Raw genomic sequence first — 62747 nt, 5'->3', positions numbered from 1 at the left:
AAATTTTACCATCCAAGAATTTTTATAAGAATTACAAGTGAATTTTGAGATTTGGATTTGATAAGTACATGCTGATGACAATAAATTGTATAAAGTGACAAAAGAGACAAAATGATAATTTTGCCACATAAGGGTAATTTAATCATTTTTCAAGAACTAATTTTGGAAATATTATTTTAATGAGATATTTGATATTTAGAATTAATATCAAACATTGGATGTGTTTTAAATGATGAGATGAAGATGGACACATATTTTTAATTAAATGTTGACTAATATTTGACTTTGAGATACTTTGGTATTTTTTTTTGAATAAATTCAGGCTTATTATTTCTAATCAACCAATAAACAAACAAGGAAAAAACATGTCCAAAAAGAAAAACTCATCAAACCCAAGAAACTAAAAGCAAAAACAACAAAAAAACCAGACAAAAAAGAGGCTCAAAACAGAACATAAAAGTCCATACAAAAGAAAAATCTAGAACCTTTACCACCTACACCTTGCCCAATCAGATTACTCCTTGGCTCTCGTCCCAAACAAACAAGATTCATTTCCTCTTACTAACGGATCCAATTTAGAGAGAGTAACATCCAGTAACGTCATTTCACTTGCAGTGTCAACCTGTAACACCCTAAATCCGACCTAGAAGTTAAGGTCGGATTATGGATGTTATACCGCTCATAAAAACATTGGCGATTAATTTATACAAAAAAAAAACTTAGTTTTAATTCTAAAGTAATAAAGCTATTTAATTTATCAAAAACACAAGTTTTCAGAAGAACACGTGTAAGCACTTAGACGAAAATCTTGTTTTTTTAATTTTATAAAAACAATCTCAAATATTTAACCAATTGATTTGTAAAAAGTCGTAATTAATTCCAAAACCTTGCAGTGGAAAAATACTTTTAAAATTCTTTTATCTTAAAATCATAAGATCCATTAGTTATGATGTCTTAGGTGTGTTTATAAGTTTTAAATAAAATGTCCATGAAAACAAATACCAAAATCAAGAATTTAACATTCCAAAACAAATTAAAATCTGAAAGACCGTAAAGTCCAAAATAAAAAAAAATCAATTTATCCCAAATTGTGTGAACTGAGCTACGAAGTCGCCGCTAAATCCTAAGTCAGAAGTACACCTAAAACGAATTAAACAAACGAGTACACTAGAAGCCCAATGTGTAACCCAGCCCACAAACAGATGTACATAAATAACTGACACGTTATCAGTTACAAATTCGCCATATACTTTTATAATCATAAACAAGTGCAGACACCAATATCGAAATAGATTCTTACTCATAATGTACACATATGCAAATAACATATCAAAATGTCATAACAAATCCATAAGCATATATTGTTTTAGATAGTCATAATTTTCAGAAATTTATATATATATCAGATCATAATGTCATATCAAAATAGAAAAAAATCCTACCTCCAACCGCTACACACCAACTCCGTCCAATCAATTACACCAAATAGGACTACAAGAGTTCATCCATCTAATCACACTAGGTCATGCTGATATGCCACTCATAAAGATGCAGTTGAGCTACCAGTCAGATATTGCGGTTTAATCGCCAAAATTGCAGTAATACTACCAGAAAACACATCCTCCATTATATCAAAACCTACCCCAATGTAAATGCAAATTCATATTAACTTACATACATAACACATATTTTATAGAGCACAATATAACACATAACTTATAAAGATTGTATCATATCTTAATTCTTATACTAGCAGTTATTCCACATAAAGATGCCATTCGTAATCAAACACATAATTACGTTTTCAGAGTTACCAAAACACAGATCTTACTTACATTTTTCACTTAGCTTAACCATATCATGTACTGACACATATTGACAACTGTCACATTTTGGGTCTTATTTAAGTCAAACGGACCCCACGAAAAATCTAATTACACATTTCTAAGTCAAATGGCCTTAAGTGGAAATTTTCTAAAAAATGGGCCCATACAGCTTAAATGGCTAGCCCATCTGATCATACACATCTGTATGCCCCACACGGCCTACCCAAGTTGCCCATGTAATTGCACATGCCCGTATGCTCTACACGACCTGGCATACGGCTAACCACATGCTAGTGTGGTGCACACGGCCGTGTGACGAACAACAAATTCAAAACAACCACAGTTTTCTCGATTTTTTTTAGTTCTAAATAACGTTTTGGTTTAGAATCACACACCTAATGATAATTTTGATAAACCACACAAATATAGCACTCTGAATCCTACAATCATTCATCAAATCTTACTAATTAATCATCAAAATTCATCTAAAAAAATAACGTCCACAAATCAAACGTTCAGCCACTAATACGAAATTCAAACACTTACTTTTCTGAAACAACGTCAAAACTGTATCTACTCCACTGAAGGGTTCTAGTTTTTCATACCTTTCGCCTAATCAAAATCACAAGCACTGTTAATAGAACGTAGAACGAAAACTAAACACCAACACCTCAAATCTAATTCAAGAACAAATTAAAGCTAAAATAATAGAAAAATAACTTGAAAAATTTACACCACACTTTGAACTACGATCGAAGAACGAATCTTACACATCTACACAGAAGAAAATTGAAATGACAAAAAGCAAAACCAATGGAAATGGAGAAAAGAAAATAAAAGAAAAGAAAAAAGAAAAATAGAAAAAAGGGGAAGAAAAGAACTTGAGAGTGGGAGAGACAATTTTGGATAATTTCTTAACCACCCACATCCCATTAAGTCCCATAATTAACCACCCACATCCTTCTAAGTCCTACAAATAACCACTCACCATATTCCCTCTTAGTTCAAAACAAAAATAATTTCCAATTGCCCACACAAGGGCTCAAACATAAGACTAAAGGGTAAGTTAACAATTACCTTACCACTGAACCAGGAAGCTCATTCTTATTAATATATGCACTCAAATATTTCTTAAATCAAATACAAAAAAACTAGGGATTTAGAAAAAAATTGGCAAAAACACAAGTGAAAAGATTTGAACCTAGAACCTTCCTCATATAAGTATAACCCCTAACCACTTAACCAGAATAAATTACTTAGCATAATTTCGGAATTTTAACTAAAAAATCACAATATGACCCCTTTAGGTTTCACTAACCCAATTTGTTCCAACTCAGTTTTCGATATGTGACACAACCACTCTCCCTTTTCTCCTTTATCACACTAAAGCACCTCTGTTTGGTTCCCTCACCCACTCCACTACCATCACTCATTTTGTGTACACAAGGGCTTCCCTTACCATATAATCTGTCTTACTTCTTTTTAGAGTATCTGTTGCTAAAATATGGGCTAAATCGTTTGCCGATCTCGGAGTATGTTTAAAAATGATGCTTTGGAAACTATCTTTTAACTATTGAATGTCTTGTATATGTGCTCCTATCTGTGATTTATTTGGATTATGAGTTTGACATTTCTTTATAATGGCTAATAAGTCACCTTCCACTGTTACCTTCGACAACCCCATTTCGAGACCCATTTGCACCGCCCGGTGACATGCAAGAGTTTCGACGGAAAAAACTATTGAAACCCCATAATGAATCTCTAAGCATGAAATTAAAACATGCCCCTCAGCATTCCTCGCGATAGTACCTGAGGCCGACCTAAAGTTACAACCGTCATACGCACTGTTGAAATTGATTTTTATAGCATAACCAGATGGACCTCTCCATTCAAGTACCTCATGTTCCTTTGTAAGGTTCCTCCTGTCAGTTTCATTAGTCTCAATAATGTAGTTAATAATAAACCACGATATTTTCGTTCGTGTATTCTAGCATTTCTATGGCTTCAGATGGCCTAAAGTGCACAACAGAACAAACGCCTCTGATAGACTGAAGATTCCCCTAAAACCCATGTGAACTGCTGTACAAAACCCAACTCTGGTCTATTAAGGATATTTGATAAACTTAAACCTAACCAGACCTCGACAAATACAGGGCAATCACGAAATAAATGGTCTGTAGTCTCAGCACCTCTTTCATATCGGGGACAAGTCATATTATTAACCAATTTCCTATGTTGCATGTTGACTAGTGTAGATAAATAATTTCAAGATATCTTTCATATTGTAATTTTCAATTTAGAAGGCAGATTTAGGCACCATAGTTTTTTATAGAAATCTCTATAGTTGGTCTATAAAGCATAAGCATTAGGGTTCCTAGGAATTTTTTGTAATAGTTTGTAGGCACTATGTACCGAAAACTCCCCCGAGAGCTCACCACTCCACACAAACAGATCATTATGGGCCTTCTTGGCCAGAGGGATACGGAGGATCCTGGCAGCATCCACCTCCGAGAAGGTGTTGACAATCAACTCTTGCTTCCATGCTCTATTATTAACATCTATTAGATTTGCCACCATAGAGTTTTGCATGCTATGAACAATGTAATATAAACTGTAATTTTCAACCCTTGGAATCCAAGCATATTCATTAATTGATATTTTGGTATTCTAAAATGGGAAAAATGATGAAAACTTATCCTCTTCTTCCCTGCACCACTCGGCCTCACTTCTTCACTAAGGGAAACTTTCCCTTTTAATTTTCTTACTATTTTCTCTAAATCTCTTAAAAAATCTCAACATTTCCTTTCGAGTTTTTTTAACAAAATAAACTCATTGTTATATTTCTATCTTCAAATTCTCTATTTTTAGCTAATGTTTTTTTGTTCAGCGATAAACTATTTTTTTGAATATTGTTGGAATGGTCTATAGGTTGTTCTTAATATTTCCTCAAACTTTACTATGATATTCTAAATACTTTGTGTCTTAATTGTTAATGCTTTTATTCCTTTGCATTATAATTGATTCCATGGTTTAATTTTAGCATTGAGTTAATGGATTAAAAGGAAGTATTGATGTGATTATCTTACTGTTAAGTTTTTGTTTAAAAATGCCAAATAGAGAGATTATTAGTGTCATTTATAACCATCAACTTTAACGCTAATTGCAACTAAGGAAAAGTGGGCAACATATTATAACCAAATTGATACCCAATTAATCTCTAATATCAATTTAATAAAAAGATGGATTAATGGTATAAAAAGTCCTTAAACTTTTTTTAAAAAAAGTAATCAAGCCCCTCATTTTTTTTTACACTTAATTGAGCACTTGAACTTTCAAAATGGATAAAAAAGACCTTCAAACTTCTTCAAAAAAAGTAATTAAGTCCCTGATTTTTTCCCACTCAATTGAGTATTTGAACTTTCAAAATGCATCACAAAGACCCTCAATTTTTTTCAAAAAAGCAATTAAGCGCTTGCTCTTATTAAAAATTAAAAAAATTATAAAAAATAATAAATTTTAGAAAAATAATTAAATTTTAATAAAAATTTTAAAAATTTAAAATTTATTAAAAATTGAATTTTTTTATAAAAATCATAAAAAAATTAATGAGCCCTATTTTTTTCAATTAAAGTCATCACGTGCTACAACATAGCATGACATGTAGCGAAAAATAATAAATAGAATAAAAATCAATAAAAGTTATAGTAAAATTATAAAATGTTTCTTTTGGTACACTAATTTTTATATTTTTTTACAAAATATTTACATTTTATATAATTTTATTATGATTTTAGAAAATTTTATAATTTTTTATATTTCTATATTTTTTTTATAATTTTTTACTATTTTTATAAAAATTTTACAAGTTTTTATATTTTTTTACGATTTTTATATATTTTTTAATTTTTAGTAAATTTTTAATATTTGAATTCTTTTATTAAAATTTAATAATATTTATAAATTTTATAAATTTTATTTTTTTATAATTTTTAATAAAGGCAGGCTTAATTTTTTTAAAAAATATTTTAGTGTTTTTTAATATATTTTAAAAGTTTAAATATCGAAAAGATGGGGTTTAAATTTTTTTTGAAAAATTTTGAAGTATTTTTTACCTTAAACCTAAAAAAATTAAATGTGGGATACATCTTTCTAAACAATCTTGTGTTTAATATAGAAAAAAGAAATCAAAATTGAAGAAAAAATACCTAATAGGAAAATAAATAAATAAAGCCGTAACGGTAAAAAAAAAAAAAAACCCTAGAAATCTAAAGTGTAAAAGAGCTCACGAAGGCAAAATATCTTTCGCCTCCAAATTCTCTCTTTAGTTCTTTTTTTTTTTCAATTTAAAAAAAAATCTCATTGACTGGGAATCAATCTCAATTCTCAGGTAAAACCCCATTATCTTTTGGCAATTAATTCCCCTCTGATTTCTCTTGCTTTTTTTAAATACTCTTTTAATCAGATCTAAAATCTACATGTTCTGCTCTTGTAACCTTTTTCGATTCATTTTTTACTGGAATTATCATTCTTTTTGTATTTGATGAGAGGAATTATAGTTTATTTATTGAATCTAATGTATTTTGTGTTAGTTTTTGGAGATTATTTGTATTTATGCTGTTTAAATTTGTGGGTTGATTTGAAATTTTTATTCTTTTACGTAATTGAATCTCTATAATACTGGGTTTTCCTTTATTGTCTGTTATATTAATTTTGGATGGGTGATTTGAAGTGGGATTTTAATTTGTTATGGAAGAAGATGAACTTGTGGGTCAAAGTTGAGATACAGTTAGTAATTTATCTTTGAATTTGCCTAGTTTTAAAGCTGAGCTATGGAGTACTAAAGATTTATATAACTGTTTTGTTATCAATGTTGTTACTGATAGTTTTGCTATTTGCTTTCCACTTTCTTGAGAAATTGCTGAGTAAATATCTTATTTGACCCCCCCCCCCCCAAAAAAAAAAAGAGAGAAATTGCTAAAGATTTATTGTCTGTTATATTAATTTTGGATGGGTGATTTGAAGTGGGATTTTAATTTGTTATGTAAGAAGATAAACTTGTGGGTCAAAGTTGAGATACAGTTAGTAATTTATCTTTGAATTTGTCTAGTTGTAAAGCTGAGCTATGGAGCGCTAAAGATTTACATAACTGTTTTGTTTTCAATGTTGTTACTGATAGTTTTGCTCTTTACTTTCCACTTTCTTGAGAAATTGCTATGAGTAAATATCTTATTTGACCCAAAAAAAAATATGGACACATGGTTGGAATCTAGTGTTTGTTCAATAGTAAATTTTATGCGTGTTTTACTGTTCATTAAGAAACTCAAACCAACAATTAAATTTAAGTGGAGATATAATGTTATCTGAATTATGCTTTGATGATTGAAAAATGAAAATAATTTAGTTATTGATTTGGTCTGTTGATGAGCATTTTGTGCTGGTGCTTTACATTTTGGGTGGTTCAATCCTCAAGATTGGTTCAATTAGTATTTGTAATGTTTTACTATCGTCTCGGAACCAGGTATTTATTTTTGCTGACAACAATGGCGGGTCAGAGGAATAGCTATGGGAAGCGGGCTCATTCTCACTCTGGCTATTCTGAGAATGGATCAAATAAGAGGAGAAATGCAGGTGATGACAGGGAACAATTTGTTATTGATTCAGACGATACCGTATATAGGTATTTGTGCCCTGCAAGAAAGATAGGAAGCATTATTGGAAGGGGAGGGGAGATTGTTAAGCAATTAAGAGCAGAAACTAAATCAAAAATTAGAATTGGTGAAACAATTCCTGGTTCTGATGAGCGCGTGGTTACTATCTATAGCTCTAGAGATGAGAGAAATGCCCTTGAAGATGGGGATGCTTTTGTTTCTCCTGCTCAAGATGCTCTATTCAGGGTGCATGAAAAAGTTGTTGCAGACGATTTGCACAGTGATGATGAATCTGAAGGCCACCAAAGTACTGCTCGGCTTCTTGTATCTTCTGATCAGATTGGATGTGTTATAGGAAAGGGTGGACAGATCGTTCAGAACATACGTAGTGAAACTGGTGCTCAGATTCGCATTCTTAAGGACGATTTACCTTCTTGTGCCTTGTCCACAGATGAACTTGTACAGGTAATTTGACTATTTGATTATTGTTGTAGTACTTTCGGATTTTGCTTATTCATTTAGCAATCTCTTCTCTCCTTTAAAACATAGTTTACGGCCATACACCCACATGGGAAAAAGTTATGCTGAGATGAGTTTCAAATTTTTGAAAGCATTGGCAAGAAGCTTTCCTTGTTTATGGGGTCAACATTTGACAAAGATTTTGTTGATTTGATTGCTGTAGTTGACAAAATAAGCATTTAATTTTTCACCTTTGAGTTCTTCAGGTTATGAATTATATCTTTTGAGACTGTTTTTTGCATGCTTTTTATGTTATGTTTTTTATGTGTTTTTTCCTGAAAATTTCACTTTCTTTTGTTTGTTATCTGTAATATTGTTAGTTTCTTTTTTATATTAATAATGTTATAAGATGGTTGGCCTTTTTATATTTAAATTTACTTTTGGCTTTAGATATCTGGGGAAGCTGCAGTTGTGAAGAAGGCTCTGCATCAAATTGCATCTCGCCTTCATGAGAACCCTTCACGATCTCAGCACTTGCTTGCTTCTGCTGTGTCAAATGCATATCCTGCTGCTGGTGCAATGCTTGGTCCAGCTGCTGGTGCCCAGATCGTAGGGATAACTTCATTGGTTGGACCTTATGGACGATACAAAGGTGACACTGGAGAATGGCCACGCTCTATGTACTCGGCTCCAAGGGATGAGATGTCATCAAAAGAATTTTCTCTTCGTTTGGTTTGTCCAACTGCTAATATTGGAGGAGTGATTGGCAAAGGTGGTGCTATAATCAACCAGATCAGGCAGGAATCAGGTGCAGCCATCAAAGTAGATAGCTCAACTACAGATGGAGATGATTGCTTAATAACTATATCAGCTAAGGAGGTCGGCTTTTCATCTTTGCTATGTTTATTTGTCTTGTGGAAGTATCTATGCTATGCTTTGACGGGGTTCCTAATCTTCTGCTGTATTAGTTCTTTGAGGATACATATTCACCTGCTATCGAAGCTGCTGCACGTTTGCAACCTAGATGCAGTGAGAAGGTTGAAAGAGACTCTGGAATTGTATCATTCACAACCCGCTTACTTGTGCCAACCTCACGTATTGGTTGCCTTATTGGTAAAGGAGGAGCTATTGTAACAGAGATGAGAAGGATCACAAAAGCTAATATCCGTATCCTGTCAAAGGAGAATCTTCCAAAAATTGCATCTGAAGATGATGAGATGGTTCAGGTGTACTATCATTTATATAGGATTTTCTTAATAATTACTTTCTATTTGTTGGCTCTTTTTTTAAAAAAAAATTATACAAACAGCGGAACATGGTTTATCTGTTATTATTCAGATTGCTGGAGACCTTGATGTTGCAAAGGATGCCCTTGTACAAATAACAACACGGTTAAGAGCAAATCTTTTTGATAGGGAAGGCGCTGTTAATGCGTTGGTGCCAGTTTTACCGTATCTTCATGTGCCAACTGAAGGAACAGACAGTTTGAGTTATGAAAGTAGAGAGGGAAAAAGGCATGGACGTGTGCACTCCTTTTCTGGTGGTTATGGCTCTAGTGATTTAGCTGCTAGTGATGGCTATGGAAGTTATGGTGGTCTCCAGGTATTTCCTTTTGACAACTTTTACTATTTTTACAGTACTTTAGGTAGCTGAGTTGTAGAAATATAGTTTGTTGGACTTCGTTATCCCATTTATCAAGTGAATAATTTTAGTCCCTTAAATCCTTATTCCTTTTAATATTTATTTCTTATTTGGCTTCTTATAATATTTTAGCTTTCTCATTTTGTTTACATTGTCCCAATCTCTCTGTCTATTTCTATGCTGATAATTAATAATTATGATTCTTAAATATTATTTGTAGATTGGTAGTACTACTGGTGCTTATGGAGCTTATTCTTCAGGACGAGGTGGTCCTTCTGGGTGAGAATAATTTCTTTCCTTGAAAGAACATATTTCCTGTTGTTCACATGACTGCCATGAGTATCATTTAATGCAGGAAAAGTGCTTGGGGCTGATGGAGTAATTGCACTATCATAAACATTATATTTAAATATTTGAACTACATCACATAAAGTTGTATTCAAGGGTACAATGCCAGTCTACAATTTGTTCTTTCCCAAACATGTCTTTGAGTCTTTTAGTTTCCTTAGGTTAGTACATACACACTCTCTTAGGAATTTTCAGTATTCATCATTAACTTCTCTTACCAGGTTATCAAGCCATACCTCTGTTTCCCGGCGCTAAAACTATGGTTACTAAAATTCCATGATTGGTACGTGCAGATAGATTGTAGTTTTCATTTTGGTATTCTTATGTCCATTCATTTTGTTACGTGTATACAGTTTGATAACATAGCCTATCCGATCTCCCTATTTATGTATCTGATGCACTTGTTTTCCCTTTGTTGCCTTTCCGATCCCACTAAAACAGCTGAGACTTATGAAGCCTGAATCTAGCCTACTGCCTACTTTGATGAAGCCTGCCTAAACCTGAAGACCAGATGAACCAGGGTTTGACATACTCATGGCCCACCCTGATGCTACTACCTAGAAGGACCAAATATACGTGGAGATCTTATTTTTCTCTTTGAAATTTGCCATTTCCATGCCACCAAAAACACCAAGCTCTGCTATGTGTGCTCCCAAGAACCTAGCTAGCCGTCATGCTTGTTGCTGCCTTTTATTTCCTTATTTTGCATCTTTTTCTGTTTGTAGTTTGCATTTGTTTAGGGGTTCTAAACCTTGTACCTTCTTCCATCCACTGTCAGCTGTACTGAGAGTGCTGGGTTTATTATCTGACATTTGTCTTCTGCATTTTCTTAATTTCGTCGGTTGTCTCAATTTATGATGGAATCTTATCCTCAGCTTACCCGGTTTACTCTAAAATGTAGCTGTGAAGACATAATCTGGAATACAGATATTTTCATTCTATTTTATTAGCATCTAAATCAGCTTAAATGGTCCTTGAGTCTTTGTAATGACACCCTTAATCAAGAAATCTATTAGTATCCACCTAACTGATCGCCTGAGACTTATAGAAGAAGTCTACAACATGTTAAACTATGTTGCGTAGGAGGGAAAAAGGAAGGAAAGAGGTGGAAATAATGTAGCTTTTCTTTGCATCCCTTCGTTTGGTAAGAGGAAAATATGAGCAAGTTAAATAAGTGGATTCTTTCTATTTAAATTGACTGCTATGTTTATTTTCCATCCTCTATGCTAAACATCAGTAAGGATAAAGAACCTTCTTCCCCCCTTTTTCCTCTCCTTTTTTCATTCTCTCTATCTTCCATCCATGCCTAACAGTGTTCGATGCATAGAAGGGATACAATATGGCATCTAGTCATCAACCTTTAGGGTTCAACTCCTCAATAGTGTTTTCTGACACATGGCATTGTTTTAGGGTAAAAAAAAATGCTAGTTTATGCTACCAATGGATTACTTAATTAAAGGACAATATAGTCATGTGAAAGGACTATGTATTGGTGTCTTTCTACACTATAGTTCTTGGATTTTGTCTTGCACAAAGACCTCAAATATAAGGTAAGAGCTTAATTCTTTTATAATGGTTGGTTGTGACTTGAGAGAATAAAGGAATTCATTGAGTTGCTTGAAACACACTAGTAAGTTATTGCTTAATCTCTGTAATAGTATTGTGGATGTTAGTTTGAAATATGGTTAGACTGCTAGCTATGTTACTCAGACTTGGGTATATGTCCGACATGGATATGTTCAATTTCTTCAAGTGTCGTATCCTCGTACCCATGTCTGGTTATGCATCAGACAAAGGTACTTAAAGAAAAATGAATGGTTAGAGTAACATAGCTAGTTAGAATGTTATACAAGCAATTGATTTGGTGGCAGGTTCTGAATGTCACTGGTGTATATATTCTTTTTCCTGGGAAAAAAGTGCTATATGTAAATTCATTCTTCATTTTTATTCCAAGTTTCGGGGAAGACAGATTCAAAGTGGCTGAGGCAGAGAATGCATACATATGCCGTAAATGATGAGGTGCCTAATGTCTTTGTTGCATTATTTTGTATTGCGTTTTAATATGTTTTGCATGTAACAATTTTGATGGAGCTATTTAATCTAAACTCTTATTGCTGCTATTACCGTATTATTCAATCTATATCTCCCGGTTCCTTTCTCGTAACTAAAATAAACCTAGTCTTTATTATTTTCTGTTTTTGCTTGAATAATATTGAACCAATGTAACTGTTGGCACTACTGTAGTTTGATTCAATGCTTTATTTTGAACACATGCTGTTTTTACTTCTGTTACATAAATATTTTTCAGTGGAGGTTATAGTTAGGCCATAAAAGAATGGTAAAAATACCATGGAGGCCCTTGTACTATAGGAGTTGGACCAAAGAGCAAATCGATTCTTCTGTTAAAAATTCTATTAATTTCTATTGTTAAAAATATGTTAGAATGAGGTACTCATGGCACATTACTACATATAGTTGTTTGGTTATTTTGTCAGCAATGTTAGTTTTTAAATGTATAAATTGATGAAATTTTTACAAGGGTTAGTCAATATTGGTTTTTAAATGTATAAATTGACGAAATTTTACAGGAAATGATTAATTTGTTCTTTAATTTAGCCTATAGGTATAGGGATTAGTTTGCACAAGAACTGATTGCAGGTATTGGAATAAACTAAGCCCTGAATTCGATGTGGTAATCTCATTGCTTAATCGGTAGGTTCAACTATTATAGGTGATGGTGAAAATCAACTGATGTAGCTGAGCATACCAAGACCTCTACTGAAACTGAATTGAACGTGTCTAAATATGCCGTTAGCTTTCACTACAAAATTCTTTTAATGTTCATTTTGTTTTGTCGTACGAAAGTTGTTACTTGCAGTAGAAGTTCGGTGGTGATTGAACAGTCAGATTTGAATTGCTGAATATCACTTAATTGCAAGATTTAACGGAACATAAGTGTTGCACCTCGCTGTGAGAATTTAGATAGAGGCTTAGAGCTTATACAAATGATATGTAAAAACTTAGGAGTAACAAAAACTAGGAAACTGTCACGAAAGTTCTAAACGGAACTTTTTAACTATGATAATGTCATTTTATGATTATGAAATTAATTAAAAAATATATGGAACATCTAATAACTGTACTCCATTTTCCAACCCTGGTAGAACAAGTAAAAAGGGGGGGGGGTCCGTGTAATATAGTCGCATTTACCATATACGTAAAATATTGAATTTTATTTACAACATTGTTCAACTTTTGTCAATTTAGTAGTTACAAGATATCATCACCTATAAATACCTACACAAATGCTGAACAAACTATCAACTCGCCAGGCATGCAAGCTTATACTTCAACTTTTCTTTAACATTTAGTTTTTACACTCTCTTCGCTTTTACTCTTTGTAGCCTTTGGCTTTTTGCCTCAGCTAGATGAATTGACCTTTGTAATCATCATTGCATTCTTTTTTGTACCTTATTGTATCACTGTATTAACAATTGGTGCTATAAATGTGGACAACAAGACTTCGCAAACCATAGTTTATTTGGCTAACCCGACCAATCACTCCAGCTAATACCTCCATCCAACTTAGTTCATGATATCCGAGAGTGGGATCGAAGTGAATTCGAAAAGAAATAAGGCTATCTTGGAAATGACTCCTCCTTAAGAAATTCAGCGGTTAATTGGATAGATTGTATCCTTTAGTGATAGTGACTTTCTAAGTCTAGAACCCAAGTGCAGGTTATTTTTAAGTAATAAAATCTTGGGAGTCTGAGGTTGATCCATATAGAAATTGATTAGAACTTACAAGATTACAAATATTATGTTAGAACACTTAGATTTGGAATAAGCATTGATAAGGAAAGTAGTAGCTAGAAACACTATAAATAAAAAGTCAACACAAAATATGTTGAGGCTAGAGGATCAACTCTTGGTATCGTATTAAGACTAAATTTTAATACTCAATGCTATTACTCAATTAGAATCAACACATAAATGGAGGTCACAATCAATGATCTAGCAATGTACGTCCACTAATTAAGCATATGAATCCATGAGCAAATGTATGTCCATTAATGAAGTGTCCAAGATGATTGTCCAATAAGTCCAAAAGTTTAACAAATGAATCCATAAGCAGAGGATGGTGCAATATGAAAGTTCAACTATTTAAATTTAGTTCAACCATATGGTATTATAAACACTTAATAACTTCAAGACTTATAAAAAAATTTCAAATATATATTTTGCCAATTTTTATGTCTACAACAAATCAAGGTTAATTTATCCAAGCATTCATTGTACTATTTATTGTCTATAACAAATAAAATATCTTACTTTTCAAGTTTGATTATAGCAAGTGATTGATAATTAGTTTTAGCTCTAATGATGAGTACGGAAATTACTTTAATATTTTTCAAGAGTTTCACCCTTTCACCTCAGCATTGAAAACTTAAAATAACATAGAAAAAGTAAACAACTCAAACATAGATGAAATATACATATTAGATATAAGAAACTTGAGATTTTACACGAATAATGAAACAAACAAAAACTTAACAAGCAAATGATCTTCAACTCAACTTTAAGATGTCTCCTATGCTCAAACTAAAGACAATTTATAGAAATTTGTGAAGACAAAAAATGACAATACAAAGGACTTGCTAATAATAAATTTCTAGGCCTACTCCTTTGTCATCTTTTGAGGCATTTTTCACATGTTAAAAGATGACTCCTTTGGTCCAAGTTAACAGCTCTCAATGGGAAAGGTCCAAGAGAGTTGATCAACGGTCTATATGCTGTAAAAATTTCAACTCCAAACTCTAATTATGTTAGGAGATATGAGCCAGACATGAAAATGCGTCAAAACTATCCATCTATGTGAAACTTGTAACTTTATTTCTACTTTTGGATTTCTTCTTGATGCATTTTGGTATTGGTGTTCCAATATTTGAATAGATCTTCAAATCCCCTTTTCCACGATACAAGGTACACCCAAAATGGAGTCCTGAGCTCGAGACATGATCGAAACACTAAGAAATGTTCCGACTGAAAGTTTTGAAAATGTTCAAATTACAAATTTTTAATCTTTTGAGCTGTGAACTTTTACTTATTATCTTGGATCAACTTTAGGCTTAGTACATTTAATCTCATGGTTCCATGTATTGAAATCCTCTTGCCAAATTTGTTTTACCTACAAATTTCACATGGAATATTTTATTGAAACTAAATGCATGAAAAACACTAAAAATACACAATATTTACAATACAAACAAAAAGGTCAAATCACTAAAATAAATTTAAAACATATAAAAATGCTCAGGAAACCAAAGAAATATAAGTAAGAAATAGTCCAAAATAATCATATGATGATGACTCATCACTTAGATTGTTGACAGATGCCTACCATTCTTCAAAGTGTTAAAAGGTCCCTTTTAGTGGATAAAAAAGTGTCAACAATCTTTTGAGAAGTTAAAGCAGTACCTGAACACCCTTCCACTTCTAGTATCTCTTTTACTAGGTGATTTATTGAAACACCCTTAACCTGTATTCGTCGTCGAAATAGGGTTACAGAGTATACCAGACCAACAGAATAGTAAACCATTAAATTTATACATTAATGCAAATATAATCTAATTTACTTCAAATACATTTATAATGTCCCTTAATCGAGCCCTCGAGGCCCTAAAAATACTATAGAAACAGTTTGGGACAAAATTGGAAGCATTTGAAAATTTTAGGAAAAAGTTGAAAAATTTGGACTGTAGGGGTCACATAGCTGAAACAAATGTCCGTGTCTCAGGCCACGTGGACATTTGAAATAGGGACACACGATTGTGTCCCAGCCCGTGTCCATGCCTGTGTAACTTACTAATTTGGGTCACGCAGCCAAGCTATACGTTCGTGTGCCAGACCGTGTAACTGCCTGACTTGCATGCCTTGAACCTACAAGGGACACACGGTAGTGTTGCATGGTCATGTGTCACACATGGCTGAGACATACGCCCGTGTCTCAGGCTGTATGGCCCCAAAATGAACCTTAAAATATAAGTTTACCGTTTCAAAATTGCTTGGACCTTAAGAAACTCAAATACCAACCAAAATATTGATTCAAAATGACATTAATTGAGCCAAAAACACAACAAAACCAACCTAATAAGTGTCTAACCAATGTACCGTCATTGGTACCACAAGTGTATATAATTATACATCAAAATAAAAATCAATTCAATTCATTGATTCATTCAAGAAATAACTAATCAAAATACCTATCAAAGGTACCACAATCACAACATTTCATTTATATATTCCATTCATACTAGCATAAAAATTATACCTCATTCTCATGTAATATTTAAGTTGTTTATCTGCACAAAATATCATTCATAATATTTACATAAGCCAAACAATAACCAAAACCACACAAGAGCCTATACATGCCATATAATTTGTATTAAACATTCCAAAAACTACCGAAATGAGCTGGATAGTGTAACTCCTTGTCATTTACAATTTCAATCGATAAGTTCATGTATGTTCAGATCAATATGGAATAAGTAACATATCTTTCAAGTTCATTAAACAGATTAACTTACCGAGAATTTCCATTCGAAGAACAACTTATGGGTAAGAGTACATCGTCAGATAGACCTAAGACACCATACAGAAACTCATAAGAGCTGATCCAACCGAAATATGCCAAACAGAATCCTATAAGAGCTGGTCCACTCGAAACATGCCAACAAAACTCATAAGAGCTGAACAGAAGCTCATAAGATGTAACACCCCTATGCCCAACCTGATTACCAGGTCAAGTGTAGAAGTGCTACATTGATTTTCAGAAAATCTAATATAATTTTTTAAAAAATAACATTATAATTTGTACATATTAGTTTCGTTGTTCTAGTATATTAATTATTGATATTCGAGATAAGCCCAAATAATTTTTTTACCTTTCTTACATTTAGAAAAATATATTAAAGTGAAAGAAGGGCCATTGTGAAAAATAGGGAATGTGACTGTGTGAATTTCAGTAATCATGTTTAAATTTTAAATTTAAGGGATAATTTGCCAAATTAATTCCTAAAGTTTACCTAGTTTAACCCTTGTTCACATATCAAACTTTAAGCCAATTTAATTCAAATATAAATCGTAATTAAGCAGTCTAAAATCTAATTTTCTTATATCACTTAATTAACATTTAAACTATTTCATATTAATGAAGTAAACATCGAGACTCGTATTTAATTCCCATCACATTCAATCTTAATACACACACCTAGGTACATGCCATTTACTGAAATGACAGAAATTAATACCTTAGCCCTTTTTCGGATCCACTGATGTGATAAGATGAGGTGCCTTCAATATTCAAAAATCATTTTCCTCTACTTTTAACCTACACGTATGAACACGCGTTAAGCTATTGCTAGCTTAGTAAGTACAACAAATATTTAGATTATAATCTATATTATAAATTATAACTTATTTATTTTTACTACATAGAAACATTTAAATGACTAGTTTTTATTCATCTTACATAATTTACCAATCAATTAACTTATTCTTACAATTAGGTCTACATTTATTATTATTTACTCATTAAACATGTAGCACCCCAAACCCGGCCTAGACGTTATGGCCAGATCTGGCGATATTACATGGAAAGGATTTTGTAAACTAAGTCGTCACAATAAAACCATCTTAGTTTATTAGCTCTTATTTGTTTTTAACAAATTCAAAAACGTTTGTTCAACTCTTAAATTTCTGTATTCATTATCAAAACATTAATCCATTTTCCTAAGAATCATTTAGAGCGGAAGCTTACGAAAAATTGTGTTGTTTTAGCAAAATAGTTCGTGATTTAAAAACCTTGTTTTAGAACCCTGTTGTTTTAAAAGAAATTTTTTTGATAAAGCATGTATAAATCGAGCAACAAAACCAAAACCAATTGTTAAAAGTCCTTACAGTTCTAGAAAATACAAACTCTCAAATCTTAATACCAAACTTAAATAAAATTATAAAAAAAAAACAATTTATGGCGAGTGGTCATCGTCGAGTCCTCTGCTGCACCGATCTGCCTAAGCCTGTAGATTATCTGATAGAACAGACAAACAGATGTGAGTTCACGTAAACTCAGTATGTAACCCAATAGAAATAAGCATGCAATAAAAACAGAATCATATACTCAGTCAGATACAAATATAGATTCGGGCTTAAGCCCGTTATAGATACAGATGCAGATCCGAGCCTAAACCCATCTTATATACAGATACAAATGTACAAATCAGAATCAGAAATTAAATATCCTACCCCCATCATCTACACACCATATGGGGTTTAAAACACCCACTCAGCCCTATATACCATGTTGTACCGATGCGGCACATAACAGATATAATGCAGCCGTGCTACTAGATAATAGACATAAACTGCCATTCAGATCACTTCCTCCAACATACATCATCCCACCCTAATAACAGTAACATAACATACATACAGAATTAACAGATAGATCATGCTTAACATGCTTTTATAAACAGATAGCCGATAAACAAACAAAGGCATGCTCATAACCATATTTCAGTCTAACAGATCACTTAGTTTTAAGGTTAGATAGCATTTACCAACCTTACAGTAGGCCCATAGTCTATTAGGACGACCCATGCAATCCTACAGAAAATTTCAGTATAATGGGCCCTATGCCCGTGTGGGCCCACACGCCCGTGTAGCCCACAAGTCCAGATTGCTTTTACCCATGTGGATCACACGGCCTGGCCTAGATACCACACGCCTGTGTGGCCCACACGACCCATACGTCCAATTTGGCCTAGCCCGTGTGGCTCACATGACCACACTCAGGCCATCACACGGTCGTGTCTTGCACACGGCCTAACCTTTATCTATCACACGGTCAAGTCGTCACACACGGCCTACCACACGGCTGTGCGGCGTCGATAGTGGGGTTTTTCAACTTTCATCGAATCTCATTTTTCTGCGTTCGGGTACACACCTGGTATTGTTTCGATGCAAAAACACTCTCTAACAGACTAGCACTTAAAATTGATACCACAAAACTTCCAAAACCAGTCAGAACTCTTGATTAAACCGAAATCCCAAAATTGACATTAGTCCAAATGAGCGTTAAAGACTTACCTCAACACTCCGGACAATTTAGATTACGATTCCATAGGAGAGGAGCCTCGTTCCTCACAATTCTCTACTTCCAAGAACTCAAAATCACTTATGAAAAGGAATCATAATAATAAAAACGAGTTGAACATAAGAAATGACTACCCATCTATACGAAACTCACCCTTTTCACTTACTACATGCACAAAAGCACCGAAGAACTAAAAATCAGAATCGAAAGTCAGGATTTCAATAGAGTTCCAACGCAAGAAGCAAAAAGAATCTTTTTGCTAGAACCAGAAAAGAACGTCAAAATAATTTTAGGGAATTAGCTAGAGAGAGAAAAGAATAGATAACAGATACTACCAAATACCCTATTTTTCTCTCACTAGTCCCACACAACTTCCCCAAACTTTTAGCTCCACTAAAACTCTATCAGACATTCGGGAAAAAATTAACCACTCCACCGGTGCAGGGATTCGAACACGGGACTACCAACACAACACACCCCCTTACCACTTGAACTAGGAGGCTCATTCTGATATGAAACTACAGGCAATTTAATATAAGCCCATTGAACAGTGATAGAGCTTAATTCCAAAATAACAAAATTTTCCAAGGGTAAGCCTTGAACCCAAGACCTCTCATACACTCCCAGAATACTTAACCACTGAAGTAGATACATAGTTGTGTCACATTTTCACAAAAACAGAAATATAAATTTCAAGACGTTACAACTCTACCCCCTAAAAGAAATTTCGACCTCAAAATTTACCTGATCATAACAGATGAAGATACTGCTAACGCATCGAGTCCTTAGGTTCTTACGTGGCCTCCTTAGTGCTATGATTCCGCCACAACACATTCACTAAAGGAATGGGCTTTTTCCGCAGAACCCTAACGCCACGGTCCAAAATCTGAACTGGCTTCTCCTTAAAAGACAAGTCCAACCTAACCTCAATCTCATCAACCGAGACAACATAGAATGGATCAGAACAGTACGGCCTCAACATCGAGACATGAAACACATTATGTGTAATATCCCGAAGTAGGGCCTAATCGGAATAGTGGTTTTGTGACCACAAATCTGAGATAGAAATAATTATTTTATGATTATTTTGAGGTCTATGATATGATTGCATGATTGTGTGAAAATTTCGTGAAGAAATTCTATGCATAAAGTGCTTAATTTAAAGTCAGGGACTAAATTGAATAAGTTGCAAAACTTGCATTCTAGAAGTTTCTAGTATGAAATTACTTTGAAATATTAATTAGGAGGTCTTAAATAGAAATTTGAACAATTTATAAGTTTATGGACAAAAATTGGACATGGATGGAATTTTTGGAAAGTTTAGTAAAAAGGGCATTTTGGTCATTTAGGGGTAAAATGAATTAAAATACAAAATTAAAAGCCAATTTTGCTCATCTTCTTCACCATGGACGTGTATACCAAGGGAGACTCCATGGCTAGGGTTTTCAAGCTTCCAAGCTCGATTGTAAGTCCGTTCTAGCCTCGTTTTTAATGATTTTTACGTTTTTGGAGTCCCGGTAACTTGATTTAGCTTATGCTAGCAATAATTCAACCTAGGATTCATATTTGAAAAAATACTCATAGGTGAAATTTGTGTATTTTGGTGTTTTATGATAGAATATGAGGTTTTAAATTATGTTAGACAACTTGTGCTACTCGGTTTTAAGTGAAAACGAGCAAAAAGGCTTAATCGGTAAAAATACCTAATAGTCATAAGTACATGTTAGAGTGAGAATTTGATGTTGCCATAGAAGGGAAAAATGATCAACATGTCATAAAAAATAAGAAAATAGGATGAAGTTTAATTTCCGAACCTTGGGTCAAAAGTGCAAATATGCAAAAGTTTAGGGGTCAAAATGAAAATTTTTAAAAAATATGATTTTTGGACCCGTATGAATAGTGTGACTAATCATTAGGCTAAATGTGATATTATAGATGAAGGAAATCAAGATTCGGGCTTAAATCGAGAAAATACAGGGTTACGGACTAAAATGGTAAATTGTCGTTTCTGGATCGAGGTAAGTTCGTATGATAATAATAATGAAATGTTATGTTTGAATTATATTTCTTACTATTATTGCATATATTTTATGATTTAATACATGAAAGAATGTTACATGAAATGCAAGAAAATGAAGATACATGACAAGTGATTTATGAAATATGTGATATATGTTATGTAAATTCTTAAAAGCTGATTTGATATTTGAGTTGTGTCTTATTATACTATGAATGGACAATTGGTACTATGGATAGTGAGATCGACACTTCGAGTAAGTTCGTACATAAATAATCTATCGATTTTTTTATGTTATTATATTTTGATATCATATGAAATGTGGCTGCCTATCAAATGGTTATTTGATGTAAGTTATGAATTTAAATTGATTACGGGCAATTTAGTAAAATGTTGAAAAGTGAGGAATTTCCCGGTTGAACCTTCGGAATAGAAACGATACAAATGAACTATTGTGAGGTCACGTGTGTAGTACTAAGTGCAGGCTACTACGTGTACCGGATAATTGGCCGCATGTGTAGTACTAAGTGCAGGCTACTATGCGTACCCGAAAACTGTGATCACGTGTGTAGTACTAAGTGCAGGCTACTACGTGTACCAGATTATTGGTCGCATGTGTAGTACTAAGTGCAGGCTACTATGCGTACCAGATAACTTCGGCTACAAGTGTGGAAATGGGAAAATGTGCAGGCAATTGTGTATATGTTATTATTCCGATGAGTTCAACGGGAAATCGATTAAATGAAAATACATGTGAAAGTGATTATATGATGAACAAGTGCAAGTATATGTTATTTGAATTTATGAGCAATATGCTCGATATTTGAGCGAACCTCGGTAAAATGGAATGGATTAAGTGAATTGTGTAAAAGTGAACTTTAGTAGTAAAACGGTGTTGAATAGCAGCAGTGCATGACTTTGAAAATCTACCAAAAAGTGTGTAAGTTGAATTAAATTTCAAAAAAATTATTTAATTAAATATTAATGAGTCTATTTTCATATAAAAGAAACAGGAGGAGCAAAAGAGTTATATATTATGTGATATTATAATTTTTGTGAGACAGTGTCAGAATAAATTCGAGATCCCCTGTTCTGACTTTATAAATTCACCATAAATTGTAAAAAAATTATTAAGAGTCATACCTTACATGCATGGATTCCTTATTGAGTCTATCTTTAAGGGAGAGAAACGGTATGGTTGTTGAAATTCTGTACAGGGAGAAATTTGGTTCGTAGTGCATAGGGGTCAGAGTAGTCGTACCCTGAAACAGGGGAAACTTTAATGAATAAACTGTACTAATTGCCTAAACTAAAAATTCTGTAAATTTTATGGGAGAAAGATATATGAATCTAGTTTCAAGGAAAATTAACGAAACTAAATTTGGAGTTTTTTAGCTTCATATATGAATGATTTAGTAACTATAACTCGATAACATAGTTTAACCTGAACATGTGTAATTGTACAATTATAGTGTTTTATCTTGAAAAGCGTGGTAGTAATTGCTTATTATTTGCATATGAACTTACTAAGCGTAAAGCTTACTCATCCTCTCCATTTCTTTAGTATTGGCAGGTCGGCTCGGGGTTGGAGATCGTCGGAGGCAAAATCACACTATCAAACTATCATTTTGGGAGAATTAATTCAAATATTAGAAATATCGAGTGGCATGTATAGGAAGTTGGTTTGTGATATGTATTTTTATTATGATTTTGACCATACGTATCAGTCTGCATTGAGTTATCGTATATGATCACGAAATGTAGTCCTTATCCATTATGGTTTATAAGTTTAATTAATCGTGCCATGTCCTATGTTTTGATGTGATGATATAGTTAGCTTTGTTTGTTATGCATGTGTTCGAAAAGTTTTGAATTAAATGAAATTTTATGGCCCGGTTTTCGTCTATGTGTATTGTTAAGTCTGGTAATACCTCGTACTCTGTTCTAGCCTTGGATACGGGTAAGGGGTGTTACATCATGAATACGGTCCGGCTCAGAGGGTAGCTCCAACTAATAAGTAATTGGTCCTACACGTTTCAGAATCCGGTACGGTCCAATAAACTTAGGGCTCAGCTTGCCCTTCCAACCGAACCTCAGAACTTTCTTCTGTGGAAAAACCTTAAGAAACACAAAGTCCCCCATAAAGTACTCAATCTCATGTCACTTCAGATCTGCACAAGCCTTCTATCTATCAGAAGTTGCTTTCAGACGAACTCGAATCAATCGAACTTTGTTCTCTGTCTCAGAAACTAGCTCAGGACCCAAAATTTGACGTTCACCCAACACAGTCTAACACAGTGGAGTATGGCACTTACGATGATACAGAGCCCCGTAAGGATTCATTTGAATGCTAGACTGGAAGCTGTTATTGTAAGTGAACTCGACTAACAACAGATAATCCTCTCAACTACCTCGAAAATCTATCACACAACTCTAAAGCATATCCTCTAGTTTCTGAATCACCCTCTCAGATTAACCATCAATCTGAGGATGGATGCAGTACTGAAGTCCAATCTCAAACCCAGAGCATCATGTAACTTCTTCTAGTACCGAGATGTAAAATAAGGATCTCTATCAGAAATAATCGACATAGGTACCCCATGCAGTCTAACTATCTCAGAAATAGGTAACTTTGCTATCTTCTGTAAAGAAAAATCAGTTTGAACCAGAATGAAATGAGCAGACTTGGTCAATCGATCCACGATGACCCAAACAGAATCCTTCTTTATGGGTGTCAAGGGCAACCCACTAACCAAAATCCATCGTCACTCGTTTCCACTTTCATAAGGGAATTTTAACTGGTTGCAGCAAACCCGAAGGCAATTGATGCTCAGCTTTAACCTGTTGACATGTCAAAAAATGGACAACAAAATTGGTAACTTCACACTTCAAACCCGACTACCAGTACAACTCACAGAGGTCGTGATACATTTTATTACCGCCAGGATACATAGCATAACGGCTATTATGTGCCTCCATCAGAATAGACTGCCTCAGATCAGAATCGTTCGACACACAAATCCATCCTCAAAAACATAACATATCATCACTGTTTAATCCAAAATCAAAAGTAGTACCACTCTCAACTTGACGGAGCCGCACACCCAAAGTCTTATCCTTTAACTTCTTATCTCGAACATGCTTAATCCAAGTCGGTTTAACCTGCAACTCGGTTAATAGACTCAAATCATCAAGTAGACTAAGGCGAGCAAACATCACCCTCAAATCAGACATGGCTCTTCAGCTTAGAGCGTCGACCATTACATTAGCCTTACTAGGATGATACTCGATTGTGCAATCATAATTTTTAAGTAGCTCAATCCAACGACGCTATTTAAAATTCAACTCCTTCTAAGTAAGGAGATACTCAAAGCTTTTGTGATCGGTGTAGATGATACACCTCTCATCAAACAGATAATGCCTCCAGATTTTCAATGCAAAGATTACTGCAGCCAACTCGAGGTCATGCGTAGGATAATTCCCTTCGTGTATCTTAAGCTGACAGAATGCATAAGCCACAACCTTACCATCTTGCATTAGAATGCAACCCAATCCAACATGCGACGCATCACCGTACACTACAAACTCCTTGCTGGATTCAGGCTGTATTAGAACATGAGCCTGAGTCAGAACAGACTTTAACTTCTCAAACCTCTCTTGCTGTGCATCAGTCTAGACATAAAGGACACCCTTACGCAGAAGCTTAGTAAGAGGGGTTGTAATCAAAGAGAACCCCTCGACAAACCGCCGGTCATATCCCACCAAATGCAGAAAACTACAGATCTTTGATACGTTTTTAGGCTGTTTCCAATCAAGCACAACCTCAATCTTTCGAGGATCAACACTAAACCCCTCAGCAGAAACCACGTGTCCTAGAAAAGTTACTTCATGTAACCAGAACTCACACTTACTTAACTTGGCATAAAGCTGCTTCTTACATAAAATCTGAACCTCAACCTTAAGATGCTCATCATGCTCATTCTCTGTCTTAGAGTATACCAAAATTTCGCCGATGAAGACCACAACGAACTGATCTAAATAAGGCTGAAACACTCAATTCATCAGATCCATAAATGCAGCCAGTGCATGCGTCAAACCAAAAGGCATAACTAAGAACTCGTAATGTCCATAACGAGTCCTAAATACGGTCTTGTGAACATCAGCCTCTTTAACCCTCAACTGATGATATTTCGATCAAAGATCAATCTTGGAGAACACAGAAGCCCCTCAGAACTGATCAAACAAGTCACCGATCTTCAGAAAATGATATTTATTCTTTACAGTCAGTTTGTTCAACTATCGATAGTCGATACACATCCTTATGGTCCCATTCTTTTTTTTAACAAACAAAACTGGTGCTCCCACGGAGACACACTAGGACAAATGAAACCACGGTCTAGAAGCTCTTGTAGTTGGGCCTTAAGCTCAATAAGCTCTTTCGGTGCCATACGGTTGGGAGCAATAGACTCCGGAGCCGTACTTAGAAGAAGCTCAATCCCAATCTCCATTTCCCTACTAGGAGGTAATCCCGGTAACTCCTCAAGAAAGACGTCTAGAAAATATTTTACTGTTCTGATATTCCCAACAGAAGAGTCCCCAAAATCAAAAACACTTATATAGGCCAAGTACGCCTCACACCCTTTTCGGACCAGTTTCTCAGCTACTAGTGTGGAGATCACATGCGACAGATAGTCTCGACGCTCACCAATCACAACCACCTCCACATCACTGTTGGTCCTCAGAACGACTTTCTTAGATGTGCAGTCTGAACTGACTCGGTGCTTCACCAACCAGTCCATACCCAGAATTGGGTTGAACTCCTTAAATAGAAACTCCATCATATTAGCCAGAAAAACAGTCCCTTGCATCTCCAACAGAATATCCCTATAGAGTTTACTAACCAGAACAGACTGCCCCAACAGACTCAGTATAATAACCTTACCAATAGTGCTCTCCACAGAAATCCCCAACGTTTCAGATACCGTACTAGCTAGTATAAGTGAGTAGACCCTATGTCTATCAAAGCCAAGTAAGGTACATCTAATATAAAAAACATATCGGTGATGACTTCAGGAGCATCTATGTTCTCCCGGCGATGTGCAACATAAACCAAAGCAGGTTGCCTCGCCTCTGTTTGACAAGCACCTCTACCCGGTGCTCTCTGCCCTCAGCCCAAACCATTACCATTCTTGGCCTGACCATGCCCCCTAGGTGGCTACTGAACTACCTTCTGGGGTTGTACAAAACCTGGAGCCTGTGTCTGCTCTGCCCATTGTGGACAGTCTCTAATACGGTACTCTGAAGATCTACATTTCAGACAGACCCCAATCCTCCTCCAACACTCACCCGGATGGCGCCTACTACAATAACCATAAGGTTGCAACCTAGTTGAAGTAGTAGGAGCCCCCACTCTAACTGGCCTATCATATCTGACATTTTTCTTAGGCCTCTATACAGAACTCGAGGGCTCAGAATCCCTCTTGTTCTTACCTCTCTCCCTATTTCTATTTTGGCGCTCCGAGCGCTTAACATCCTCAATAATATTCGCCTTTTCTACTAGAACAGAAAACTCACGCTCCCTCTGCGGAGTAATCAAAACCCTCAGATTATCCCTTAGTATGCCCTCAAACCTAACACACCTCTTATACTCAAACGCTACTATGCCTCGAGTGTAGCGACTCAACCTCAGAAATTTGGCCACATATTCAGCCACAGATTGGTCACCTTGCGTGAGGTTCAGAAACTCACACCTGCGAGCATCGACATAACTAGCTCTCATATAATTGCTCTGAATTGTAGTCTTGATTCCCAAGTCAAGCGATCTGGTTGAGTGCCCTCATTAACCGTCAACCACCACTGATAGGCCTCATCACGAAGTAATGAGACTACACCATTCAATTTCTGCTTGGGGGTACAGTCGAAATCATCCATAATCCTTTCAGTAGCCTTTAACCAATACTCAGCCACATTAAGGGTGACTCCCATGACACCCCTAAATAACTTAGCTCCATTAGACCGGAGTAGCTCAGTTACCGACCTTCGGTCCCTAGATCCAGAAGTGGGTCTAGCGACCCTCTCTAATATCCTCAGCAAGGCTTGGGACAGTGCGTCGTCCCCAGCTGAACGACTTTGAGACCCAGTCTCATTTGCAGGTGACACAAGTGTCTCACTAGTGTCTAGATTTGGCATACTGCCCAGAGATGAGGACTCAACTCGAACCCCTCTACGGCCTCTACCAGGGTATCGAGTACCACGTCTGCGGATACCTCTTACGCTTATTGTCTAATCAAGTTTATCTACACTAAGAGTTTTATGCATCAGTTCAATATTTATTAACAAATGTTTTATGTAGTAAATATCAGAAGTTCAGTAATGTTTTTGAAGGTTTCAGTCTCTATTTATTTCACTATAGTTTCAGAGAATACTAACTATAGTGTTTTCAAAGTATGTTATTTACAGTAATTCAAAATAAATTATTTAAAGTTCAGAATACTTACAGAATCGGCGTCGGAGACTCGGAGTACTACATACTTAATCAAAATATTTTTTAAACCATTTGAAAACCAATTCTCTAAACATATTTTGGAACCCAAAATCCACAATCGAGTTTTGTAACTTGGCTCTGATATAACTAAATGTAAAACCTCAAACCCGGCCTAAACGTTATGGCTGAATCTAGCGATGTCACATGGAAAGGGTTTTGTAAACTAAGTCGTCACAATAAAACCATCTTAGTTTATTAGCTCTTATTTGTTTTAAACAAATTCAAAAATGTTTATTCAACTCTTAAATTTCTGTATTCACTATCAAAACAATAATCTATTTGCCTTAGAATCATTTAGAGTGGAAGCTTACGAAAAATAATGTTGTTTTAGAAAAAAAATTTGTGAATTAGAAAACCTTGTTTTAGAAACCTATTGTTTTAAAAGAAAACTTTTTGATAAATCATGCATAAATCGAGCAACAAAACCAAAACCAACCATTAAAAGTCCTTATAGTCCCAGAAAATACAAACTCTCAAATCTTAATACCAAACTTAAATAAAATTATAAAATCAAATAAAATAGTTTATGGCGAGTGGTTACCGTCGAGTCCTCCGCTGCACTGATCCACCTAAGTCTGTGGATTTCCTGACAGAATAGACAAACAAATGTGAGTTTACGTAAACTTAGTGTGTAACCCAACAGAAATAAGCATGCAATAAAAGCATAATCATATACTCAGTCAGATACAAATACAAATTCCGGCTTAAACCCATTACAGATACAGATGTAGATCCGGGCCTAAGGCCATCACAGATACAGATATAGATGTACAAATCAGAATAAAAAATCAATTATCCTACCCTACCCTCATCATCTATACACCATCTCCGACCATCCCTACGCACCATGTGGGGTTTAAAACACCCACCCAGCCCTACACACCATGTTGTACCAATGCAGCACATAACAAATATAATGCAGCCGTGCTGCCAGATAATAGGCATAAACTGCCATTCAAATCACTTCCTCCAATATACATCATCCCACCTCAATAATCGTAACATAACATACATACAGAATTAACAAATAAATCATGCTTAACATGCTTTTATAAACAGATAGCCGATAAACAAACAAAGGCATGCTCATAACCATATTTCAGTCTAACAGATCACTTAGTTTTAGGGTTAGATAGCGTTTACCAACCCTACTGTAGGCCCACAGTCGATTAGGACGACTTGTGCGACCTCACGAAAATTTCAGTATAATGGGCCCCCATGCCTGTGTGACTTACCTGTGTGGGCCCACACACCCGTGTGGCCTACACGTCCAGATTGGCCTTGCCCATGAGAATCACACGACCTGATCCAGATACCACACGCCCGTGTGACGTGCTTTTATGGGCCCACACGCCTATGTGGCTCACACGGTCACATTTTGGCCATCACACGGTCATGTCTTGCCCACTGCCTAGCGTTTGTCAATCAGACTGGGGTTTTTTGGTTTTCGTCGAATCTCATTTTTTTGCGTTTCGGGTACACACCTGGTATTGTTTCGATACAAAAACACTCCCAAACAGACCAACACCTAAGATTGATACCATAAACCTTCCAAAATCAGTCATAACTCTCGTTTAAACCGAAATCCCAAAATTGACATTAGTACAAAATAAGCGTTAAAGACTTACCTCAACACTTCAGATGATTTAGATTACAATTTCGTAGGAGAAGAACCTCATTCCTCACGATTCTTTGCTGCCAAGAACTCAAAATCATTCACGGAAAGGATTCATAATAATAAAAAAGAGTTGAGCAACATGAGGAATGGCTACTCCATTCATACGAAACTCACCCCTTTCACTTACTACAAGCACAAGAGCACTGAAGAACTGAAAATCAGAATTGAAAGTCAGGTTTTCAAAAGAGTTCCCACGCAAGAAGCAAAAAGAATCTTTTTTCCAAAACCAGAAAAGAATGTCAAAACAATTTTGGGGAATTATTTAGAGAGAGAAAAGAAGAGATAACAGAAACCACCAAATCCCCTATTTTTCTCCCGCTAGTCCCACTATTCACAACTTCCCCAAACTGTTTGCTCCACTAAAATTCTATCAGACATTCGAGCAAAAATTAACCTCCCTGCCTATGCAGGGATTCAAACATAGGAACACCAACACAACACACTCCCTTACCACTTGAACCAACAAGCTCATTCTGATATAGAACTGTAGGCAATTTAATATAAGCCCATTGAATAGAGATAAGGTTTAATTTCAAAAATAACAAAATTTTCCAAAGGTAAGCCTGGAACCCAAGACCTCTCACACACTCCCAGAACACTTAACCACTGAAACAAATACACAGTTGTATCACATTTTCACAAAAGCAGAAATATAAAATTCTAGACATTACAAAACACCAAGTAAACATTTTGATTTAATTAACATCTATATAAATTAGAATCACATGATTTGCTTTAAATTCTCATTTACTCCATTTAGCAAAAATTTATAATAATTTACTTTACTTATTTCAACCATATTTTTTTTCTCAATTTCAAAAATTTTCAACATATATAATCTATATAATTCAATAATCACAAAGGGTGGCTGACGTGAAGTACCATGGCTAATGGCTTTTATAGCCCCTTTTTTTATCCTTTTCTTTCTCCATTTTTCTAGACTTCTCCATCAATTTATCTATATAAAAATATCTTTTTATGTTATTTACTATCTTGCCCTTTTTACTTAATTATAATTAAGCCATTACTTTTTCATAATTATCTTTTGAATTCTTTTGCCATTTTTCCCTTTTACTTTTTCTATAATAACATCCATGTGTCTTATTTCTTTTGGTATATTTTCACATTTAGTCCCATTGTCCCAATACTTTCTATTAATTTAATCGGTTCCCAAAAATTTATATTAATATTTATACTTTTCCAAATATCTTATGCACCTATCTTTGATGTCTCATAACTCTTTAAGTTTCCAATTTTTGACTTTTCTCAAAATTTCGACTAATTTATTGTATATTTATCACTGTTTAAGACTCCAAAAATTTTTAGGGATGTTAAATAAGAACTGAACAGAAGCTCATAAGAGTTGATCCAGCCAAATCATGCCAAACAGAAAGTAAAACGCGAGAACTCGCAACAAATGTTGACCTCGGTTTAGTTGGATAATATACAGATATCTCCCTCCAATACCATCTTCACTCCAAACCCCTGTAACACACCAAAACATGAATGTCCTCTATCCCGCGTTTAATTCAAACTGAACATCAAATTCAATATTATAACTAAGATAATGATTCATTTCCAACAATGGAACACAGATATATATATTATATCATGTAATACCGAGCACCTATGCATGGAAATGTTAAAATTTAATCGTACGAACTTACTTACACTGAATTGTAGTAGTTGCAGAAGTTCAGTGACTATTTTGCTATTTTTTATTTTTCACGAGTATCTAGGGGATCTTGATCTAAAATGTAAAATTACTCATTGATTAGTATATATTTCATTTGCAATCCATTTTACAATTAATACCCTTTTACTTTTTAAATTTACACAATTTAATCGTAAAATTAAAATCTAACAAAAATCTCTTTACAAAATCATCAAACTATTAAATCAAAGCTCCAAATACATGATATTCATAAAAAAAATTCAATATTCAACAATAGAAACTTACAAAAATTTTAACAGAATCACAAACGAAGGTACGAGTTAGCTAGACCTAGTTGCAACAATCTCAAAAATATAAAAATTACAAGAAACGGGTAAGAATTGAACTCACATGCAAGCTTCTATGCTTAACCGATTCTCCAAGCTACTTCTATGGTGTTTCAGCAATGGCATAAGAAGAAATGAAAAAGAAAAACTTATTTCTTCTAATTTGTCTTATTTAATTTCTATTTATTTACAATTATGCCATTAAAATCACATTAATTTATCATTTTAATTCCTTTTGCCGTCCAACACTATCCATTAGGGACTAATTATTATATTGGTCCCTCCTCATGTAATTAATAAGCCATTTAATCATTTAATTGAACTAATTACTAACTTTTGCACCTTTTAAATTTAGTCATTTTTCTTTACTTAAGTATCCAAACATTAATATTTCTGAACCAAATTTTAATACGACTCTAATAACTCTATAAATATTCTAAAAATAATAATTACAAGCCGATACGACAAAAAATTGTGGTCCCGTAGTCACTGTTCCGTCACCACTGAAAATTAAGCTGTTACAACTCTCCCTGTTAGAAAATTTCGTCATCAAAATTGTTACCTGAAAATAGATTCAAATATTGTAGTTTCATTGATTCCTCGGTTTCCCAGGTAGCTTCTTCTGAACCATGACGATGCCACAGGACTTTTACTAGCGGTACTTGTTTATTCCACATTTTTTTGACTTCCCGAGCTAAAATTCTTACGGGTTCTTTTGAATACGTCAAGTTTGGTTGTAGCTCAATCTCACTATGAGGAATCACATGCAAAAGATCAGAACTGTACCATCTCAGCATTGAAACACGAAACACATTATGGATTTTCTCGAGTTCAGAGGCAAAGCTAATCTATAAACTACAAGGTCGATTCTTTCAACAATCTCGTATGGTCCTATAAATCTCGGACTCAGCTTTCATTTCTTGCCAAAACGTAGCACTTTCTTTCGTGGGAAAACTTTCAAGAATACTCTATCGTCAACCGTAGATTCTATATCTTTTCTTTTTCGATCAGCATACGATTTCTAAAGGTCAGATGCAGCTTTCAAACAATTCCAAATAATTCAAACTTTGTCTTCTATTTCTCGGATCAAATCGATCCCACCATTTTAGGTTCACTCAATTCTGACCAATACAACGGTATTTTACTTTTTCTCCTATAAAGAGCTTCAAGCGGTACCATTTTTATACTGGATTGATAACTGTTATTATAAGCAAATTCAGCTAACGATAGGTATTTTTCTCAGTTACCTTCAAATTCGATTATACAACATCTCAACGTATCTTTTAGAATTTAAATCACTCGTTCTGATTGCCTATAAGTCTGAGTATGAAACGTTGTACTGAAATGAAGCTTAGTAATTAGAGCCTCGTGAAGTTTTCTCTTAAATCTCGATGTAAATCTCGAATCTCGATCTGAAATAATATATGTCAGAATTCCGTGTAATCTCACAATCTCGGATACATATAGTTCCGCTAATTTCTTGAGTGTGAAATATGTTCTGACTGAAATAAAATGTACCGATTTAGTCAATCTATCACTAGTCACCCAGATCAAATCTTTCTTTCTCGAAGTTACAGGTAAACCAAATATGAAACCCATCGTTACTCACTCCCACTTCCATTTAGGAATCATAACAGGTTGTAGTAAACCCAACGGTACCTGATGTTCTACTTTTACCTGTTGACAAATCAAGCATTTAGCTACAAATTCACAAATTTCTCGTTCATACCTGACCACCAGTACACCTGTTTCAAGTCACAATACATCTTCGTGCTACCTGGATGAATAGAGTATATAGTACTGTGAGCTTCAGAGAGAATATCATGTTTCAAATCCAGATTATTCAGAATGCAAATTTTATCACGGTAACGCAATGTACCATTATCATCAAGACTGTGCTTCGAACTCAAATTATTCAAGACCAACTTTCGTTTCATCATCAACCTCGAATCTTTATTTTGCAATTTTCAAATTCATTGTAGAAACAGAGGTTTACTTCTCAACTCTGCCAGTATAGAACCATTTTCATTCAGAGCTAAATGAACATTCAACGCTCGAAGTGCAAACAATGATTACTTTCGACTAAGTGCATCCGCAATTACATTAGCCTTTCCCAGATGATAATTAATAACCAAATCGTAATCTTTCAGTAATTCTAACCATCGTCTTTGTATCAAATTCAATTCTTTTTGAATAATCAAATACTTTAAACTTTTGTGATCTGTAAACACATGACATTTCTCACCATATAAATAATGTCTCCAAATCTTCAAACCAAATCTTCAAAGCGAATATAATCGCGGCTAACTCGAGATCATGAGTAGGATAATTCTTTTCATGTGACTTTAATTGACGAGAAGCATATGCTACTACTTTCCCTGCCTGCATAAGCACACAACCAAAACCGTTGAGGACGTATCAATATAAACAACATACACTACTCTAAATTCAGGTTGAGTCAACACTGGCGTTTCCGTCTACATGTTCTTCAACTTTTCAAAACTCTGTTGGCACTTATCGAACCAAACAAACTCAACATTTTTCTGTAATAATCTGGTAATTAGTGAAACAATAATCGAAAAGTTTTTAACAAAAATGTCGATAGTAACTTGTTAAACCTAGAAAACTATGCACTTTTGAAACATTGTTCGAAGTCTTCCAATTCATCACAGTAGAAACTTTACTCGAATCAGCTTGGATCTTGTCGGCTGATACTATGTGACCCAAAAATCCAACCTCATGAAGCTAGAATTCACATTTACTAAATTTTGCGTACAATTGTTTTTCTTTCAAAGTCTGTAGTACGATTCTCAGATGTTGAGCATGCTCGGATTCTGTCTTGGAATAGATCAATATATCGTCAATAAATACAACAACAAATCTATCCAAATGAGGTTGAAAAACCCAATTCATTAAATCTATACAAGTATCAGGGGCATTAGTCAAACCAAATGGCATTACCAGAAACTCATAATAACCGTAACGAATTCTGAAGGTAGTTTTTGACACATCACAATCTTTAACATTCAATCAATAATACCCAGATTTGAGATCTATCTTCGAGAACACTATGGCACATTTCAATTGATCAAACAAATAGTTGATACTTGGCAAAAGATACTTATTTTTTATCGTGACTTTGTTCAACTGTCTGTAACCTATATACAAACTCAAAGAGCCGTCTTTCTTTTCACAAACAACAAAGGTGTAACCCAGGGAGACACGCTCAGTCTAATAACTTTTGCAACTGTACTTACTGTGCTTTCAGTTCTTTTAATTTAGCTGGTGCCGTATGGTACGGTGATATTGATATCGGTATAGTTCTAGAAACCAAATCAATCACAAACTCAACTTCACGATCAGGAGGTATACCGAACAACTTTTCAGAAAATACATCAGTGAACTCACTAACAACTGGTAACTGATCTAGCTTCAATTCTGAATCTCCGTTATCAATAATATATGATAGAAATGCTTCGTTACCTTTTCGTATCAATCTCTGAGCAGAAAAAGCTGTAATAATTCTAACAACATCTTTCGAACTTTCAGACTCAACTGAAATCATCTCTTTTGTCTGACATTTCAAATCAATCTGTTTTTATCTACAGTTTACTACAACATCATGCAACGATAGCCAATCCATACCCAGAATAGCATTAAATTTCCAAAAGGGTAATAACATTAAATCCGCAAAGAATTCACAACCTTCAACTTTTAGTGGACAATTACGAAGAACTAAGTTAATTATCACACTCTGACTTAGTGGATTAGTAACTTGAATATCATAATCAGTAGATTCAACAGGTAATTCTTTTCCATTACTAATGCAGTGCAAATATAAGAATGAGTTGACCTAGGGTTAATCAATGCATACACAGTAATATCAAAGAGATAAAATATACTAGCAATCACATCTGAAGCAGCAGCTTTCTCCCTGGCTCGAATAACATAGGTGCGAGCAGGTGCTCTAACCTCTAATCGAATGATAGTGTCTTTCATTCCCGTATGAGTAGTCTCGGTAGCACTATTCTGGCCCGGATGTCTACTTTTTTGAGAGTTAGACATTTGCTTTTCTTTCTATCTTCATCATTTTTTAGTGATTTAAGAAAATTCCGAATAAAATGATCAGTTAACCCATATCTAAAATAGGCTCTCGATTTACCTCTACACTCACCAAGATGATATTTCCCATAATATCTACAATTGGGCTTCAAAGTATTTCGTACAGTACCCATACTATCAGCTGGTTTAGTAGGTACTCTGAAATCATGTTGAATTATCTTGTTTTTGTTTGATGCTCAAACACTGAGGTAGCTCGACTAAAATCATCTTTAGTCTTCTTTGCCAATGATATAGAAAATGACTTAGAAAAACTCTCTTGTGAAATTCTCGAATCCGTCTATCCCGTTGTATCTTGTGGTTGTACACTTCTTCCATTTTCTGTGGATGATCAAATAAGATAACAAATTCTCATATTTCATTACCTCTGATCATCATTCGAATTTCATCATTCGGGCCATCTTCAAATCGGATACACATCTCTTCTTCAGTAAGCACAATTTCTCGGGTATATTTACTAAGATACACAAATTCTCTCTCGTATTCAGTTATCGATCTATTTTCCTAATGTAACTCAATAAGTTCTCTCTTTTTCTTGTCCAAATACCATTTCCCGGCATATTTATTTTTAAACTCTGTCTGAAAGAATTCCCAATAAATTTTCTCTCTACGTACCACAGTTACTATCGTAGACCACCAACTGTACACTTCCTCCTTTAATAATGAAACAACACATCTAAGGAAATCATCAGGAGAGCAAGCCATTTCTTCAAAAACCCGCAAGATATTATGAAACCAATACTCAGCTTTAATAATATCATCCTCAAATCTGCCTTAAAATTCTTCAGCAACATACTTTCTAAGTTTCTCAGTCGGAATATGCCTTCTAAGCTCAATCATAGGAGGATGTGGAGGTGCAACTAGAGGTACAACAGTTGGTGGTACAATAGGGGGTAGAGGTCGTTGAGCTAAACTATTCATTTGCATAAACTTACTGAACCACTGGTTCATATACCCAAAAAACATATTTTTAAGCTCATGTTCCTGAGCCGCTAGAACCAGAACATTACTACTCGTCCCATGATCAGAGGACGGCACGTTACTATTAACCTCATCATTGTCAACACAATCAGATCTGCCTGACATCTTTACAATCTATAAGAAAAATAAAGGTTAGATCGGATCAAACAAGTCACACAATCGCAGATTTATATGGCATGTAATTCTAAACATTTTACGCATTATGTTCAGTCTGAGAACCGACTAAACCGTAGCTTCGATACTACTAAATGAAATAACCCTCACCCATATCTGTCACCGGAACAAGGTTACGAAGCAATACCAGACCAATAGAATAACCATTCAATTCATACATCAATTCAAACATAATCTAATTTCATTCAAATAAATTCATAATGTCCCTTAATCGTGCCCTCAGAGTTGATGATAGCACAGGATGGGTTGAATGCGTTAATTTTCCCTCTTATTTTAGTTATTCTGTTTAAGTTTTCTATGCTTCTAAACGTGTATATGTATATATATGTTGTGTAGGATTCATGAACAAGTATTCTACACACACTCATATCTCTGTGTGTGTATGAATTCTTACATTATGTTTCTTCTTTTCACTTTTTTTTATCGGAACAATATAAAGTTAAATAGCATTAACAGTTAATCAGACCACATAATGTCCTAATCTAATTCAGTTCTTTGTCTAAGTCTACTATTCTCTGACTATGCTTTTGTCACTTCTATTTCTCTCAATTGGGTGTGTTCAGTGGTTAGACTTTTTAAAGACTAAAGTTTAAAATCACATTGGCTAGGTTTAAATTTTGGTGTTTGGAGTAGACTTCATTAATGGATTTCATGATATTTCATGGTTTTTTAGAATAATTTTAGGACTACTTTTGGAAAATCAATACAAATTAGATTTATTTTAGTATTAAACCCATGGGTAAGACAGGGCAATACTTCCAGTTAGTCTCCATAGTGCTAGTTATACAAAATAAATCAGGAACATTATGGAATGATATATATTGAAATTTAGTTCATAGTCTTGTATTTCAAAGGAATGGAAATTTTCCTATCTGAGTTGTTATTTGATTCTGCTTTTGCCATTGTTATGTTCATGTCAAATTTTTGAATGTTGTACATAGACTCCTAGTCTTTGAACTTTGGTGTTGCTTTCAGGCCTGTTACTGATTTTAATGAGATTGCAAGCCACTTCATTTTGAGTGTATATATGTTCATTTGTACAACACCAATTCGAGGGTAAGAGTTGAGGCTCTAGTTTGCGAAATGACACTTTCAGCTTATTTGAATGTAAATATTTATGTTTTTATTGTTAGGAACTATTTGTTTTATCTCAACTTTTTATGAATGATGGCATGACCACTCAGCCTGAAGTGGCAAATTCAAATTTTGGTAACCCAACAAAGGGCTATGGCTACCAAACTAACCTGACAAACCAGGTGAAGGAACTAAATAGTGGTAGAATACTTTGCTAAGTTCCTTCATTTACTTGATCCTTATCTAGCCCTTTTTTTTTTCTGCAGTTTTCTGGCCAGTATAGCACTGTCGAAGAACAGATCTGTGGTGTTAGTTCAAGGGTCTTGCAATACTTGCGTCGGCCCGCATACCTGTGAATTGCCCATGATATCGTCTAAAACCAAGTGTGTTATATTAGCCTGTTTGATTTGGTTGAATTTCCAATGAATTGCATTAAACTGAACTTCTAATGAGCATGCAGATTTGAACAGGCTCCTATTTTTCATTAAAAATGGAAAAGTTCACAAAATTATCTTATAAGCTAGTATAACTTATCTAGATGACATAACCTAATGATAAAACAAGTGACTTTTATGGGATAAATATGTCCAGCATTTCAGGTCTTTACACATTTAGAAATTGGCTTGTATTTGACTATTTGCAGTTTGGGTGATTTGTTTTGATCAGTACTGTGAGGGTAAAGTAATTCCACTCTTTTTCTTTCCCTTTAATCGTTGAAATGGTGTTATAGATACTTTGGTTTTTGTGTGTTAGACAAAGCATTGTTAAGTTTCAGTTATGTTTTCAGTGCATCAGAGACTGGGGTACCCTCTGTTGTGGCTCGAGAACTAAATGTGTCATGATAAAATCAGGTCTGTTTCTTTCACTGTTTGGTTCATTAATGCAAACACTAATTTGATTGTAACCATAAGCAGTAAGCAAAGAGTGTACTTTGGGTTGTACAAGAAATCTTTAGAGTTTCTTGTATCTGAGGGCCTCGTTTACCCGACCATTGATGATCACTACAAATTTACAGATGCTTGAGGTATGTCCAGGTGATGTACAAACTAAAATGTAGTGTAAGTCGGTTAGTCTATACTATCTATTTGCCCATCTCTTTATCTAAATATTAGATTGTTCTCGCTCTCCATGTAGATATCTCTATATATACATGCTATATGATGCTAGTACTTTTATGCATATCAGCAAGATCAATGCTTTTGCTACTTTGGTCAATCTCTCTAGTTAATATTTGGTTTAATGGGTTCAACTCCACAGCGAGTAAGTGCAATGGTGAGCTATGATGTAATAATTGGACTAAATTGGTAGTAGATCCGGTTCAATTGGAACCTATGTGATTGGTGATTTAACATCTTATATATAATTGGATTTTCTTGATTGGGCAAGAATCAGAAAATACATACAAATGGAGTTTAAGCCTTTTTTAACTCCTATCGCTAGAGTAGTTTAACTTGAATAAAAGTTAATATCACTCAAGTAAATAATAATTTTCTTAAGGTGAGTTTGGATGAACGGTGCGTTTATTTGCAATTAGTGTAAGATAAAAAATAAGTTAAACGTACTGCACCACACTGCACCACCCATTTAAACTCACACTTAATCATTCATTACATTAATTTGATGAAACTCTTAATATGATATTAGATTATAATACATATATAATGTAAGTGAAAAATATTTATTAAAAGTTTATATAAAAATATGAAGATTTGATTGAAATGGTTAAATTAAATGTTTAAAAGAAATATGATATCTTAAGTTCAAATCTTACTATATTTAGATTTTTATTGATTTTATATAAACATTCTCATAATAATGTAATTTAATTTGTTAAAGGCATGTCTTTTAGTCATTTCACGTTTAATTTGATACTTGATTGACTTCTGATATCGATTCAATTAGAAATAAATATAATCTATATCTATAATATATATTAAAGCACAAGTTTAGGAAAATTTTTACATTGATTAGTATAATTTTGTTGTTTATTATATTACCGAATTTGCTATTTTAAGAATTTTAATTTTAATAATATATTTGGAAAAATAAATTTACTTGATAAGATAAATAGGCTTTTATTAAATGAATTTATATCAATATTATTATAAAAAGTCTAATTGAATTAGTGCCGTCTTTTAATCGAGTATCAACTCAGTTGTTAAGTTCTTAAAAGGTCAATTTTAACAAAGCAATAATTATTACTTTTAGGATATTATTGTTTTTTTCGTATAAAAACTATCTATCTATCTATATATATATATATATAACAAGATTTGAAACTAAAAATGATTTTATAACATTCACCTCTAACTTAACCATTTCAACCAAAGTCATATTTAATTTTTATATAAATTTTTAATAAATTTATTATATTATTTTTTTTATCTATATAATGGGTGTGTCATAATCTAGTAATAAATAAAATAAGTTTAATTTTATGTTAAATGATATTATATTTAAATTATTATATTTTCATTAACAAAAAAGTAAAAATAAATTATATTACCTTTTTCAGAATTGCAAATTTAATTATTTATATTATTTATAAAACATTTTATTAAGTTGTGGTCACCCATCAATCAGGTCCTAACTTAGTTAGAGAAGTTATTTTAATGTTACTTTGCGTTTAAAATAAATTATATTATTTAAGGGTATTTTAATCTTTTTAGCTAAAAATAATAATAATATGCATATGTTGAAATTTGAATCCATGTCAATTGGGTTAGCAAAACCTTAAATTTACCACTCATCTAAGGTTTTATTTTAATAAATTTATACATATTAATTTTTTTATTCTCACTTAATTACCTCCATCAATTAATTTGTAGAGTAGATACTCATACAAATTAATCATATGCCAGGAACCAGATTTGAACTGGTGACACGAGGATTTTAGTTGGTGTCACAGGTTAACCTTAGGAAATTATAAAAATATCCTTCCATAATTAAAATAAGTCATATCATTTTAGGGTTTTTAGTCTTTTTATTTTAACAAAAACCAAGAAAAATATCATATGGTGGGATTTGAACTCGTGCCAATTGTAGGAAAACCTTAAATTTATCAGTCAACAAAAGTTTTAATTTAATGTTTTTTATACATATTTTAATATGCACAAATTATTATAATTATTATGCTTAAATAGTTTCAAACCATACGTTTCATTATTTATTGGATGTTATTCTTAAACACATATTTGTGTTCTAAATTCATGGTTTCCATGCGCATACATGTGTGACAAGATTTCTAGTATTAATAATATTGTTGATTGAGATGGTGTCACAAATTAACTCGATACTAACTTAGGATTAATGACAACACCATGATAAATAATTGTATTCATATAGTAATTTTAATCTGATGCATTTATGTATTTAAACTTCATTTAACTTATAATTTAATCTAATTTTTTTATTTTGATATCGTACATATTAGAGCTCTAATTTATATGATAAGTATTGTTTTGATAAACATATATAATAATTAACATTATATTTCTTATATAAAAATTTATAAATAATACATTGATATAACCTTTAGTATATTGCAATTATATTAATTATAGTTTATTTGCGAACTATTACTCCATATATGCTTTAATAATAATTATTTTTTTATTAGTATTATATTTAGGGATTCAACTTGTATTTAATATATATATAAACAAATTCTTTCCTACAATATCAATAATAATTTTTAAATAAACTTAAAGAAATTAACTTTTAACATAAAATGTTATCTCTTACTAAATTTATGTATATAAAGATTAAGTTAAACTATTTTTTATTTTAATTTCATACATATTACATATGTGTTATTATTATTAGTTTCAAATTTTATGTTGGGAAACGTGCTCATATTGTAGTAAATATGTAACTATTTTCTATATATTTGAACAATGAATAAATAAAGTTAATTTTACATTTCATAGATATATCTTTTGTGCTTCTATCTTTTATATTTTGCATGCATAGTGAAATTGTGACAAACAAATATTAGCTCATCGATTGTCTAAGTTCAAACTAATGATAAGTGGCACTCTAAGAATGTTTACATTGCAAGAAAAGTAACTTACTTTAATAGATAATCTAAACGAGTCTGTAATCTCCTAAAAGAATCAAAGTCAACATTTGATTCAAATATTTAGAAGAATTATTATGTCGTCTACAATTTCAATTGTGGAGATAGCTAGTTTTAGTTGTCAGAGCAATTAACTCCACAAGTAGAGTCATAGATGTACTCATTAGAAAAATGATATATTGGACTAGACCCAAGTTGAATTAATTTTGAATCCGTTTTGAATTAATTCACTTATGAACATGTCAAAACCATTTTTAATTTGAAAAACGGGGATTGACTTTAAAACAAAAATGGAGTCGCCACCAATCCTTTGTTGTTTAGGTGTGATCGGATCACCTTGTGATCGATCATTTTAATAAAGCATTTTGGTTTATTAAAACAACCTTTTTTTTGTCTACGAAAAACTAGAAAACGGGTTCGGGAGTCGGTTACGCGCGAGGAAGGATTAGCACCCTCGCAACGCCCTAAATTGGCACCATATTGATCAATTAATGTCCTAATGTTGAAAATTTAGAAAAAGATTTTAAAACGCAATTCCTTTAAGACGTTTAAATATCTGAACTGGATATTGAGATTCTCTCGCTCAGAAAGAATAAAATAGCATATCCAGTACGATAGGATACAACATTTCGAACCCTCGATACAAAATCATCTCATGATTTCCAGGACTCATGTATTTGAAATTTGACAAGGATATTTGGCTATTTGGCCAAACGATAAATCGAAACCCTGCACGATTGGGCACGATTTTTCGAATTTCCAAATATGAAATACTGCCTCATTTTAATTTAAGAAAACGTGGATGAAATTTCAAAAGGATATTCTGTATTTTAGTCGAATGAAAAAATCGAAACCCAACACGATTGGGCACGATCTCTCAAACTCTCAAACACAAAATATTGCCTCGTTTTAATTTAAGAAAACATGGACGAAATTTCACAAGGATATTCCATATTTTAGTTGAATGAAAAAAAGTCGAAACCCAGCACGATTGGGCACGATCTCTCAAATTTTCAAACACGAAATATTTCCTTATGTGGAGAGGGTTCAAGTTAACAATTATGAAAACCGAGTCAAGAAATACTTGTTTGATTTGTTTGGAGATAAAGGACAATCGATATTGAGTGAATATGGGAATTATAATCATGATGCAATGACAAGAAATAAAACATAATCACGTGCATGAAACAATAAAATGTGAATACAATATGAAAACCAAATATGACACATAATACACAAAATAATATGAAAACTAGAAACCAATATAGCACCGAACAATTTAAAAAAACCTATGAAAAATATACAAAGGAATAACACATACTAGAACTTGAAATAATTTATATGTACATAAAAACTGAGAATATATGAACGATTATTTAAATATATAATATGTAAGAAGAAATTCGAAATAAATAATATATAACATAATTTCAAATAAAACAAATTAATTTAAATAATTATATATATATGAAAATGAAAAATTAATGTAAATAATGTATATACAAAGATATTAAAGTATTTAAAATAAATAAAATATACAATTTAAAATAAGATCCTTAAAAGAAAACTAACTTATACATAAATAAATTTAGAAGGAAAGAAAAAAAATAAATATATACATAACTAGATTTAAAAGAAAAATATTTACATAAAATAATATGAAATTGATAGTGTGTACTTAGGATATAAAAAAAATATAAGTCACATATATGTATATACAATAGTATTAAATTAAATATCATATAAAAATGTAGAAATATATATAAAAGAGGATTTTAAAATAAATAAATTATAAAATAAAACAATTTTAAATATATATGAATGAAAGTATAAAATAACAAACTAGAATAATGCAAAATCAGTAAACTAGAATAATGCAAAATCAGTAAAGTATGTTAAAACAACCTCTAAAAGATGAATGATAAATCAATTAAAAAAATAAAAGAATAAAAAAGAATAAAAAGGTAAACTGAAATAACAAATACTCAATTGAAATAAAAATAAAAACAAAAGGACAAATTTGAAAATAAATAAAGTGATAAAACAGAATTAAGGATTTTAAAAAATGAGCGTAAATAAAAGGGGATATTAAATGTAAATAACCCAACTCCCCAAAACGCTGTCCTTCAATGCGGACTAAAATGCAATTGACACGAAATTCCTGTGCAAAATTTGCAAAAAAATAAAAATAAATAAATAAATAAACAGGACTTAAATAAAGAACAGCGCAAACGAGGAGGATTAAACACGCAAATTACCCACTTTAAGTTGGGATGCACAAATCCCTACCCGTTTTACCCAAACAGCATCGTTTCATTATACATAAAACACTAAGCCATCTTGTTTGCCAAAATTATTTGCGCCAGATTTGATAAAGTCTAAAAAGGTTTTCATTCTTCACTGCTCTTGCGCCGATCAGTTCTTCCCCACCATCGATTCATCATCATAATCGGCAGATGACATCAAATCCGACTCTATTTGGAGTCGTATCCTCCTAACCCTCATCTAACTTCGATTTCAACGAAGCAGACAAGGATTCGAAGGCCATTAAAAGGTAAGTCCCCTTTCTTTTTATTTTTTTAATTTTAAAATCAGTTTGTAAAAAACGAAAAAGAAAAAAATTCACAAATATGAAACGAAAATCCGAGGGAAAAAAATGAAAAAACAACCTCTTAAATCTTGGATCCGGTTTCTTTTCGATTGTTATGGTTTTTTGTGTATGTTCTCTGCTATTAGATTCAAAAAAACAAAAAAAAAAGCTCCCTTTTACACTCGGTTTGATTCGTTTTATAGCCGAATGGAAAAAACAAAAAAGAACTTCTCTGTTGCTCTTTTTGCGCTTGTTTGTAGGTGCATGGTGGACGTGGGCTCTGACGTGGAGGCGCGAGTGGCGCGGCGCACGGAGCCGAAGGCAGCGCGATGTGTGGCGCTTGGGATTGGCTTGCGGCGCTAGGGTTGCTGAAACCGTTTTAGATTTGTGGGCCAATTGGGCTACGTTGTAAATGGGTATTAGAATTGGGTTTGTATTGGGCTTTATTTTAGTTTTTGTGTTGGGTATGTAATTTGGACTTTGTTTTTTTATTTGGTCTGCTTTTGTTTTGGTTTTGGTATTGGTCTGGGCCCCAGGCGAAATGGGCCGTCTACAGCTGCCCCTCTTTGCTCATTGTCATGTAACGAGAATGGAGCAAAGACCTTCAAAGGGCAATTTTGCCCGTTCTTGTTATATCTCGACCTCTTTATGCTTATCTTCTTTAAGTAGCCCCACTCCACCCCACTGCATCTCCAGGGATATAGGAATTGTACTTTCAATCCACTCCACATCCTCAACCTGCTCCATTGCGACTTCTGGAATATAAAATTTGCAATTTTCAGCCTGTCACCCTACTGCTTAAGGGGTTAAGGCTCGTATTTTCAAACTGCTCTCTTGCTACCTCAGAGAGATAAGGCCGGTGGCTAAAATCTACTCCATAGATGAGACATGGAGATAAGACTCTCCATTTTTTATCTGTTCTATAGCCGATACATGGAGATAAGATCTGTAATTTACAGCCTGTAACCCTACTGCTTAGGGGGTTAAAGCTCGTATCTTCAACCTGCTCTCTTGCTACCTCAGAGAGATAAGGCCGGTGGCTAAAATCTGCTCCATAGCCGATACATGGAGATAAGACTCACCATTTTCGATCTGCTCCATAGCCGATACATGGTGATAAGATCTGTAATTTGCAGTCTGTTACCTACTGCTTAGGGGGTTAAGGCTTGTTGTCTTCGATCTGTTCCACTACTGTTTAAGGAATATCTGTATTTTCCAGCCTGTTACCCTACTGCTTAGAGGGTTAAGGATTGCGAATTCACCCATGCCACTGTACTGTCCTGTGAGAAACATGATCTATAAAATTGATTTCCTGTATCATGCTTATGCCAAATAATTAGGATGCTATGATTGCAATGAATCAAATGCTCCTAACTAGATGTAATGCTTATGTCAAATAATTAAGATGCTATGATCGAAATGAATCAAATGCCCATAACTAGATGTAACATGAATGACATTTGAATGAATGCAGATTGTCGTGAAAATGCCCTTTTTAACATTTAGGCTGTTATTGCTCGCTGTTTGTCATTGATGTATTTCTTCTCGTTCAACTGATATCTTTAACAGACATTTGAAGCAATAGTCTTAACTTAAACTTTTTACTTCTCAAGTAACTCTAACCGTCAAGCTTGGTGGGTTCTGAATAATTGACCTGTTTCGAGTTCTTACACTACTTAAAAGCTTCTAGAGTAATATGCAGAACTCCTTTTATGAAAGTGTTATTAGTCCATTAACCAAATGTTTCAATAGGAAATGCTTGAAAAAGATTATCAAAATGGACAAGATGAAACTTTATTGAGAGCGAAGCTCGATGTAGAAAATTAATCATGATAACAAATTTCGCTAAGGTACAAAAAAAATGTATAAGATGGAAAATAGGTGCCCCAGATATCGCAACGTGAGCTTCACTATTCGGACTGTTCGAAAACCATTAGGAGCCAGATATATGTCTAGGAGGTCCGAGGTATTTCGTTGATGCCCCAAGATGTAATGCTCCTCCTTCTTGTTAATTTTGGTAGAACAAGGCCGCAACATGCCCCATCTTTGATCACAATTTGAGCTGCCCTTTTCAGGTTTTCAACTCAAAACCCCTTTGGTCTCAAAGCGCCCTTTGTGGGTTTTCGCCTTGGCCTCTCCCTTTTCTTTTTTTTTCAAAGCGCCCTTTGCGAGTTTTTGCCTTGACCTCTTCTTTTTCAGGTGAAGTACTTCTTGACCGAATCTGAATTTACCGGGTTGGGAAGGCTTTTACCATCCATTTCTGCTAATATCAGTGCCCTTCCAAAAAAAGCCTTCTTCACTACGTAAGGTGCTTCCTAGTTTGACATCCATTTCCCTCTGAAATCTTTTTGCATAGGGAGAATCTTTTTTAATACCAAGTCCCCTTCTTGGAATACTCTTGGGCAAACTTTTTGGTTGTAAGTTTGCATCATTCACTTCTAGTACATTTAACCATGACGGATAGCCTTCAGCCTATTTTCTTCAATCAAGTTCAGCTGATCGTACCGGGATTGGACCCATTCTGCTTCATCAGCTTCAATTCAGATAAAACTCGGAGAAAAGGAATCTCGACTTCAATAGGCAAAACCGCCTCCATCCCATAAACCAACGAGAAAGGTGTTGCCCCGGTAAAAGTTTTGACCGACGTTCGATAGGCATAGAGAACAAATGGTAGCTTTTCATGCCAATCCTTGTACGTCTCAGCGATTTTCCTCACGATCCCCTTTATATTTTTATTAGCCGCCTCAACTGCATATGTAATTCATGTGCTTTGATATAAGTGAAAGCTTATGCTTTAAAGATTATCGAGCCAATATCGACTAGTTAGGTACATGACTTGTGTATGGGCCTTGTGTACGAAATTGGGTTGATGGTCCAACTGGTGGCTGGACCGGATCGATTGGGTCGTCACTTATTGAAACCAAATCGGCCAGGCCCATTTGGGCAAAGCGGAAACGATTCAGGGTGCCAAGAGGGAGTTGTGCTAACGATGGCATCACCAAGCACAGCGACTATGACAATGGCGACCCGACAGCCGTTGAATTGTCAACAGCGACGGTTCTTGGCAGTAGAGTAGTGGAAAAATCATACTCCTAGTGGGACTCTACCAAGTAATTTGATTTCAAATTAACTTTTCTAAAGATAATATTGTTTTAATAAATTTAATATTTATCTAGATAGTATTTTATTAATTTAATATTGATATGAGATATTAAATTTAATTGAATATTTATCTTGATAATATTTTATTAATTTAATATTAATGTAATTAATTCGAATCCTGGTTAAATTCTCTCTAAACTCTTCCTATATAAAGATAACTTCGGTTATTATTCTCAAACATTTGAATTTAAGAAAAGTTGTACAGAGATTTTTTTTTTAAAATTATTTCAGAAAATTTTTAGAGATATTCTTGTTATTTATAACTTGATCTCAAAAGTTTAACGAAATTACAAAATTGCCTCACTGGTAATTTTGTGAATTTTTTTTATTAAAAATAAGTCCACACTCAGCAAACGTGAGCTTGAGGATAGCGGAGAAGACTACTCCGTCGAAGCGTTCATCCTAGACGAATTATAAAGATACTATTTTGATTAAATGTTTATTACTTTAGATAACACAACCAAGTTCTTATTTTAAATTTTTTTTAAAACTCTAATTTTCCCTTAAACCTATTTTTTGCTGCCTTTTTCAAACGTAATTTTTCCAACACCTTACATTTCATTACTTATTGTATGTTATTTTTAAACACATCTATGATCTAAATGCATGATTTTCACATGCATATGAGTGCGATGGAATTCTAGTATTATATAGAGAGAAATTCACGTATATCTGTATAAATTTTTTAGTTTTACACCTTTTAGAAAAGAATAATTAAAACTTGATAAATACAAAAATAACCATATTTGTTAATATGGTTAATGTACTATTTACCCCCAAAGTTACACCCAATTATCACTTTGATAACTATTTTTTTTTATCAATTTGATATCTAAAGTTTTCAAACGTCAAACACGTTACCCTAACCATTACAAAAAAAAATAATAATAATAACATGGATCGTTGGAAACGTGCCACGTCACCTAATTTTATGTTTTTTTTAAATAAATACAAATTTGTGAAATATTGTTAACATATAATAACCAATTTTTAATATTCCAAGATTAATTTACTCTTTTATTTATTGTACAAAGACTAATTTACTTATTTTTTGAACTTAAAAGACAATAAAATCCGACTCTTAATCCAATATCTCCATAATAATTTAATGGACAAGTTTATCATCATCTTTTATATTCTGCAATTTAAAATAATGAGAGATCACATGGATGTTTGATGAACAGTGAGAATCATGTAAAAGACCAACATTACATCAATCAACTTATTCTTCTACTCTTTCAATCATTGTTGAACCTACAAACATGGGTCCCGAAATGGATTTTTTTTTTCTGAAAGAAACTCCATACCTGATAATAGAGCATGAATAAATGAATACATGATTTTCAATTTTCAACAGCTAAAAGAGGATATCCATTTGTATATCGAATATTTGTTATGTAAATCCAGCTGCAGTTTCAATCATAAGTAGTAGCTTATGGTGCAACAGGAAATGTATTTAGTTAGTTCAACTCTAAAAAGTCAAAATCCACCATTAAAATGATCCACAAAACCAACACAGATCTCCTCTACTTTGTTTAATATATTGGTATAGTTCCATACCCAAATCAACAATGATTAGATTTACACAAATCTCATTGAAATGTGTCCCAAATAGGTGTATATTATTTATGAACAAGAAAATAAATTCATTCAACAAAAGAGATGAGTAAAGCTAAAATTCATAAAAGTTTTAAGTTAGGAAAACAAAGACCATACTCAAAGCCATGATTTATCTTTGATCATTTGTATATCTCGACCATTAGAATTCGCTTATTATGTTGACGGTGGAAATGACTTGTTTTCATGATGTGGAAGATCGACAAATGCATAAATCAATTACATCACTAAAGCACAATAAAAAAAAGCTACGAAAAAACATAAAACTCCTCCAAAAAAAAGAGAAAACATCATTCTTCACTATCAAAAGCATCAAATCTACGTTGGAGGCGGCATGGATCATCTAACTCATTCAAGTTTCTTCCTTCATGGGTTTTTGAACCAAAGAGGAAAAATAGTAGGAAAAATCCACTTTCACACAAGTAAAAGGTAAAGAAAGAGAGCATACTTTTTACACTAGAGCGTGTGACTATACGATTATTTTTAAAAGATAATTTGAAATAAATTTTAAGTTGAAACTATATTTAACAATTTCTTCTCTACTTTATATATTACCCAGAGCAACTTTCGTATTGGGTGATCAAGCAAATGTATTACCCTAGGTACTTTCGATCAAGCAAAAGAATTTAGTGATACCAATGGGGGTAAACCTTTAATGTGTTGAACGAAAAATGCAATTTATTGTAACATGCAGGTTTAGTTTAACTTTTCAGAGTCACTGCATATCGGCTACGCAGGTCTTCGTGCCCACTTGTCAAAAACATATATTTCGTTACTACACAACATTTCTCGAAACCAAATCTTGGATTCAAAGACGACAACCCCTCCCTCCCCACTTAAACAAAAAAATTGAAAATTGATTCATAATCATTGGTAATAAAATAAGCAAAAGGTAAATTCTCTGTTCTTTCTTAGTGTTGCTGGCTAATTAGATAATTGTAGCAAAAGTTTATGAGAATCCACCATAAATCCCAAGTTCAAACTCCCTGCCAGTTGACTTCTTTTCTTTTTCCAAATTAAAAACATGAATTCCCCTAAATAAGAAAGGAGAAGCATTGGCTGGCATAGATCTAGAAATTGGTTCACTGCAACACAGACATAGGCAGCCGGAAAATATGCAAAACTGTTTCACCAATGAACATAATAAATGTATCATGGATGTTCCTGTACTAAAAGTCAAACTCCATTTTGCTCCCTTTACTCCCTTTACGTTAAATCAATGAGTAAACTAGTCATTTCTCTTAAAAATTAATCTATTTATACTATTAAAAAACTGAAATAACTGACGAAAGAACCAAATAGTTACACAAGACATGCCCAATTTTAAACAGTAAAAATGAACAAAATTTTTAACAGAAATGACCAGTTTACTTTTGGATCTAACCTACAGGGATTAATTTATCTATTTTTTTAGTCGCACGTAAAATGCAATTCGACTACTTTTACCTAGTAAACGTTGGCATAAATTGAAAGTGCATAAAAGATGACATGAAGCCTTCATGAGACAAGGGGACAAAGCATTTCCTTTTGCTAAATTCGATGTTAACATATTATAGATAAGACCAAGTCTATACTTGTACAACGTACAAAAAAGTCACTCTTAACATACATCATTAGGAAACAAAAATTGCCTACTTCACAGGAGAAAAAAATTGCGATCTCTTTTATCGACTTGGGAATCTGGAATTTTCAATCTTGGTCACATACAAAACAACGACCACAAAAACTGAAGGGAAGATTTCAAAATTTTAGCAAGCTTCAACAGAAGAACAATTCCTTACCGAAGCAATCACCAGAAGCAATATACCTTCATCTACATGGACCTTAAGCCCACCACTCCCCACTACATGTACTAGGACATATTTTGCAGTACACTTGTAATTATAAGCGATTAATGTATAAGACTAAAGTAGGCAAAAAAGTTAACATCAAAAGGTTCTCATACAAGATGTAAGAAAAGCAAATAGATGAACATAAACTAAAACAGGTACTGTGTTTTATGCATAACTCATCAATACTACCAACAGTTCACAAGTTTGATTACTCTAACAGAGGATGTAAAAGTTATTTAGGAGAAGACTTCAACACTAATAAAAGATTAGCAGTACTCATGGTGAGCACAAGAATTGGTCAATGAATTACCTGACAACAAGAAATCTCCTTATATAATTAGTAATTTGAAGCAATCATCACCATCATTCTGTGATTCTACGCTTTTTCGACATTTTAATATGATTATCGTAGCTCATGGGAGTTGCTCCCTCATCAACAGTTTTATCCCCAAGCCATTCTCTATCTCTACTCTTCATAGAACTCCTATAGGATTATACAACATTTAAATTAAAACTTTCGCAAGTTGAAATACAGAAAGGTTGCTATATAAAACTTTTGAGTTTACTAAAAGACCTATCAAATTCTGAATCTTCCTCCAAATGTCTATCCAACCAACGAATGCTTCCTGTGTGAGCTGATATCAGAGATCCAATAATATGAAGTATTTCCTCATCAAAACTGCAATAAAAGAATCAGTGTAAAAAACCATGTGATGAACATGTCATTAACCACCGCACCTTCCCTTTCTCCGAGGGAAAAATAAAAACACAAGAAATCATAACTTCAAATAAGTTGTAAATCTCCAATACATATCAACTTGACTTGATGAACCACAATGAAGCATTATTGAGTGGAAAAGCATGCAGAACCGAGGTACAAAGAAGCAACAAGATTATATGATCCACTGGTTCGTAATGGATTAAAAATTAAACAAAGGAAATCACAAAAGTACGGAGGCAAGATATCAATAGGCATAATGAAAATCTAGATTATAAATATATATATTATCAATAAGCAGGGCAAATAAACTTCTCCGCAATCTCAATTTACAATTTTAGATGGTAGAAGAAAATAACCCTAGTAACCATAAAGAATACCATTTCTCTCCAGCTTACAATTAACTATTGATGGTAACCAGAACAGTACAACAATGAAAAACATATTCCATTCCTAAAATTAAAAGGATAGTTTCTTTTGAAAGGAAATTGTCACCTCTTGACTAAAAATCGGATCATGGTTCCAACCTTTATGACATGTCGCTTGTGAGATTTGCTGGCAAATAGTTCCTCTTTGTCTTTCTATGATACAATAAGACACTAAAGTTACTACAGTAATACATGTAGTCTCTTGCCATATACACATACCCAACACACAAAGAAAATAAAAAAATTAAGAACAAGGTAGAAAAGTGTTACGGTTCTATATTTAAATTCTCCACGAATGTTTTCAGCTGTTATGATGGCAGACGAGAAACCGAGAACAATAACATGAATAGATTCTTGAGAAAGCTTCACTACCTTCCCCTCTGAATGTGGCAAAGAAAATTAGTTTAGACAACATCTTAGGCATGCAGATCCATAAATACATACCGGCAGTGTGATATCCACTACAAGAAAAAAAAAACTAAATAAATAACCTGAAATATCATGAAAAAATGGTACCTAAGAGCATATCTGGCTTTGGTGAAAAAAGTAGGAGATTTGCTTTTAGTCTAAGACCAAAATAAGGATGAACACCGGAAAGAATTTTCGCCTGTTTATCCAGAATATTGACATCATAGGCCAATAAAACACCATCAAATGTTTCATTGAACCTGCAAGAACAGAACCACTTCATATTATAACAGGATAAAAGGAAGCAAATATTCGCACATAATTTCATTCTTATAATCAACATTACAAGTGAAGTGCATCATTACAAAACCTATTGATTTAGTATTGATCCCAACGGAGTCAAAAGAATCACACTACTAGATCCAGACATTGCAGTTAAATTCAGCCTGTTTAAAAGCTTATATTCTCAACAGTAATAAACTTCTCCATTTGTTTAAAAAGAGCCACAGTATCATTTGCTTCATCATCAGAAGTTCAATTTTCAGCTAAACTAGAAAACAGACCAAACAAAATTAAGGTATACTTTATTTAAATCAAAAGCAATATCAACACAAAACAGCTTTTGGTGAAGAAAAAATAATAAACAAAAACAGGAGTTTTGAGTTATATGAAAAATTAAATTTAAGTGAAAGTAAAAGAACTAACTTGAATAGCAAAGAGCCAAGCTCACGGAGAATCGACTGAGACACGTTCCTACTCTTTGATGGGTGTAAATACATCACCAAATTAGCATCTGCTACGCTTAATCCTTCCATTTGAAGCTGCAATAAATATCCAAAATTAATAGCAAGTCAGAGTTTCAAATAGCGGTGATGCAGCCGCTAATTCACAGTGGCGACCGCAAATCCGCTATTGCCACTAAACTGATAGCTTTAAAAAAAAATTCTCCTTCTCAACGAAGTAAACAGACGGAATAACGAGCAGTAGGATAGAAAACAAAAAATAAAATATAGCAGCAGAGACAGAGATCAGATAATTAAAAATCTCTTCACTCAAAATCTTCAAATTAGGTTTAGGGTTTGAAAAACTACCTTAATAAATTTCCTAGTCTGTTGGAAACTTGAACGCGACAAGAGAAAGAGGAGGCTGGGACAGAATGGTGGTAAGAGGCTTGTCTTAGGTTCGAAATTTTTAAAGGAATTTTTCAAATATATATATACACAAATATGTGCCATTAGAGTCACTGATCATAAATAAGTTAGTTTCATACTCATAAAAAAAAAAAAAAAAAACAGTATCTGAACTGAAAATATATATTCTGGAACGACCTGTTCTTGATGTACCTAAAGTACTGCAAATAAGGTCCCAAAAATGACAATAAAACATCAAAAAATGTTGAACCTAAAGTAGTGTTTTTAATGTGGAACAAACATATAAGTGTCTACATATCAACCATTTAATATAACTGGTCTCGCATTATAAATTCAGTAAACTCATTGCTTTACATTTAAATGAATAATCACTGCAACATCTGGTCTCCAACAATATATTCAATCTCCATACAACCCATCCAAACCTCCAAAAAAACCAAATTTACATGCATATACAATCTCATAGTGCATTGCATATAATTTGATATCAACAACAGATTCGGACAGCAGAACTTAATGAAGAAAATCAGCACAAATGACAGTGCATTGGATAGTAAATTTGACACTTTACTCTCAATTAATTTAGTAGCATAACATATGTTACAATTACAGTATGACTTATTCAACTTTAAAACAGTGGCCAAGTTTAACATTTAACCACTAATATTTTATTTTCCTTTAACACCAAAGCAGCAGACCAGTTATACAAGTCGCATGCTGAAACAAAATACATTCAGCAGTCAACCCGTGCATATACTTCTCACATTTACATCTCTTCTAACAGCAACATTTCGGTAAAATAAAAATAAAAATCAGCATGTATTTTTAACTCCTAAATTCATAATTTTAACAGTCCATTTGCCGAACCACTCCTGCATGAAATATTTATATTTCAAACATAATAATTTTACACGTTACCTTTAAAGAACTTACTAAAATTTCTCCAAGTTGAGCTATCTAGCCGATTGACTTGCTCCTTCCCCTCGCCAATGCTTCCTCCCACCTATGAAATGGTAGTATTTAGGCTTGATTTAGTTGTTTTGGATTGCCTATTATGCTTTGTTTTTGTGCCATATGTATAGGTGAAGGTGTTTACCAAATGGGGTGGCAAAACTGTGCATTCAGAGGCACAATTGTGCAAACAGGGACACCGAAGTGTTTACAGGGCACCAAGGTGCAATGAAGGCACTTAAACATTTCTGTATTCATATTAGAACTCATTACAGTCTCATACAATTCATATCATATGCAATAAATACCACTAATAACCACTTCTTAATGTATTATATCGCTTTGACTCCTTTTCCATTTATTCTATTCTATCGTATTTATATTATTCTAATTATTCTAATTCTATGTATTTCTTTTTTTGTTTTAATAAATTATTAAATTTTTTATAAAATTATTCATAATCATAATAATGAATTTTCATTTACCTATGTCTAAATGGAGTAAAAAATATATTCTATTTATCTAGTTAGCTAGAAATGTATTTTTTTTCAATTGAAAATTCCCAATAATAATAACCAAACCATATTTACAAGGTAATAACAATAAAAAAACCGTGCATGGCTTTGCATGCAAGGGATAACTTCACATAACCGATGCATGCATTAAAAGAATTCAAGAAGTAGCATTTTCCTTAGCCATCACCAGCCATTCGGCCAAAATTAGCTCAACTCCATGAATTTTACGATGCCAAACACTTGAGCGGTCCTGTATGTCCGGTTAGAACCGAAAGACATGTATGAATGTTACCATCCCTACGCCAAACACATATAGTTTTATCAGCTGAACCACTAAACACCAAATTCCCAGCTGCTTCAAGACAAAGAACAGCTAATTTACGTCCTTTAAGTACACCACCATGTGCTAATCCTTTCTCAAGTTCCCAAAAATTAACAAGGCCATCACTGGAACCACAATATAAAACCGAACCTGGTACATCAATTGCTAATGCTGTAACAGCACATTCTTGTTGTAACAATGTTTGGTTCAAACTATGTTTTTTCCCTTTACGTTGTTGTTCCCTTTTCCATACTTTAACCGTCCCGTCGGCCGAACCGGTGAAAACCATCTCCCTGCCGGACCTCGATACTACTGAATTCACCGCGTCGTCGTGCGCGTTAACCGATTCGAGACATTTATAATCAGAAATCCTCCATACTTTAAATGTTCTATCCATGAAGCTGAATAAAGAAGACCATGTTCTTCATTTAAACTCAAACATGACACAGCATCTGAATGCTTGATCCATAAAGATCTTTTGCGTTTCACTTCAATGTAATTACTTGGTTTAATTGAACTTTTGAGGATTTCTTTCAAAGCTGGTAATGTACCAGCTCGTTTATGAACACCAGGGTTCTTAACAGATACTTTCCATACACGAAATTTACCATCTTGATGACCAGTAAAAATCTTTGCACCTGCTATAACAATGGTTTTAACCAATCCACTATTTGATTTGAAACCATTAAATTCTTTAAGATTTTTCCATACACGTATGTTCTTACTGTCAGAACCCTAAATCAAATTTTGAAATTTCAAAAACCCAAACATCTCCAAAACCCCGAAAAGAGAGAGAAGCACAACAATCTAAGATTACCAATGTCAGCATGCTAAAGTCTAGGGTTCAAAAGAACAACTAAATGAGAGTACCTTGATTTTTTGGACTCGCAAAAGCTAGCCTTCAGTCGGGTTTGATTTCGAAAATGAAATCCCTTAATCTTTCTGCTTGCTGCAAAAATAAAACAGAAGTGTAACCCACATAAAAAATAATAGAAATGAAATCGAAATGAAACAAGGAGCTTCGGGTTTGATTAGAAATCGAAATGAAATGAAACCTGTCGAACCAAAAGAGAAAGGGAGACGGCAAATGGGTTTGATTTGGGGAAAATTTAGGGTTTAGGGGAAATTTTGATTTGGGAAAAATAAGGGTTTCGGGTTTGCATTGGGGTGAAATGGATGAAACAAAAACGGCGCCGTTTTGTTAAACATAATGACGTCACTAAATCGCAAAAGAAACGACGTCGTTTTAATTGAACTCTTAGATGATGGCCATCGGTGGCGCAAATACGGTCAGAAAGTTCTACAATGGAGTACGCTGAAGCTTCTCAATTTGATAGTAAAAATCAGCCTTCTGTTGCTGTGGATAAACCTGCTGAAGATGGCTACAACTGGCGTAAGTATGGACAGAAGCCAATTAAAGGCTGTGAATATTCGAGAAGCTACTATAAATGTACGCATTTGAAATGCCCTGTCAATAAGAAGGTTGAGCGATCTACCGATGGCCTAATAACTGAGATTCTATACAAAGGTGCACACAATCATGAAAAGCCTCCACCAAAAAAACAAGGGATGGGCAGTAGCGACGGAAATGCAAATTCACAGGCTCCTGAACTAGGTTCTCAGGCTTTAACCGGAAACTTGAACAAGTTAAAATGCTGCTGTACCAGTGTGTTCGATACATGGGAAAAATCATGAATCTACTGAAGCTGCAGAATTACCTGGATCAAGTGAGAATGAGGAACATTGTGACGAAGAGGGTAGAGACGAAAGAGATAATAATGATGAACCGAATCCGAAAAGAAGGTGAGTCTCAAATCAAATGTAACTGATCATGAAAATTTATGTATCTTTACCATCGATAGTTCTTAGTGCAGTGTGCTTTTGACTGCAGGAATGCTGCTACGGAAGCTGCGATAACCTTCTCACATAAGACAGTCACGGAACCGAAAATTGTTGTGCAAACGAGAAGTGAAGTTGAACTCTTAGATGATGGCTATCGGTGGCGCAAATATGGTCAGAAAGTTGTCAAAGGGAACCCTCATCCAAGGTACAATGGACTATCATATAATTTTCTTTATCGATGGTTCTATTCTAGGCTGCTCTGACTCGTCATTCTTCAAGTACCCTTGTTTGACACCTGTGTTTGGCACATATTGAGACATGGGTTTGGGGATATGAACCAGTTGAAAAAATGGTGTTTAGCATTGGTACGAACCTTTTAGTGCATTACAATGGCAAACTGACATCTTAGAATTTATATGATCTATTTTCATGGAGCATTTTAATACTAGGCATACACCGATAGGACTGCTAATGATTGTGACCTACATTAATCGGACTTGGGGCATGAGTCTCGGTCACAGTTGATGATCTACTTCACCATCTGGTGCTATTTGTTTTGCTTTTTGAGCTCTATCTTTCAATCAGACATCTAAGTTATTCCAACAGGAGCTACTACAAATGCACGAATGAAGGATGCAATGTTCGGAAACATGTGGAAAGCTCCATGGATCCGAGAGCTGTCATAACAACATACGAGGGAAAACATAATCATGATGTCCCAACTTCCCGAAACAGTGTCCACACGCAGCTAACAACAATTTGCCGCAGCCAAAACCATACAAGGTGATGGCAGAGAAGCATCCTTTACTTGGAGAGATGGATTTCAGAACAAACGCAAAGGGCAGAAAGGGTGCAAATAAGAGTGCAACTCCGCTGAGGTCCGGTTGCTGATATGTGCCAACTAAAGATCGAGAATTAGCGGCGTTTTTGAAAAAGGCACCGCTAAAACTCGATCTTTTGCGGCGTTTTTACAAAAGCGCCGCTAATTCTCGATTTTTAGCAGCGTTTTTTAAAAAGCGCCGCTAATTCCCTTGGAGACACAACATAGAATGACGCTGTTTATGCTAAAGTGAACTTTTTTGTGGCGTTTTTGTCAAAAACGCCACTAATGCATTAGATAGTAATAAATTTTAATAGTTAATTTGTTTTCTTTCAAACAATATATCTAATTTGAAAAAATTTTAATTATATTGAATAATTATTATTTAAATATTTAATATTTAAATGTTAGATAAAATCAATTTAAAATAATTTCTAATAATTATTTAAAACATGAAATGAATTGAGATAAAAATATATATTTTCAAAACCATTTTTGATAAAAATGAACTTAACAACGTCGAAAAAAATGAAAATTTTTAAAACATTAGGTTTTTATTAAAAATACAAGAGTTGTCATTGATATTTTTAACTAGGTGTCAGCAATACTTATAAAATTACCTTTCATAAAATAAAATTTTAAAAAAATTCTTTTTTAAGAGATCATTATTATCTGCATCTTAAAATTAAAGTAAGGTACAAGTTTAATTTCGAGAGTCGATTACATGCAAAGAAAGTTATTAAACACATATTGTTTTTTAGATTTTGAAATTATAAATTCAAATTCAATATTTAATCATGAGGCTATAAATTTTAAAGTGTGCACGAATTTTATAATTAAGTGAATTTAATTTAAAAAATAAAAATACTAAATTTATTTTATTCTATTTTTAAAATTGATTCAAGTTTGAGAATTTCATGTTAACATTTCGTATTCAATAATTTTAAGAACCACCTCATCAAATTTCGTAAAACTAAATCTTGCGTAATTATATGGGAATATAAACATATATACATCATAAATATATGTATAAACATGAGATCAGCTATTTAATTAAACCACACTCCGAGCATTCCAAATTAAAACCTAGATTCAACCAGAGCATCATTTAATCAACTAACCCTTAAGCCCTTAAACCCTAATACCCTAACCCTTAAAACCTTGAAAACTAAGACCCTAAACACTTTAAAACACCAAACCCCAAATAACAAACTAATTTAAAACACTATACCCCAAACTCAAAATAGCAAACCCCAAACCATAAACTTCACATACTACCATTGAACCCTAAACCATGAACTTAAAATATATACTACCATTTCAACCCTAGACCATAGGCCTTAACCTTAAATATTAAACACTAAACCCAAAAATAAATTTAATCAATATTAAGTACTGCTGCCACAATTTATTAATATAAACATAAGCTTTTACATTATCTATGTATATACACACATCAACATCCATATGAATTTTTTTAGGGGTTTAGGGTTTTAGAGTTTATGAATTAGTGTTTAAGGTTTATGTTTTTAGAATTTAGGATTTAAGGTTAAGGTTTAGGGTTTAAGGGTTTAGAGAAAGCCATACAACGTCGATTTTAACAGCTTGGTAACTTAAATGAAAACTTCTAAATAGTTTAGTTATCAATTTGTAACTTTTCATAATTAAGTAATTAAAATGAAACTTTCTCATAGTTAAATGAATGGTGTAGTTTATATTAAATCGAATTCAAAAAAAATTATGAAAATAATATGAAAATAATAAGAAAATAATATGAAAATTAAATCAGATCAAATCGAAACGAGTGTTGGTTACCCTATTCAAAAATGGAAGCTCAATTTTTTGCGGTATTTGAACCAAAAACGCCGCTATAGATAAAATTTTTTGTGTCGTTTGGGCCTAAAACACCGCTATTGATCAATTTTAGTGGTGTTTGGACAAAAATGCCGCTATTTCTCCAGTTTTTAGTGGCGTTTGGACAAAAACACCGTTATTTCTCCAGTTTTTAGTGGCGTTTGGATAAAAATGCTGCTATTCCTCCAGTTTTTAGTGGCGTCTTAGACAAAAACGCCGTTATTGATTAGTTTTTAGTGGCGTTTTAGATAAAAACGCTGCTATTGATCAGTTTTTAGTGGCGTTTGGGTAAAAAACGCCGTTATTTCTCTTTTTTTCGGTATTTTTAAGTAAACGCCGCTAACGTATAATATTTGAGGCGTTTTTTGTTCAAACGCCACTAAAAACGCCGCTAAAAGTCTGTTTTCTTGTAGTGTATATATATATACACACACAAATTTAGTGATAATTCTAATAGGCCTATTTTGCCCGGCCTATTAGAAACCAAAAATTAAAACCAAAAAATAAATACAAAATAAATACAAAAAAAGGCCAGCAACAGATTAGAAAACAGAAAGCAAGCAGCCAGCAATTGACAGAGAGGATAATAGAATTTAGCATTTTATTTTTATTTTTTCTTTTCATTAGGCTATAAAAGGCCGATTCTAATCTGTAAATCGGGGCTAATTTTCTTTGTATACACCCACACCTACGCATATTGTATACACAAGCACAAATACGCAAACTAAATTTTGAAAGAAAGAGGGTTAATTTAGATCTGATCCCATTTTTATTTTGTACACACACATACAAGAAAATAAAAATCATTCAAAAAAATCAAGAGTTAAAAGGTGATTTTTTGTCTTCCGATTTTCTTTCTTTTTCTTTGATCTTTTATTCATTTCCTATTGCATGCGAATAAAAGGAAAAGGGAGGGGCTTACATTCGCAAATAGGCCGCTGGAATCTTCTCATTCTTAGTTGAAATCGGAGTTCTGGAGGGGATTTCAAGGCTGAAATTGGCAGCCTTTGAGTCTTGATTGTAAATCAGACCTCTACGCGTCGCCGGTCACCGTTTCTAGTAGAATAGTGGTGTTTGAGGAGAGGTTTGAATTGGCTGAATATACGAGTTAAGAGAACTTCAAGTTTTTTTTTTCTGTCTGTTTGTAAAATGGCAAAATACTGCAAGCTTTAGGGTTTTATTTTGATTTTATATAGTGTATGAAACGGCTTTGTTTTGAGATTTGGCTTATTTCAGTTTTTAATACTTTTTTATTTGCGCACATTGTGTTTTAGTCCTCGATTTGGTTTCATAAGTTTATTTATTAACAAATTATCCCTTTCAATTTGTATTCATTTCAATTGAGTTTTTATCTTATGTAATTCTTTAATTCTTTTCAATTTATTTGTTATTCAGTTCTAAAGTTATTTTAATATGTTATTTTGTGTTGTTTTATTAATTTTACAGTTTTTTAATTTGTTTTCATATACTTTCATTTATATATTTTTTTTTTAAATTTTGTTTTATTTTATGATCGGTCTATTTTAAAATTCTATTTTATTATATGATCTATTTTAAACTTCCTCATGTATTGCTTATTTTAAATTTTTATACATTCCATCTAACTTTAATCGTTTATAGATTGTGTTGATTTCAAATTTTCATTATTTTAATTTTTCATCCACATTTGAAAGCTAGCTACATTTTGTTTATTTTAATTTTTTTTAAAATAATATTTTTTAAAGATTTCACTATTTGATTATTAAATGTTATTTTTTTTAAAGAAAATTTTCAAATATATATATATTTATATATACACAAATTTAGTGATAATGGTATGTAGAATTTTATTATTAAAGTAATACGTAGTAACCAATACAAGTGAAACCAATGCAAAACTAACCACATTGATTTCAAATCAACCCTCAAAACTAAGTGATACCAAAAAATAAATGATGGGTAAAATTGTATCAAATATTAATCCATATTTGTATTAAATATACAAATACTAAGAAGCTATATATACTGAAATTGTTATATTGATTGATAAAATATAATATATAATTAATTTTTTTAAAAAAAGCACAACATTGAGTAACATAACAATTTGAAATGAATTTGGATTAGGTTACATGCTCAAAAAAATTTAATTTGTCAAAATTATTCTTTCTACTTTATATGTAAATATAAAATAATAAAAAATACGTAAAAATAAATTTAAAATATTTTGGACAAAATGTATAAATTTTAATCTTTTTACATTTAAATTATCTTTTTAAAAAGATTTTATTTTTCAAAGTTTTACTCAATTATTGTTAAACGAATGAATTACGTATAAAGAAAAGTATGTACTTATTTATAGGCCAAGCCCTCTCCATCTAATGGTTACAAACAATACAAATGTAGGATCAAATTTATGATTCTTAAATACGCTATACAAGTATATACAATCCTAGAGAATTCTAGAGTTTCTAAAACATTTAGTTTGTGACTTTATTTATGTACTATATAAGGAATGCCACATTATCAATTAATTAATTATTTTAAAATTTTAAAATTTTAAAATATTTATTTTAAAATTATTATAAATTATAAAAGAATAAAAAAATACTTTTTAAATTAAAGAATTAATTAATTATTGACATGGTATATCATGTGGATTCTTTCAGTCATTCTAAAATGATTATTTTTATAAGATTAGAGGGTCAAATAAGTCATTATACTATTATATATATATATAAGTAACAGTAAATGTTAAATTGCTTTATTATAGAGATTAAAGTAAAAAAGTAAATGTTAAATTGCTTTATTAT

The 62747-nt window shown here is 33.2% G+C and overlaps 2 protein-coding genes, 2 long non-coding RNA genes and 2 pseudogenes across 26 annotated transcripts; 3 read left to right on the top strand and 3 right to left on the bottom strand.

Annotated features, from left to right (window-relative positions):
• Window positions 1-6065: 6065 nt before the first annotated feature.
• On the top strand, window positions 6066-10863 carry LOC107888579 (KH domain-containing protein HEN4). 2 transcript variants are annotated; one of them, XM_016812743.2, is made up of 8 exons: window positions 6067-6213; window positions 7345-7939; window positions 8384-8812; window positions 8902-9159; window positions 9272-9535; window positions 9795-9853; window positions 10144-10205; window positions 10364-10863. In XM_016812743.2, the coding sequence occupies exons 2-7, from the start codon at window positions 7367-7369 to the stop codon at window positions 10175-10177; spliced, it is 1617 nt and encodes a 538-aa protein (XP_016668232.2). In that variant the 5' UTR covers window positions 6067-6213; window positions 7345-7366; the 3' UTR covers window positions 10178-10205; window positions 10364-10863. The 2 variants fall into 2 exon arrangements, with proteins under 2 accessions (XP_040933581.1, XP_016668232.2); XM_041077647.1 differs by lacking the exons at window positions 10144-10205; window positions 10364-10863 and adding an exon at window positions 9930-10019 and having other exon boundaries at window positions 6066-6213.
• A 32899-nt stretch (window positions 10864-43762) lies between these two features.
• On the bottom strand, window positions 43763-44135 carry LOC121206617 (uncharacterized). The gene is made up of 2 exons (XR_005901682.1): window positions 44004-44135; window positions 43763-43906 (listed from the first exon to the last, which is right to left on the bottom strand). It is a non-coding gene; the product is annotated as an uncharacterized lncRNA (long non-coding RNA).
• On the top strand, window positions 44061-44966 carry LOC107888578 (uncharacterized). The gene is made up of 2 exons (XR_001681407.2): window positions 44061-44299; window positions 44596-44966. It is a non-coding gene; the product is annotated as an uncharacterized lncRNA (long non-coding RNA).
• A 6070-nt stretch (window positions 44967-51036) lies between these two features.
• On the bottom strand, window positions 51037-61114 carry LOC107888576 (uncharacterized). 22 transcript variants are annotated; one of them, XM_041077644.1, is made up of 11 exons: window positions 57293-57496; window positions 57104-57157; window positions 56310-56388; window positions 54748-54850; window positions 54570-54654; window positions 53206-53321; window positions 52609-52760; window positions 52363-52472; window positions 52160-52245; window positions 51521-51625; window positions 51037-51430 (listed from the first exon to the last, which is right to left on the bottom strand). In XM_041077644.1, the coding sequence occupies exons 6-11, from the start codon at window positions 53313-53315 to the stop codon at window positions 51310-51312; spliced, it is 684 nt and encodes a 227-aa protein (XP_040933578.1). In that variant the 5' UTR covers window positions 53316-53321; window positions 54570-54654; window positions 54748-54850; window positions 56310-56388; window positions 57104-57157; window positions 57293-57496; the 3' UTR covers window positions 51037-51309. The 22 variants fall into 22 exon arrangements, with proteins under 22 accessions (XP_040933578.1, XP_040933576.1, XP_016668223.2 ...); XM_041077642.1 differs by lacking the exons at window positions 57104-57157; window positions 57293-57496 and adding exons at window positions 53592-53646; window positions 56495-56725 and having other exon boundaries at window positions 54585-54654; XM_016812734.2 differs by lacking the exons at window positions 57104-57157; window positions 57293-57496 and adding an exon at window positions 60878-61114.
• Window positions 54931-56268, bottom strand: LOC107889850 (protein JINGUBANG-like; annotated as a pseudogene).
• On the top strand, window positions 56709-58453 carry LOC107889848 (probable WRKY transcription factor 3; annotated as a pseudogene).
• Window positions 61115-62747: the final 1633 nt, after the last annotated feature.

Source organism: Gossypium hirsutum, chromosome A09, assembly GCF_007990345.1.
Source record: "Gossypium hirsutum isolate 1008001.06 chromosome A09, Gossypium_hirsutum_v2.1, whole genome shotgun sequence".
NCBI classification, from domain to species: Eukaryota; Viridiplantae; Streptophyta; class Magnoliopsida; order Malvales; family Malvaceae; genus Gossypium; species Gossypium hirsutum.
The sequence above is the reverse complement of the archived record's forward strand: the minus strand, read 5'-3'. Positions and strand labels throughout refer to the sequence as shown.

Bases quoted from the DNA above. Each gene is read 5' to 3' on its own strand.
- LOC107888579 (XM_016812743.2), top strand. From the start codon at position 7,367: ATGGCGGGTCAGAGGAATAGCTATGGGAAGCGGGCTCATTCTCACTCT. The intron at 9,160-9,271 runs GTGTACTATCAT...GTTATTATTCAG, and splicing joins AAGATGATGAGATGGTTCAG to ATTGCTGGAGACCTTGATGT. The intron at 9,536-9,794 runs GTATTTCCTTTT...TATTATTTGTAG, and splicing joins GAAGTTATGGTGGTCTCCAG to ATTGGTAGTACTACTGGTGC.
- LOC107888576 (XM_016812734.2), bottom strand. From the start codon at position 53,315: ATGGAAGGATTAAGCGTAGCAGATGCTAATTTGGTGATGTATTTACAC. The intron at 52,761-53,205 runs GTTAGTTCTTTT...CTGTTCTTGCAG, and splicing joins CTTGGCTCTTTGCTATTCAA to GTTCAATGAAACATTTGATG. The intron at 52,246-52,362 runs GTAACACTTTTC...ATTGTATCATAG, and splicing joins GAGAATTTAAATATAGAACC to AAAGACAAAGAGGAACTATT.